This window comes from Falco punctatus (genome assembly GCF_963210335.1).
Source record: "Falco punctatus genome assembly, chromosome: 2".
In the NCBI taxonomy this organism is placed as follows: Eukaryota; Metazoa; Chordata; class Aves; order Falconiformes; family Falconidae; genus Falco; species Falco punctatus.
In genome coordinates, this window is record NC_137581.1 from 48,585,861 (window position 1) to 48,657,949 (window position 72,089).

At 36.7% G+C, this 72,089-nt stretch overlaps 1 long non-coding RNA gene across 1 annotated transcript; it reads left to right on the forward strand.

Annotated features, from left to right (window-relative positions):
- The first annotated feature begins 19,636 nt into the window (after positions 1-19,636).
- On the forward strand, positions 19,637-40,863 carry LOC308058734. The gene is made up of 2 exons (XR_013925940.1): positions 19,637-34,871; positions 34,904-40,863. It is a non-coding gene; the product is annotated as an uncharacterized lncRNA (long non-coding RNA).
- Positions 40,864-72,089: the final 31,226 nt, after the last annotated feature.

The window sequence follows — 72,089 nt, forward strand, 5'->3', positions numbered from 1 at the left end:
GGGTTTTTTAGATGTCAACTTTAGGATCAGACAACTCATGTGCTTGGAATATTTGTTGTTTGGGGCTTCCCCCTGCTCTCCAAGAGGAAAAACAAACAAAAAAACACCAACAACTTAAAGTGAACATTTCAGATGATAACATTTATATTATAGACCTAAAGAGTATCAATGTGAAAACATTTGGATCTAGTACCCTATGAGACTTCCTTTGGCATCTGAGAAGTCTGTTTTGGCTTTGCAAATACAGCATAAGATCTACATGAAAACCACATATTTCTGGAGCAGCAACTAGATGTGCCATGGCACACCTAAAAAAACTGTATTTCTCAAGTATGCCCTTTAACTTGAAGCACTTGATAGCAAATCCATCATTAAGAAATGTCATTATTACTACTTACCTTTTATTTAATACTTCTTCTGGTGTCACAGATGAGTGGCTTACGTTAGGTCACTTAAAGAATTGATATCAAAGGTATGAGAAAAAAGCTTTAATAATATGTGGGAGTGTGACTTCACAAAGTTCAATGGTAAGGTTCATTATATTACTTAGTACATAGATAAATCACACAAAGAAGAATCAAACTAAAATTGAGTTGGGCAGATTTACATAAACACCAAAAATGTAGAAGAGTAAAGGAGAGCCTTCTTTTGAGTCACAAGGTTCAGTATGGACCCCCTTGCTTTCTCAACTCTCAATAAAGTGGCTAGATACAATCTTAGTCTCAGACTTGACAATGGTTTTTATCTAAAGAAATAGAGAGGAATAAGGGAAAGCCTCCTGTTGAGTCACAAGGTTTGGAATGGACCCCGTTGCTTTCATGCTTAATAGAATTTAGGTGCAGCTAGATTCAGTCTTAGACTTGGTCAACAGTTTGTTTAAAGGATACAAGGAATATTCACAGTTTAAAGTTGATAATAGAATTTCAGAAGCACTTAAATCATTGACTAATTTATCATTTACAAAGTGATTCAAATAGGATTTACTTATAAAAGTGGCTAAATTATGGATTAAAAATGTTGATACTTATACTATACTTATTAAAAAGTTACTAAATCAATTCACACACACATACATGCAGACACAAAGGAATAGAAGTATAGAGATATATTGACAAAGGTAAACCAGTTAAAAGTTCCCCTCAAGTTCAAACACTCACATTGTATGTCTTCACATTTCTCAACAGGTGAAGGGTTGAACCTCAAGAAGCAGGAAAATCAGCTCAGGTCCCATCATCAGCTTTCGGCAGCATTCCCCCTAGTATCACAAACTTAGGAGTTCATGAGTTCTGAAAGACATCCTGCTGAGAGGTAGATGCTGTTTGCAGCCCACTGTGGTCCAGAACTGCTCAAAGGGCCTTGCTTATGGTGTTTGTTTATAAGTTCAGAGATGATTGACTTTAGTCATCAGTAATTTTCCATCCTGGCCACAATATGAATCAGTAATTAATGGAATTTTTATCAAAATTCCAGTGATGGTGGTACTATACCAGTCAGACTTGTAATAAAGAGTGTTTTCAGGCTTGCTAGGGATGTCATGTTCAAGATAACAAATCCTCCAAGGCTAGCAGGTGATGTTGCACAGACAAGGGATGTTTCTGGTAAAGTCAGTGCAGCTTCCCACATCAGCCATGCAAGAGTTGCTAGTATGGGCAAGGGATGCTTAGACCCCCAACTCATTACACAGAGGCTAACAGGGATTCTTGAGATTGTAAAGTGGCACAGGAAAGGGGGCAAGATGCACCACCACACCTGAAATTGCTCCTCTGGTCAACATATCATGAATGCTTTGGAAAACTTTCTTAAGATCTTTTGCTTTATAGTTTGGTGGATGATGCCATGTCAGATGGTAGGGCGGTGCTCCACCCTGAGGTATCTGGTTTCGTGTGTATAGCATATTTTGTGTGGAGGCAAGCTGGGGTGTGACTTCTTCAGCCAGAAGTATGGAAAAGAAACCATTTGCAACATCACTTATAGCATACCAACTACATTCTTTGGCTTCTAGCTCATACAAGAGCTGCTAAATGTCTGGGACAGTAGGATCTCATTCAAAGCTTTGAAGTCTGTTTTAACCCACCTTTCTACAGCAGGCTTCCTTTCAAGTCAAACAGGACAATTGTATGGTGAATTAATTTTTGAGATCATCCCTAATTTCTCCAGAAAATCAATTAGTCATTGATTTTCATCGATGGTCAGTTTGATCTCAGTAAATTACTTGGGTTGCCAAGGGAATGCAAGTTGTATCTGTGAGGTTTATCTGAACACATCCCACAATGTTGGAGCATCCTGGGGAATGCTCTAGTTCTCTTCTGAGTTTTCATCTGCTCAAACCACACTGCCCATTCCAAAGGCCTAAAGTATTCCTTCCATATCCATCAATCTGTGGTGATGAAAAAAAGTCAATACCAGGGATGGCAGGTGCAATAGGATCAGTAGCAAAAGGTACTCCAAAAACAGTTATTCAAGGCTACTACTTTGTGACTTTTGCTTGACAGGGTCAATAAGGTGCATCAAGCACTATTGTTTACCAGGACATGATAATGTTGTGACAAAATGTTGCATGGCTCTCTGATCCAGATAGTCCAGTAAATTTTGTTATACTCATCTGCTACCAGGAGAGCATTTTCTTGTCTCCCTACCCCCTCCCTGCTATGTTGTCACTTTCAATCAGCTGTCAGAGCAGTGGTGCACACACTGGGGCAGGAGAAAGCAATAGTTTAACTAAGCATCAGCATCTCTCCTAGGCTTGCAGTTCTTTAGCTCCCAGGGCTAGATCTCTGATGTGCCCTCCTTCCCACTGTCATAAACTCTCATTTTTCTTTCAAGAACATCCAGAAGTCTCAGTGTATAGGAGGGCACATGCAGAATTCCCATTCCTCCCTGACATTTTTCTTGAGGCTGACCATACTACTGGAGTCCTGATATTATACTTGGCCATGCTACTGATGTTACGCCATTCTTCAGGCATGTGTTTCATACCAGAGGTGCTGGTTTGTTATGATCCTAGTAAGAAAGGCACTCAGAACAAAGTATCATTTAAAATGTCATTTGCTAGAGCTAACACTATAAAGAAAGAGGGGATACTATGGATAATACTACTTCCCTTAGATGCTGGGAACCCTAAGTCATGCAGCATTAAACAGACCTAAGCATGCAGCATGCCATACAGATCCCATCCCTAGGAAGGTTACCCTATTTTGTTCCTTTGAACAAGATTTTCTTAGAAGAAAATCAATACTATTCATCATTTCTATGGTCAAAAAAATTAAATAGCATGAACCTGACATATTTAATGATAACTTGAAAGTTACTTCAGTTAAAGATGCTATAGAGATAGTCTGTTCTCCAGCACCTGTTGTTTTTTTCTTTCCTGATTTTGTCTGTACAATTGATCTTTTTAAACCTTTATTATGTGTTAAACATATATATATTTGTTTAGAGTATCTATTGAACACATCTCTTTTTATATGCTCCTCTGGTTTTCTTGAAATGCTGCTCTTCATTCTGTTCTACCTTAATATTATCATCATGATTCTAATTCTTGAGTTAGGTGAGATCAAATGAGGTAGAGATACGAAACTCTTCCTTGGGGAAATTATAATCACATATCTGTGTTATGACCCAATTCATATATAATAATCATTAGCTAATTCTTCCAAGAGAAATCTGAATTTAGATACTTTATCTGTTTCAGAAGGTGTCAAAGAAGCAAATCCTTCCTAAGACATCTCTTAAGTAGTACTTAAAAAGTGTAATTATTTGAAGTTAAAAGATGCACAGGAATTTCATTTAAATGAAACATTAAAAGCATTGTACTATTTCAAAATTATCATTATTTCTATTAGCCTACATTCTGACATTCAAATGTTTATCTGAAAGTGCATTTGGTACTGTAGTATATTTGATTGGAAATCCTATAAACTTTAGCACTGTGAAGGTCAATGGATTTGCAGTGATAATGTGTAAAGCAACAAGATGCTTCTTAATGCAGAAACAAAGAAGGCAATGTAATAACTTGGGAGCAAAAATTCACTTGAAGAGTCAGGAGGTGATGTCAACCAGCAGAGATTTATTAGCACTTTAAAAGTCTATGACCTAAGGAACTTAAAGCAGAAGAGACATAGGTTTTATGAGTTTATTTGAGGACATAACCCTAATTAAGAGCAATAAAAAATATGCTGTAGAAAGTCAATTGTTCTGTAGTGATCAGCTCTTTTGACATTAAATGACACTCCAAAAGTTAATGATTTTCCATTAGTTGAAGTAATGCTGTTAAACAGCTTAATAGCTAGAGCAAAACGCTGTAAATTAGGTAGGTAATCTATGTCCTCATCCCTGTTCTGGTACTTCTTTGGTGAGGTTGAAAAGTCAACATCTCCCTTCTACCCCTCTATTTTCCAAAACTGTAAATCAAACATCATATCAATTTCTAGGCTCATTGTGATATTGACCTTCTTTAACTCTAGGAGCATGATATCACTCAGTGCTCTTTCACATTTATTTCTTAGAGTAAAACTCCTATTCTCTTAGGTTTGCAGTCCCTTGATTTTAGCTAAGATAAACTTAGGTTATTTGGGTTGCTTAGAACTGGCTTTGGTAGTATCAGATAATTAAAGAACTTCCATGTAAAGCAATAAATGTCACTTACAAAAATCTCTAAAAGTTATTGATAATTAAAGACCATTTCTAGTTGTCCAACAACCTTCTATTTATGGACTATATGATGCATGTACATTCATTACACTGTCTCATCTCCCAAATTCTTTGTTACTGTCTGTTCCTTTGGCTTACACAAAATATCTCTCAGACTTACAGAAATGTTCCTTGATTTTGCTATTCTGAGATTTGCTTTAAAACTGTTATTAGGAAATTTATATTTATATTACCATGGAAATGTAACATCCTCAGCAAGACTACTGTGTTTTTTTTCTGGAGATTCTGCTGTATGTTTTGTAAATCAAAAGATTACGACATCATGAACTGCACATAAAAAGTCACTCTTCATGTGGCTGGGATTTGTTGGTTTTTTTATGTCTTTGTGGTGATGAATGTTGAAAAGGCACTGGAAATATGAGTTACTAACTGGTTTAGTACCACCTTGTTAGACAAAGCTGGTCAATTATTCTGTAGACATAATATTGTGTGTTCTTATTCCATGTAGATTTGTACAATACTTACTTCAAAAAGTATCTCAACTTTGATAACCCTATGTGTTAATACTAGTAGTGATGATAAACTGGCTATTAGTGGCTTTTGAATTGCACTTTGAAACTGGCTATTAGTGGCTTTGAATTGAAAAACTACTTACACTGTGAGGAATCTGGCTGAGATGGAGTAAATGTTCTTCACAGAAGCATGGATTTGTGACCAAAAAAAAATATTGATAACATATCAGTGTTTTGATTATTACTCAATAGTGGCTGCAAAGCATCAAGACTCTTTTTTGCTCACTCTGTTCCTACTCTGCCCTCTTAGTGATTAGCTGAGAATAGACAAGAAGCTGGGCACCGACACAGATGGAAGAGCTGACCAGAACTGGACTAAGGGTTATTCCATAATATAGGATGTCATGCTTCGCAATAAAAGCTCAAGGAAAGGATGAAGAAGGGGGGTCATTAGTGATTATGATATTTGTCTTCCTAATAACCATAATTCATGTTTTCCTGGTAGTGGCTGGACATCTGCATGCTGATAGGAAGTAATGAATTAATTCCTTATTTTGCTTTGCTTGCATACACAGCTTTTGCTTCCACCTATTAAACATTTCAATCCATGAAGCTTCTCTCCTTCCTCCTAGTTTCTTCATGTTCTGTGGGAGAAGGGAGTGAGTGAGCAACTGTGTGGGTACTTGACTGTTGGACAGGGTCAAACTACCACAAATTAATAAACTTGAGTTCCTTTTACTGTGGAATACAAAGGTAAACAATTTATATCCTCTTTTAGATCAAAGTGAGAGACTTCATCAGAAAAGTATAAAATTGGGAGGAAAATAACTTTTCAGATAAGAGTTTTAAGAAAATTAAATTTGTGACACTGGAGGGGAAATGATGCATTATTTTAATTTAAAAAAAAATAAATTTGATACTGTATCTGACCAAATATATCCAACAAATCAGAAATGAGTCATAATTTTACTTTGATTTTGCTTCAACAGCCCAGGTCAGGTTTGGCTCTACTGGCAATATTTATTTGAATTTATGAAGAACATAATGAAATATCTTTGACTTTTTAGAAGGCTTCATAAATTTCTACTTTCAGTTTAATAAAAATTTAATAACAGAAATAGAAAAACAAAATGTAAATATTAAAAATGTTTAAACTATCAAGCAATCTCCAGATAAAAGTACATGTCTATATGTAAAAAAAGGAAAAGGTTTTCTGGGAGGACAGCTTTCTGAAGATAATAGTTCATAGCATCTGTGACTAACTAAGACTTCAATTCCTTGAATTTAAACTGCTTGTAAAGATTGTGAAATCATAGGTCACTGTATTTGTAGTTAGTCAACTTGGATGAGACATTGTAGTCAACAGAATCCTGGGTTTAGCTCCATTCCTGAATCCAAATTTCATTTAGCTGTGCTCATAATACCACATGTATTTGAATGTAAACTCTGGAAGACAGGCAACTGTCTTCCACCTCCTTATTTTTATTTTCACCTCTTTCAAAGCCCACTGCAAGCAGATACTCTATTCATATTTGGCTGTAGTGCAGGTAATCTACTGCTTATCAAGAGGATAAAAAAGCTGTCCAGTTAAAAGGTAATTTTTGTACAGAACTATATGTCATCCTGTATTTTACTGCATATGTCTTTGTAATAGTGGTTTTTTTCAGTGATCTTATTAAATAAATTGAGCTTATGAGATGCATTGCAAAGATACAGGAACACATCAAACAGCATTAGTCTAGATCTTGCTTTCTGAGGCTCTTCTCAGACATATTCAAAAAGGTGACTCTGGTGTTATCTGATGCTGTCATGGTTTAACCCCAGCTGGCAACCAAGCAACACACAGCTGCTTGCTTAGTCTTCCACAGGGTTTAGGGGTATCAGAAAAGTAAAAGTGAGAATGTTTATGGGTTGACATAAAGACAGTTTAATAGGGAAAGCAAATCCTATGCATGCAAGCAAGGCAAAACAAGGAATTCATTCATCACTTCCCATTGTCAGGCAGGTGTTCAGCCATCTCCAAAAAAGCAAGACTACATCATGTGTGTCGTAACTCTGGATGTCCCCCTTCCTTCTTCCTCCAGAATTATATGCTGAGCATGATGTCTTATGCTGTGGGACATCCCTTTGGTCAGTTGGGGTCAGCTGTCCCAGCTGTGCCCCCTCCCAGCTTCTTGTGTATCCCCAGCCTGCTCCTGGTGGGATGGTGGGGTGGGGTGAGAAGCAGAAAAGGCCTTGACGCTGTGTAAACACTACTCAGTGATAAAGAAAGCATCCCTGTATTATCAACACTGTTTTCAGGACAAATCCAAAACACAGCCCCCTACAAACTACTATGAAGAAAATTAACTCTATCCCAACCAAAACCAGCACAGATACTTACAGTAAGTGAAGCTGTATATTATCTGCAACTTTAGATTCTCAAAGTGGGGGCAAAAGTGCATCACATGGTTTGAAGAGAGAGATGACATCTCAGTTGTATTCTCTGATTTTATTTCTAATCTAAGGCTTTTAAATTCATCTCTGTTTCAGGAGATGGTCTCTGGCTCACTTTTTGTGTGACTTCTAAAAATAACTTGCCAAGCAAAAAAGACCACCTGTTTCCAAATCTCTGAAGAACTTGCATTTCTAGCTCTCTAGTGCTTTGTTTTATGAACATAAGGATTAAACAAAATTTGAAACAACTCCTAAAAATGTCTAAAAATTCAATCCCTTTAATAACCTGATCAGTGTCAGTAATAGGAGCCTGGATTTGTTTCTCTAGCCTTAGACCTTTGTAGTGAACACGTAATTGCTAGTCAGATGCTTTAAAAAAAAAAATAAAAAATTTCTTGGTCTGGAAGAACTGGAAGAAGATGAATAGTTGGTAAGTGCTTAACATCACAATTATAATTTCTTTTATAATATTTTTAAGTTTCCTGGAAATTTCTGGCATCATGACAGTAGTTGGCATCTTTTTCAGAAAGATATTCTTTACAGTTGAGTTCTATATTGGGTACTTGTTACAAGTAAATAAAAAGATAAAAGTACTATGTTCAATTGCATTTTAAGTAGCAAGATAAATGGAAAATAACTAAAATAGTAAAAGACCGTACACAAATAGAACGTTTTGTATCAGTTGAGGTTAGGAACATTCCAAAAGATATTTTGGCCCCAGAGTGTCATTACATTTGAGATAAATGAAAGCAATATTGTAAATATGGTAAGATCTAATATGAGCTTTTCTGAACTGTAAAACTAAGAACATTACTGTTAACATGTTGTTTGGGTGTGTTGGGTTTTTTGTTTGTTTGTTTGTTTCTTTTATTCTATGTATATGGCTACAATGAAGGAAAGAAATTAATAATTTTCTAGCAGTTTTTAAAATCTCAATGTTTGGCAAAAGACTACCTGTTTAAAGAGCTTATGAGAGTATGCTGGTCAATTGAAGTCTCCTTTGCATTTTTTTCCTAATGATGACAAACCTATCATTGCAAAAAATTTCCATGTTCATTCAGTTGTCTCAGGACACAGGAAATAGCAAGAACTGTATGCAAAGTATTTTGTGACTAATTTTTCCATTTACTATTTGTTCAGCTTTCAAGTCAGATCTTTTGTTGATGACTTTTCTTCAGATTCTCTTGCTATATTCCAGTGTTTTGAAATCTTCTAAAGATGTACATGTTTCATTTCTGTGACGTTTTAATCATATCTAAAGTATTTATGTCTATGTTATTTTAGGCAGACACTGAGATTTATCTGCTGAAAATTTTTAAACTTCAAGTATCCCTATGATCCTACCACCATGTAAGTCTTGTTTAACAGAGAAACTAGCCATGAGGTCATCTAAAGATGTCCTGATACTGTCCACTTACTACAGAAACTTAAACACATGGACTATGCTGTCTTTCCCAGGGCCTGCCTTCGTATTTTTTGAATGAAACAATCATCTCACATCAGAATAGTATAACCTACTAGTACTAGCTTTCTTTGCTTTCAAGAGGCTAGTTTACTGGCCACTATAATCCATCCATTCTGATCACTTATTTGAAAGCTAAATTCTACCTTCTGAAATTTCAGGGCATCACTAGAATTTTAAAGTGACTGAAAATCATGAAATAAAACTTCCCTGCAGCAGCCAGTCATTTACAAGATAGTAGAATTATTTGATGACTGCCATTACACAGATACAAGGAGAAGGAAGATGAAAAAGTTGGTGGGGAGGAGAGAGAGAAGGACAAAATATCATGTACGTATTTTGTACTCTAGAGTCACAGGGAAAATATCTATCCCTTATTCAATTGCTTCTATTATTGTGTCTCAGGATAATATTACAGAAACTCAGAGAAGCTGAAAGACCACAGAGATGAAATTATTCAGGAGCTTCTTGAAATTTGAAGGGTTTTTAACGGGAATACAATTTTAATCTAAACATTACTATTTATTCATTTCTCTACTTTATGACACATTAGATATTTTCTCAGTTTCGCTGTAATTTTGGGTATGGTGGGTTGACCTTGGCTGGTCACCAGGTGTCCACCAAGCCACTCTATCACTCCCCCTCCTCAACTGGACAGAAGAGAGAAAATATGACAAAATGCTTGTGGGTTGAAATAAGGACAGAAAGATTACTCCCCAATTACTGTCATGGGCAAAACATACTCAACTTGGGGAAATTAATTTAATTAATTACCAATTCAAAGTCGGAACAGGATAATAAGCAATAAAACCAAATCCTAAAACACCTTCCCCCCATCCTTCCCTTCTTCCTAGGCACAATTTCATTTGTGATTTCTCTACCTCCTCCCCACCAGCAGCACTAGGAAATGGGGAATGGGAGCTGTGGTCAGTTCATCACACATTGCCTTTGCTGCTCCTTTCTCCTCACACCCTTCCCCTGGTCCAATATGGGGTCCCACCCACGGAAGACAGTCCTGCATGAACTTTCCCAACATAGGTCCTTCCCACAGGCTTTAGTTCTTCATGAACTGCTTCTGCACGGGTCCCTCCCACAGGGTGTGGTCCTTCAGGAACAGACTGCTCTAGTGTGGGTCCCCTGCAGGGTCACAAGTCCTGCCAGCCACCTTGCTCCAGCCTGGGCTCCTCTGTCTCCATGGGGCCACAGGTCCTGACCAGAGCCTGCTTCAGCACAAACCTTTCAGAGTCATAGCCTCCTTTGGGTGCATCCATCTGCTCTGGCATTGTGTGCTACACTAGCTGCAGGTGGGTTTCTCCTTCACCATGGACCTCCATGGGTTGCAGGGGCACAGCCTGCCTCACCATGGTCTTCATCATGGACTGCAGGGGAATCTCTTCTCCAGCACCTGGAGCACCTCCTCCCACTCCCCCTTTACTGACCTTGGTGTCTGCAAAATTGTTTCTTCACATATTCTTACTCCTCTGTTTTGGCTGCTGTTTTGCATCAGTTTTTTTCTCCTTCTAAAATATGTCATCACAGAGGCACTACCACCATCACTGATTATCTCAGATTTGGCCAGAAGTGGGTATGTCTTGGAACCAGATGGAACTGGCTCTATCAGACGTAGGGACAGCTTCTGACATGTTCTTACAGAAGCCACCCCTGCCTGTAGTCCCTCTGCTACCAAAACCTTGCATGTAAACCTAATACAATGTGAAAGGCACAATGTAAAGCCCTTCTGGGGAAGAAAAGAACATTAATTATTATTAATAAAAGCATACCCCCAAATGCTTCATCTTAATGATATATCCATCACTAAACTGAAAGTAATGGAATTAAAATTAGAATAATGTACCATATCTAAGTAGGTAGTCTATACTATCTAAACACCAGTTCAAGATTTATGAAAACTCCCACATGCTTCAATACACAATTTTAGGGAGTGTGTAGAAACCAGTTACATAATTTTTATCAGCTTTCATGATATGGAGTATATGTTGAATTGTGTGGAAGGGGGAAGGACATAAATTGTATCCCAAGAACATCTTTTATGGTTCTGTTATGCTATTTATCTTTTCTCTTAATTGAATTTTCAGGAATGCATTGCTGAATGTACCCACTACACAATCATAGAGATGATGAAAGGACAATATTTTCTTCTAGATATAGATATTTTACATGTAAATAATAAACACATTAATATAAAGAATTGTTACCTGTGTGAATTTTTATCAATTTATTTTCATTGTTTTGGTGAAATAATATAAGCATTAATAATATTTGAAAGGCTAATTTTTTATTAGTAAAAAAAATTAAAGTTTCTCATTGTGAGTAGTTAGTCTCACTTCAATAGTTATGACATATTTACAGTATTTTTAAAGTTTTGTGACAAATAATTTTATTTTAAGCTAGGGTTCTATGAGATGCAGGTTCTATTAGCAATTCCTATTACTAATAGAAATTAGCACTAGGAATGAACGTTTTTTTTTGAACCAACGTTCAAACTATATTATAATCTTTTCCTGGTGGCCAAGACTTTTAAACACTAACATTTACATTTGTGTCTTTTAGAGGGTGCTGGTTATCCCCCCCACCCCCCCCACCCCCCTTTTAAACTCTCCATAGGTTTTCTGAACATCTGTTTAAAGATGTTTTATCATAATTTTTATAATCTTTATTTAAGTTTGATTGTTCAGTACTGTTTTCTGCTGCGCTTACCAGGTACACTTATTGCTGCCTGCTGCTTCATTTCAGTCTTACAAAATTATTTTGAACCTCCTGTTGTGTTTAAATTTCCTGGATCTATTTTTTATACTAGATTCAGTGGCGACTTGCACTCATGAATATATAGATATCACATGAACCAGCATCTCATGGAATGGCTTAGTTTCTTATCTGACATCTGTCTTCAGTGCATCTCTTAGATACAGGTGTTTATTATTTGGTCTATAGAGTTCTTCAGATCTGCTGACTTGAACACATAGTTTCATGATAGTGATAACTGTGGTTCTTGCTGTGCATAGTTCTGAAGCACCTGCTCTTTCTGTTTGCTTTTTCTGAAAATCATGTTATTTGTGGCCTCTGTCTCATAATATCCATTTCTGTCTTAATGTTACAGTGATGGATATAAATCACTTTTTTTTTTATTTATTTAACCTGGATGAAAGAAGTTTGGTTTACACAGGCTTTTGTATGGTGTATTTCAGAGTCCACCTTAAGTATATGAGAAATTTGACCATGTATGGATATGGTTTTACCTAAACATTATGGATATGTCTAGCTGGCACACATTTCTTTCATTACTGGAAGTAGGCTATTCACAGTAATACGGGCTTAGTATTTACTAATCCACAGAGGGATCCTTTACCTCTAGGCAAAACTATGCAGTGACCAATATCCACACTGATAAAGACTTTGTCTCTTTTAGCAGATGGGTCACAACCACCCTCCATAGTACTTGGTTCTGGTTGTTTTCTGGACTACATGTGATGCTTCTGTGATGTTCAGACATTTTTGTGTATTTTTTTTTCCAAAGTTATGAAATAATACAATGCTTGTGCTGCACCCCATCATCATTCTATTGACCCATTTTCTCACCTTGTGGACATCCCACTGAATGGCACTGAATGACTGATCTGTCAACCACTCCTCCCAGTTTTGTATTATCTACAAATTTTCTGAGGGTGCACACTCTGTCTCATCATTCACTTCATTAATGATGACGTTAAACAGTATTTGCTTGTGTCAACCCCTGGAGTACACAATTAGTGACTGGTCTGGAACTGGACTTTGTGCTACCTAACCAAAACCCCCTGGACTCAGCAGTTTAGCCTCTTTTTGGTCAGCCTTACTGTCAACTTGTCTAGTCTATACTTCAGTAGTTTGTTTATAAGGATGTTATGGGAGAATTCAAAATAAACAAAATCCACTGGTGTCTTACTCACTGAGCTAGTCATCTCATTGTAGAAGGCTATCAGGTTGATCAGGTATGTTTTCCCCTTTGAAAGTCCATGCTGACACCCGATCACCCTGTTCTTCATGTATTTGAAAATGTTTTCCAGGATTATTTGCTCCATTACCTTACTAGGGATCAAGGTGAAGCTAACCAGCATGTAGATCCCTGGATCCTTCTTGTCTCTTGATCACAGGACTGACTTTGTTTCTTCCAGTCCCCATGTCATGGTCAGTAATTAAGTGCCATGCAACCGCTCGCTTACTCCTTCCTCACCAAGGGGGTGGGGAGGAGAATCAGAAAATAATGTAAAACTCCAGGGTTAAGATAAGAACACCTTAATAACTGAGATAAAATAAAACCAAAAGAACAACAATAATAATAACAACAGTTACAATGAAAAGGAGGGAGAAGGGGAGAGGAATGGAATCCAAAGGGAAGGGAGAAAAGAAAACCAGTGATGCACAATACAGCTGCTCACCCCTGCTGACAGATGCCCAGCCAGTCCCGAGCAATGACTGGCAGCCCTGGCCAGCCCATCCCAGTTTATACATCGACCATGATGCCCCATGGTACGGAATACCTCTTTGGCCAGTTTGGGTCAGCTGTCTTGGCTGTGTCCCCTCCCAATTTCTTGTGCTCCTCTGGCCCTCTCCCTAGAAAGGCCTGAGAACCCAAAAAGTCCCCAATCCAGTACAAACACTATGCAGCAACAACCAAACCCATCAGTGTCCTATCAACACTGTTCCCACTCCAGATCCAAAACACAGCACTGCACTAACTACCAAGAAGAAAATTAACCGTATCCCAGCAAAAAACAGGACACCCCAAAATCCATCTCCAATCACCATGCTCTATCAAAGATAACAACGGGTGGCCTTGCAATGATATCAGCCAGCTCCCTCATGTATGTAACCTGTCAGGGCCTATTAACTTATGTACGCCTGATTTGTTTAACTATTCCCTAACCTGATCCTCCTTCAATAAGAGCAAGGCTTTGTTCTGGAACTTATCACAGGACACAGGTGCTTAGGATCTGTGAAGTCAATTTAGGTAAGTAAAGACCAAGGTGAAAAAGGCCTTTTGCATGTCCTTTGATGCCAGGTTCCTTGCCACATTCAGAAGCAGACCCACATTTATCCTTGGTTTTTTTGTTGTGGGTTTTTTTTTTTGTTTGTTTGTTTGTTTTTTTTCTGCTCATGTACATGTAGAAATTCTTCCTATTGCACTTCACATCCCTTGCCAGATTCAACTCCAGGGGGAGAATTGGCTCTCCTAAACTGATCACTGCCTGTTCATTGTCTCTACATTCCTCCTGCATCACCTGATTTTGTTTCCACATCCTCTGTGCTTCCTCCTTCTGTATCAGTTGTGTCAGCTCTCTGCTTGTCTGTGCAGACTTCTGACCCCCTTTTGCTTGACATCCTTCATGTGGAACTGCACTGTTTTAGGGCTTGGAGGAGGTGATCCTTGAAAATCAACCACATCTCCTGCACTCCACTCAAGGACCATCCCCCTGGTGATCCTTTTTAGCAGGTCCTTGGAAAGGCCAAAATCTGTTCTCTTGAAGTCCAGGGTTGGGATACTGCTTTCTGCCCTGTTTCCTCCTGTTGTGGTTTAACCCCAGCCAGCAACGAAGCAGCACGAAGCTGCTTGCTCACTCCCCCTCACCCAGAGGGATGGGGAGGAGGATCAGAAAGGAATGTAAAACTCAAGGGTTGAGATAAAAACAATTTAATAGGTAAAGCAAAAGCTGTGCACACAAGCAAAGCAAAACAAAGCAATCATTCACCACTTCCCATGGGCAGGCAGGTGTTCAGCCATCCCAGGGCTCCAGCACACATAACGGTTACTTGGGAAGAGAAATGCCGTAATACTGGATGTCCCCCGCTTCCTTCTTCTTCCCCCAGTTTATATACTCAGCATGACTTCATATGGTATGGAATGTCCCTTTGGCTAGTTTGGGTCAGCTGTCCTGGCTGTGTCCCCTCTCAATTTCCCATGCTCCTCCAGCATTCTGGCTAGCAAGGCTCAAGAAACCAAAAAGTCCTTGACTTAGTATAAACATCACCCAGCAACAGCTAAAAACATCACTGCAGTTATAAACATTGTTTTCACACCAAATCCAAAACACAGCGCTGTGCTAGCTACTAAGAATAAAATTAACTCTATCCCAGCTGAAAACAGAACACTTCCTCTTTAAGATCCTGAATTCCATTATCTCATGGTAACTCCAGCCAAAGGTGCCCTTGACCTTCACTTCCCCAGCTAATTCTTCCTTCTTCATAAGAATAAGGTGCAACAGAACACCTGCCCTCGTTGGGTCCTCAATTACCTTTGCTAGAAAGTTATTATCAATAAATTTTCTTTGACCGAGAGATGTACTTTCTGTTGTGATTTTGAAGACAGACATATTTTGCTTTTAGAATATTCTAACAACAGAATACATGAACAGTTGAAATCAGCTGCTTGAAAAAGTTCCACATCATTTGGGAAAATAACTTCCTAGAAAATGAAGGTGTGGTTTTAGGACACGTGATGTATCCTAAACTGGAAATTCCATAATCTGCATTGATTGAGACATTGTTCCTGACACTCTGATCTACTTGTGCTAAAAGAGGTACATACACATCCATTGATAATGCAGTTCAAGGGTAGAACTAAGAAAACAAAACTTCACAACAGATAGAAAAAATCCCCAAGAACTGGATAAAATATTTTATTCTTTTTTTTTTTTTTTTTTTTTTTTAATTTAGCTTTCTTTTGAATTAGCTCTCTAAACTGGCTTAGTGTATGACAGCGTGAAAGCCATTTACTGCTCATGGCACACATGACTAAGAACTGAGGGACAGGCAGAAAAGGTAATCTTAAATTAGACTGGTTTAAGCTGGCATGTCACTAACCTTTAAAAAAGTATGTGGGATTTTGGCTTAGCTAAATGGAAGTTAATAACAGATATGATTATTCCCTGTAAATACAAGGAGAAAATACTAATGTAAAAGCAACAATTTTAAATACTAATATGTATAAATGGGTGTAAAATGGTCATGTGTAAATTTAGGTTTGACCTTAAATGGGGATTTTATTGTGTAATTGCTCAAAATAGCAGAGGATTAAGCTCAGCTGATAGACAATGTTGCTTTAAGGTCTATGTTCCTTGAAAAATAGAAATGGAACAAAGAAAGCCATAGAAAAGTGGGATTAGGAGAGGCAGTGGCTGAAACTGGAGTGTGGATCTGTGTATCATAAACCATAATGCATACATATACTACAGATCTGAAAAATGGAGTTAACTTACCTAAAGACATCTAGGAATATTTTAAGCTAATAATACAGTTGTGAGAGAAAACTAGACAGTTTCTGTAAAGTACCAACATCGTTTCCTCTTTTCTGAGATATCTGTGTTACTGAACTGTGAGCTATACATAACACATTGTTAAGCTTGGGACACAAATGCAACTGTTCATGATGGCTAGAATACATAGAACCACAGAATCATAGAATAATTTGTGTTGGAAGGTACCACTAAAGATCATCTAGTCCAACCCCACTGCAATAAGCAGGGACATCTTCAACTAGATCAGGTTGCTGAAAGCTTCATCCAACCTAATCTTGAACACTTGCATGGATGAGGCATCCACAGATTCTCTGGGTAATCTGTTCCAGGATTTCACCATCCTCATAATAAAAAATGTCTTCCTTCTATCTAGTCTAAATCTAACCTCTATTAGTTTAAAACCATTACCCCTTGCCCTTCGCAAAAGGCCCTGCTAAAAAGTCTGTCCTCATCTTTCTTATAAGCCCCCTCTAAGTACTGAAAGGCTGCAATAAGGTCTCCCCAGACCCTTCTACTCTCCACGCTGAACAACCCCAGCTGTCAGCCTGTCCTAGCAGGAGAGGTGTTCCATACTTCTGATCATTTCATTTTTTGTGACCCTCCTCTGGATCTGCTCCAACAGGTCCATGTATTTCCTGTCCTGGGGACTCAAGAACAAGGACTCCAGGTGGGGTCTCATGACAGCAGTGCAGAGGGAAGAAAAACCTCCCTTGACCTGCTCGCTACACTGCTTTTGATGCACCCCAGGATACAGTCAGCTTTCTGGGCTGCAAGTACACATTGTCGGCTCATGTCCAGCTTTTCATCCACCAGTACCCCCAAGTCCCTCTCTTCAGGGCTGCTATCAATCCCTTCATCCCCAGCCTGTGTTGGTAATAAAGGTTACCTTAATACAGGCGCAGGACCTTGTGCTTGGTCTTGTTGAACCTCATGAGGTTCACATGGGTCCACTTCTGGAAATTCTCCAGGTTCCTCTGGATGGCATCCCATCCGTCAGACATGCCAACTGCACCACTTAGCTTGGTGTTGCCTGCAAACTTGCTGATGGTGTGTTTGATCCCACTATGCCACTGATGAAGATATTAAACAGTACTTGTCCCAATACAGACTCCCTAAGGCATACCACTTGACACTGATCTCCATCTGGACATTAAGCTATTGACCACTACCCTCCAGATGCAAACATTGGATCAATTCCTCGTCCACCAAACAGTTCACCCATCAAATCCATATCTCTCCAATTTAGAAGGAAGGATCATGTGGGGGAGCATGTCAAAGGCCTCACAGAAGTCCAAATAGGCAGCATCCGTAGCTCTTCCTTTGCCCACTGATACAGTCACTGCATCATAGAAGGCCACTAAGTTTGTCAGGCACAACCTGCCCTTGGGGAAGCCATGCTGGCTGGCTTGAATCACCTCCCTGTCCTCCATGTACCTTAGCATAGCTTCTAGGAGGATCTGTTCCAGGATGGTCCCAGACACAGAGGTAAGGCTGACAGGTCAGTAGTTCCAAGGGTCCTCCTTTCTACCCTTTTTAAGAATGGGTGCAATATTTCCCTTTTTCCAGTCCCTGGGGACTTCATCTGACTGCCATGACGTTTTACATATCATGGAGAGTAGCTTGGCAACATCAGCTGATTCCCTGAGGACTCTCGGGTGCATCTTGTAAGTTCCCATAGACTTATGTACATTTAGGTTCCTCAGGTGGACACGAACCTGATCTTCTTTTACAGTGAAAAGAACTTTGCTCCCCTAGTTCCCTGTCTTGCAGTCCACTCACTCAAAAGGTGTGGGAAGAGAGATGACCAGTGAAGACAGAGGCAAAAAGGTTGTTGAGTACCTGAGCCTCCACCTCATCCATTGTTACCAGTCAGTCTTGCTTGTCAAGGAGGGTACACTTTCTTTGACCTTCCTTTTCTGGCAGACATAGCCATACAAACCCTTACTATTCTTTGCACCCTTTGCCAAGTTCAGCTCCAGCTGTGCCTTGGCCTTCCTGACCCCATCCCTACAAAACTGGTCAACATCCTGTTACTCTTCCCAGGATACCTGTCCCTGCTTCCACTGCCTGTACATTTCCTTCTTGCCCTTTAGTTTGACCAGCAGGCCTGGATTCAGCCATGCCAATCTTTTGCCTTCCTTTCCTGATATTTTACACACAGCAATTGAGAGCTCTTGCACTCTAAGGAAAGCATCCTCAAACATCTGCCAGCTCTGTTCTTTTCCTTTGTTCCTGAGGTAGTTTCCAAGAGGGTCAGGTTGACTAACTCCTACATGACCTCTAGAAATCACAACCAAATGTAGCAAATCTATTCTCAACATATCTCATCACTTCTTGGAATTTGTTTATCTTAATTACTGCTTTTTTTAAAATTTATTTTATTCAATTAGAACAGATAGTTACAGTGATTAGAAAGTATTATAACCTCTACATGATTCATTTGGGTGTCAGCATGAAACCACCTGAGGAGTTATTTTTATTTTGCATACTTTTTCCTTAAGCATAAAATTACTCGCAAGAACAAATCACTTAAAAGCATTATCAAGTTTGCAACCTCAGATGCTCAGAAGTAGGAATAATACAGTGAATACTGCCTGTGGATATTTAATTTGATCCCCCTGCATGTAAAGGTGATGAAGTGTAAAGTGAAGACTGTGGAAAATGTTTATCTGTGCAATAAATTGGTAGGCACCTATGTCAAGTCAGAGCTCAGACAGATGGATGCTATTAAAGACTGGCCTGCTCCCAAGTTGAGAAAGCAAGCACAGGCCTTCATCGGAATGATTTCTTTCACTATAACTCCATATCTCCACCCATGACCAAACCGTGTAGGAAGGGAAGGCTATAAAAACAGTTTACACTAAGAATTTAAAGATCATTAGTAGATATCCTGGTTTCAGGAAATATTCTCTACCCAGTCGTGGGGTTGAGAAAACTAAAGAATTTGGAGGGAAACCCAGGCAACTGGAGGGATCCGTGACTCTGCACTGGAATGTGGGACTATGTCTTCAACATGCAACAAACCTGAGGGAACCAGAGAGAGGCCTTGGGACCTCACACAGTTGGATCTGCCATGCTAGCACCCTGTCTCTCTTCCTGGACGGCCTCATCTCTCCCACTGCACTGAGAATTAATGACAGGAACTGCTCCACTGACCCACCCAATGGTTCTCCTGAATCAGGGGTCCTCAAACTTTTTAAACAGGGGGCTGGCACGCGGATGAAGTGGCAGGCAGTCATCTGCGGCTGCTTGGTTTCCCCACCCAACCCCTGGGTAGGGGCGGGGGGCAGGTGTGCAGGGGGGTTCTGTAAATACTGGGGGCTGGATTGAGGACCCTGGGGGGGGGGCGTATCCAGCCCGTGGGCCGTAGTTTGAGGACCCCTGTTCTGAATTGTGCCATCTCTGTCACTGAATAAGAAAGTAATGGAATTTTAAAGTTGCATGTATCTGTGATTAAAATGTTTTAGTGTCCAAATCCATTTAATCTCTATGTGCTCATTTGATCTTAAACTGTGACGCTGTTGAAACAAGAAAATCTGTGGGTTAATTCTTCAAGAGAAAATGGACATTTTAGGGTCATTTTTCTGAAAAATCTATGAACAAAACTAAAGTGAGAGAGTGAGAAATTGTTAACTAAGGGGCTTGTTATTAAAGAAGGAAGATACAAAACAGCATAAAAGTTAAAAAATAGCATAACTGGAAAGAACATTAGCACTTTTGAGAAGAAAAGTGTGATCTGTAGTCAATAAAAAGGAAAGGATAAATAAGATATTTAAGGCGGAATTTCTAATTTTTCTAGTAAATGTTAGCCAGTACCTGGTATGGTATATTTAGCAGAACTCAATTATTTATCATGAACCATGGCATACTTCCAGTCACTGCAATCACTATACATATGACAAAATGGAAAATTCACTGGAATGGATGTATACACTTCATTATAAGTAAATGAAAATTCAAAGATTTCTCTAAATATGGTGAATATCAGTCTTTCTAATCAGAATAAGAAGAGGAAGAAAGAAGAAAGAAGAAAAAGAGGAAAGAAGAAACAAGAAAGATTCTCAAATTGCCATGCACAGGAATAAAACCTATAATACATATTAAAGATCTAAAATAGATTTCATGGAAATATAAAACATCCAGAAAACATAAGTAATAGCATTTTTTTTTAAATTGAAATGCAATAATTCTTTATTTTTATGCAAATAATATCCAGCAATAAAGTGGAAGAGTAATGTGATCCATTTCTACACATTTTATGACTAAAGAAGTTACATCCTTGAAAGAGTGTCTTTGAGCTTCACTAGTTTTAAAAACTCATTGTTACTTCTAATATGACAGTAAATGCCAACTTTTTTTCTAAAAATTTCCACACAGTATATTAGCAGGTAAAATATATTTTAAATGTCAACAGATGTTATATTAAAATAAAATTTTTGCTTTTGAATAAAGCAAAGTATTTGAAAGAAAGAAAATGCACTCTTCCTCAAAAAAACCCACATGAGTAAATATCTACTTTAAAATATAAATTAGAATGCTGAATATTTTACTGGCAAACCAAAAGCCAAGGTCATTTACATTTGGGGATCTCTCACTGTAAATGCTTGTCTATAATAATAAAAAAAAAAAAAAAAAAAAAAAAAAAAAAAATCAAACATTTTTATAAAAGCACCTAGGAAAGCTTCAGTTTGTGCACTTCAAAGTTATTTGAGGTATGGCAGAATCAGTCAGCGTGATTTTGTTCTGAAGCTACTTACAAAATGATGTTGTATACATACAAAATTATTTGTATGGAAATAAAAAACCATGGCTGAGCAATCTAGACTAAAGTTGATCTTAATAGAAAGAAGTTCTGTATTCAGAAAATATAAGAAAAAAATTAATGGTAATATATTTTCAAAGGTGAATAGTTTTTTTGACTTCTATCTTTTTAGGGCTGAGGATATTTTATCTGTCATGGGCCCCACTGTTTTTAATATTAGTGTTTTCTCTCTTTCCACCTTTTTTTTTTTGTTTTGTTTGTTTTTACTGTGAAATATTGTATTAGCTTTATCCTACCTTGCTATGAAGATCTTGGCAATTATATTAAGGCAACTGAAACATTACTAAGACTAAAAGCACCAGGAGGATTTGAACACAATCACATTTAATTTAGTAATTGAAACTATCACCTTACCTGTCATAATACAGAATGATTTTTACAAGATAGATAGTGCAGAGAGCTGTGTTGCTACACAGAGCTATGAGGGGTAGGTGCAAGATCCTCATAAAGCTCAAATAAATAACCTGTTTATTTAATCTCTAATCAGTTAAACAGCTTTACCTGCTTCCCTCTGAATGCCCTGGATAGTACAGCTCTAATCACTGATGAGATTGCAGCTGAATCTTCTTTTTATATTCAGGTTTTAAGATAAGGTAAAGGATAAATTCTTAAATTTTCTCCTGTTTTGATTAACACGTTGCAAAAATAGAGCAAAAATCTTATGCACTTTAATACAGATCTATAAGAATCTTGTGGCTATTAATTTAAAAATCTTCTCTACACACTATTTCATAATTTTTAAGGATTATATTGAGACCAAACTAAACCAAACTGTGCTCAAAATCCTTAGTATTGTAGGATATCAAAATCCCCTCTTCATATCGAAGTCAACATAAATTTCCTGAAAATAAATTAGCTTAGTGTGAGATAATTTGTTGACCTCTTGCATAGTTAAAAAACAAATGTCTATAGATTTGTCAAACCTGTACCTCTTAACCTGACTTCTACACATGATATTAGCCTAATTACTGAGTGCCAATATAACAGATCAGGTGATACTAAGCACCAACTTTTTCCAGACAGTGGTCTAGATTACCCATCAAGTTTAGCCCTTTCTTTCCTACATTGTTAATACCTTTATTCTACACAAGTAAAAAATGGATTGATGATGATGTGATTTTCAGTTAAATAAAGTGTGTGTGTGTGTAAGTGCTTCTGACTGTAGGTTAAGTGGTCTGATCTAGTGGCTGCTAATTAATTCAGGGAAAGTCCTCAGAGGACTTTTTTTTTTTTTTCTTTTTTTTTTTTTTTTTTCTGAGCCACTGGGACACTACAGGTTCATGAATATTCTGGATGCTTTCTTTAGTCACTTAACACATGTAAATAGTGTCTGCATTTGGACATTATAAATCCAAATTATAATGATTGTATACACAAAGTATGTAGTATACATACACATGTACATGAATTAGTTTGTGGAGTTACTGAGGGAAATTTTACATTTACCTACAGCATTTTGCACACTGGTATCACTATCAGGGCCAGAAGCACATTTACATGTCTGCAATAAAGCTTGTCTTTTACCCATTATTTGGTTTAACCGTTGTTGTGGTTTAAATTTGGTAGGTAGTTAATATCCACATGTGTTTACTTGCTTCCCCTCAGTGGGATGGAGGAGAAAATCCAAAGTGTAAAAGGTGAGGTAAGGACAGTTTAAAAGGTAAATCAAAAGCTACATGTGCAAGCAAACTAAAATAAGGAATTAACTCACTATTCCCATGGGCAGGCAGGTGTTCAGCCGTCTCCAGGAAAGCAGGGCTCCATAACACATAATGGTTACTTGGGAAGATGAACACTTAACTCCAAACATCCCCCTTTTGCCCTTCTTCCCTAACTTTTATTACTCAGCATGGTATGGGATATTATTTTAGTCAGTTTGATACAAGAATTATTTACTTTAAAAACGAAAAAGAGAGGCAGGAAAAATATATGTAAATATATATACAGTGAAAAACAAGAGTTTGAAAAACAGAAGATGTTAGTTAATCCTTACAGTCAACGAAACATGGCCTTGGGAGAAGGAATAGACACCATAAATACGTCAAACTGGGACACAAGATAAGCTTAAGGAGAACCAAAAGGTTAATAAGACTTAAAAAATCCCATCCCCATAGAACATGCCCAGTGAAAAAAAAAAAAAAAAAAAAAAAAAAAAGAATGCTGTACCTTTAAATGGAGATGAAGCTTGTAGGAATCAATGAGAATTAAGTGTGACTAAATCTCATTGTAAAGAATTGTTCAAAGTGTATAAAAAGTTTTACTATGTGTCAAGAGGGTTGCTAGCTTTGTGGATTTACCACCTAGCACCCACCTCTGCGCAGACATGCAGTAAGCAAGTATCTCGACTCTGTGTGTGGATCAGCTCTTGCACACTGGGTGAAGAACCCAGAGTTGGGTCAGCAGTTCTGTGTCCCCTCCCAGCTTCTTGTGTACCCCCAGCCTACTCACTAGTGGGACAGCATAAGAAGCAGGAAAGGTCCTGACGCTGTGTAAACATTGCTTAGCAATAGCTAAACCATCTGTGTGTTATTGACACTGTTTTGGTCACAAATCCAAAACACAGCACCACACATGAGCTACTATGAAGAAAATTATTCCAGTCAAAACCAATACATCATACAGTTTAATACAGTGGTCAGTAATCTTCAACCACATTAGTGCACCTGTAAGAAAAAGAAAACATGAGTAGTTCTGGGACACCTTACTTTCCAAGTCATCTTTATTGTCTCAGAACATACCAAAGCTCATGCCTACCAGCAAGTATGGACTCTTACTTGTACAGTATGGAGGCAAAAATACCTAATTTTGTCAATTTTGCTGGATCTTAGGACTAGGACAGTCCTGTCTGATTATAATGTGGAGTTTTGTCTTTGCTATCAGAATAGTTTTAAGTCCATTCTATATAGAAAATGAGTTAAAAAAGAAGATACCATACATCTTTGTCCATTATTTATAAACATGAAGACTTTAAGCTTCAAGGTAATACAAGGGAAAAAAAAAAGGGGGGGGGGGAGGGGGTAACGTGTTTAAGAAAATAATAAAAAAGTATTCTTTCCTGGACTTAGGTAAATTGAACAGAATACTTTAGTACTATCTGTGCCCTTATTTTAAACCTTCTGGAAACAATGTGATTTGATGCATCAATAGAAAGTTATTATGTTAAATTTTTAATAAACATTCTAACATCAACCTGTCATAACACATACCTTACTGCTACATATAATTACCCAGGAAGAAGTCTTGGTTCTTTTTATATCAATATTTCTTGCTTCTTTGGAATGTTTTTATAGTAAAATGATATTTTTTTTTAATGTATTGATGTCAGAATGTCTTTAAGAGTGTAAATTAAAGTATTTTATCTTTGTAACATCTGTTCAGTTACAAACCAAAATCAAAAGAAAAATAATATTTCCATCCACTGAATGAAAAACCTTCATTCTTTCCTAAATAGAGAACCTGAGGCAGATTTAGAAAGACTCTTTGGCAGCTAAAACTGAAATTGGCTAGTTCTGAGCTGTATAATTAAAATATAGCAATACAAACATCACGTCCCAGTAGCTCCCTAGACATATTTTATTTTATTTGAAAGTCATCTGAGTACTCCCAAGAGCTTAAACTGTTACCAAAACACACAAGACACACATAAACACTACAGCTTCATGAAATGGAAATACAGTGTTTTGCTTTTTAATAAATAAATAAATGAATGCTACTGTTTAGACAATGCTACTACTAAAAACTCCTACCCCAAGAAATAAGAACTCTGTTTAATAAACCACCTCAGAATTAAGCAATTAAACCCCATGTTTTCCCTGCAGAATGTGCAACCAACCAGCTAGAGTCTGGGTTACATGATGGGCAGCCATGGGGAGAAAAGCAAGGAAATTATTTAATGGGATTTCTGTTCAAGCCAAACCACACGCAATTTAGCTTTTTAAGACAGTAATTTAAGTGCTTAAACTTAGATGCCCACTTATATTTGAACCAACAAGTATCTAAGATAGCTTCACTTTCCTGGCATACTGGACACAGGACTTTAAGGAGACCCACATAATTCTCATGCAGCAGCTGGTGTCCAGGCAGGATATGATTGTGTCTAAAATGGCACTAGGCACATGTCTAAACATTCAAAATGTGATTCCAAAAGGACAGAGTATTTGGGAAAGCCTTATCATATCAATTCAGATTTTTTTTTTTTTTTTCCAGAATTCAGTCAGCTATGTAGAAAAGATGTTCAGTATTTTTAGACAATAACATTTTCAGTCTTTGAGGGCTTTATATAAGTCTTTACATGAACTGGAATAAACATTTCCCAAAAGCATATGTTTCCATTTCATCTGATTTATAGTGTGCTATTAATGTATTATTAATATTTATTATACATAAATACTACATTATTTCAAACCTAAATCAACATTGTTGCATGATTAAATGGGCATCAAAAAGGTGTATTATGAAAAACATTTTAAAATGCTATTCAGTATTTATCATGATGCTTTTAGATGTGCTTTTAAGTGTGCAACATATTTGTTCACAAAGCCTCTCATACAAAAGATTACAGCCAAATGGAGTTGCAAAACACAGGAAAACAACTGAAAAAGTGTCAAATGTATCCCAGCAAGAAATGTGGCTCAGTTTTACACAGAAATATTATCAAATATAGGTTTGCCATATTTACAGATAAATCTAATATGAGATGAAAATATGTAACTTTAATGCAGTTTTTAAACTCTGAGAAATTTGAATCAAAATGTAACACTATGTGACTATAGATACTGAGAAAACCCCAGTATTTTTATATTGCTTAGGTTTTTAGATATCCTTTCTGACAGCACAGGTTAGTAACTGCTGATAGAGAGAGTTGATTCATTTCATATACAAGCTGCTTACGGGGATGAAGATCTCTTCCACTTTTTTCTCTTTCCTTAACAAAATAACTCACTGTCTTCACTAATATAGTGCTTCAAAAGATTTCAGTTTCTTTCTTTCAACAGAAAATAATTTTATGTAGCATCCATAAGTTTCAGTTAAAAAAAAAATTAAACCTTTTACCAATTATAGCCTTTATACATAAAAAATATTCAGAATTTTGTGCAGCACTGCAGAGATCAGTATTAATCATCTTTTTTTTTTTTTTAGAAATGTCTCTTTAGTTCAATTTGTAGGATCCCAATAACTGAATTAGAAAACTATCTCTACACATTCATTGCAAGATTTGTTTGAAAAAGTTAACACCTTTGTTTATCAGGTACATATACATAAATTTTATTTTCAGTATATGAGTCCATATTCTTCACTGACTTTTGCTCATACAACATGGATATTGCTTCAATGGACAGAAAATAGGTTGTCCTATTTGTTATTCTGGTTTCATCTAAAATATATCTTCCAGCTGTTTTATTTTGTCAAAACCTTTCATGCTTTGTTGCAGAATAAAACCTGAACGCATTTTAAAATTTTTACATATACATATGCATATATATACAGCAACAGGATGTACTTTAGTCTCATACTTTTAAATATAATACCATGTATTGTCACCTACTACTACTCTATCACATCATGAGCTAAGTAACGGGTTTACAGTGTATGACTGTATACAAATAGTCTCTAAAATGGTCATGTTGAACACTATCTGTTGTGTCAGATTTAGATTAGAAGGGGCAGTATATTTACTACCTCGATAATATCACTAACCGATCAGTCTGAAATTATTACAGGATGATTACAGATTGACTTCAGCAGAAAGTGAAACCTGAGTTAACATTTCTTCATTACTAAATCAAAACAGTTGTTTTTATGAAGGTGTCACCAAAACTGGGAATTAGAAAACTCCTTAACACCAATGTAACATTAAGAAGCAGGCATTCCTTTATTACAGCACTGGATGCACAGGGGATTGTTCCACCTAATGTGCATCCTGTATGTTTCATTCAAACAAAATTATACAATCCACACATGTTTATGCATTACATTGCTTGGAAAAATCATACGTATTCATTCAATAGGCAGTACTATGTTAATTTAGCATCACACATGCTCTTTACAGCTATCTCAGAGTCTTCTATGGAGTCTCAAACAATAGTTGAACTTATAGTTACAGCTGACTGATCACCAATCCTCAATTTAATTCCCTTATGGCAAGCCCAAGGAGTCCCAGTTTGTTTCAGTAGTTACCTGTACAATGGTCTCCTCAGCTACCATACAGTGTCCTCAGTGACCATAAGTTTTAAATGACTCTTTCCCTCTTGCCACAAAATTACACAACCAGGGTTGGTTAGCAATCTCCCCATAGTGATTACACTGAAACAAACGATATAGTTGCAAAGCTAAACCAGACTGTATTACATGGTACAAAGGCACTGAAGACCTGCGGAGGAGCTTTCCTTTTTTAAGTTTCAATTTTGTATTATAAACTAATGCATAAATAGTATTACCTCTTTGACTTGCAAACTAATGCTGTTTTCTGTATCCTTATAGAATTAGGGTTTTTTTCTCTGTCACGCTTTCACATGACATGTATGTCAAGAGTGTAAATACAGATGCTGGTCAGATTCTAGGAATCATCTCATCTAATGGTAGGTGTCTGCTGCCTACATAACTACAGGTGATTCAGTCATCCAGACACTACAAATCAGTGGAATCAAATACTTTTTTTGCCACGATTCATCTGACTTATTTTGTATGTTTATCATGAAATGAGATGGATGTCGTCCTAGAAGTGATTATTTCTCTCCCCTGATTACTGAGAGAGCTGTTTGTCTCAGTAACTTTCCGCAATAGTTATCTTGCATGATGTCATGTGAATCTTACTTGCTGTGCAGAATTTCAAATGTGGATCATTGATTTCTGTCTGACTGCGAGGGCTGCTGCCAGTGTCCCGCGTGCATCAGTAGGCCTTCAGCGCCCTGATCAGCCTCCTGTGGAGTGACCTGTCAGGAGCAACACCAGCTCAAGCTGTTGCTCTGGTATGAGCTATGAGGCAGTAGTTGTGAGTTGTCAGTGTGAAAATGAGGATTATTCATTAGTTCTAACTGTGGCATAGCTGGATACCAGGGTGCACAACCAGGGCGCTTCAGTCACAATCCCTCTGGGGGGTGTGGGGGTGTTGGGGAGGAGGAACTCCATGGCTACTCCTCAAATTAGATAAAATAAAAGACTGGTATGAGGCAATAGATGGACTTGAATATAGGTGCTTGCCTGAACTCTTGGTGAGGTTCACAAATAAGTAATTGACGGATTGTTACAGGACCTCTCCAGGTGGGAACTTTGGACAGTCCTAAAGGCTCCCTTCAGGCAACTCTAGCTGTTGTAGGGCAGATTGGATGCTTAAAATAGCTAATTACCTTCCTGGGGGGAGGATTTGGCCCTTTCAGAGACTCACCTTGCGTGTTTCTGCTGAACTGATTATATTTACATAATTAAGAGGCTTGTAAATAGTCAATAGAAACTGCTCCTAGGGATGCAAAAATATGTTATGTAGAACTCTCTTATGCAGTTTAGATATTTAAGACATGTTTTTATGTAGTTAAGGTAATCAGTAAAGATGGATACTGCATATGTTGCCATGATCACTTAGGACCATGGGCCAGCAGGATGTTAAGTGAGCAGAACAGTTTAGAGACTCACCTGATCCAACTGAAGACATCACTAGGCAGGGACTAACTGATCAAGAGATGGTTCCCCACATGAGCACTGTCCTATGCCAAAATCACAGTGATTTAGTTTTTTGGTGGGATTTTGTTTGTTTGTGTGCTTTTGTTGTTGGGTGGTTTGTTTTTTGGGGGGAGGATGGGGTGGGGGTGGGGGTGTTGCTATTTTTTTTTTATTATTATTATTTTTTTATTTTTTTTTTAAATTTTTTTTTTTATTTTTTTATTTTTTTTTAGGAAACCTTCTATCCATCAGTTTCTGTGCAACGTTTCTGCTCAGTCCTGCCCTTTGCTGTTCCTGATTAACTGTACTTCCTAGATTGATTGACATCACCCCCGCCATGTCAATTGACTTTTGTCTGCCAATCACTGGACTCCTTTCTGAACATGGTTACGATCACAGAACCTGCTCTGTTTTCCTTGTTTGGATATTAGGGGAATGTACGCTTCCTGGTGAGGACACTGCCCATTCCTGTCCTGATTTCACACTGGTTCAATTTCCTTTGCAGAGCAGCTCTGCTTTGCTGCCTCCCTGGCAGCTTTAACGGTAAATAGTAGAGAAAGTAATCTCGTACTCAATTCTTCCTATTCTATAAATTCAAGACTAAATTATTTTGCTGGTGGCCAGCATTTCCTTCACCAAGAGTTTACAAACCTCGAAAAAGTTAATTTTTTCAAGAACTGCTGGCAATTACTCATGTCTGTCAAACTATGAAAACATCATTCACCATCTAATGTTAGAAAGTCACTTGTAGTAATGTCAAGAGTCATTACTAGGTTTCCATGAACATTTCTATGCAACAAGATCTGGCTGTAGTGAAAGGCTTTAGAGAAGATAGTTTAAAGCTTGAGAAGCAAGCTGATTCAAGTATTTTTAACCTTGCAATAAACAAGAATTTATCTAAACATTAGACATCAGTAGAAAAAGCATAGCAGAAAGCACAAAAAGATAAAATTAATATGGGTTATGACATATCCAGAACTTCCAGTAACTGGAAGATACGTAGACTTTTGGAAACACTGAGTTAATTTGTCTATTTGTAATGCTAATCTGGTATTCAAATTTGTGAAAAATCATCTATCAATAAGTTATTTTCTGATTATTTCTAATATTCTTTTTGAATCATAGAACCATTTAAGTTAGAAAAGACCCTTAAGATCATCAAGTTCAACTGTTAATGTAACACTACCTAGCCTAAGAGCAGAAAGTTGGTTACACTTATGTGATGCGTTGACCCCAGCCAGCATCCAAGCACACAAACAAACCACTTGCTCCCTCCCCCCTCACATCAGTAGGACAAGGGGAGAGAGCTGGAAGAGCAAAAGTTTGAAAACTTGTGGGTCGAGACAAAGACCATTTAACAGGTGAAGGAAAGGGAAACCAAATCAAACCAAGCCAAAACAGACTCCCCCCAAAAAACCACCAAAAAGAAGAAAACAGAACTGAAGCAAGGGAAATCACTCCATCTCTCACAGGCAGGCTTATGCCTACCCAGTCATTAAACATTCCAGTTGACTGGAAGTTAGAAAAGGTGACACACATCTACAGGAGGGGCAGGAAAGACTATCTGGGGAACCACAGGCCTGTCTGTCTGACCTCAGTGCTGGGGAAGGTTACGGAGCAGATCATCCTGAGTGCCATCACGTGGCACGTGCCGAACAACCAGGGGATCAGGCCCAGTCAGCATGGGTTTATGAAAGGCAGGTCCTGCTTGGCTAACCTATCTCTTGCTATGTCAAGGTGACCTGCTTAGTGGATAAGGGAAAGGCTGAGAACATTGTCTACTTGGACCTTAGTAAAGCTTTTGACATCATGTCCCACAGCATTCTTCTGGAGAAACTGGATGGTCATGGCTTGATGGGCATATTCTTTCCTGGGTGAAAAACTGGCTGTATGGCCAGGCCCAAAGTGTGATGGTGAATGTAATTAAATCTAGCTGGCATCCCGTCACAAGTGGTGTTCCCCAGGCCGCAGTATTGGAGCCAGTTCTTTTTAATACCTTTATCAATGATCTAGATGAGGGAATTGAGTGTACCCTCTGTAAGTTTGCAGAGGACACTAAACTGGACCAGGAGTGTTGAACTGCTTGAGGAAAGGAAAACTGCAGAGGGATCTGGACTGTCTGGATTGATGGGCCAAGGCCAACTGTATGAGATTTAAGAATGCTAAGTGCTGGATCCTGCATTTGGGTCACAGCAACCTCATGCAGCGTTACAGGCTGGGGCAAGAGTGGTTGGAAAAGTGCCAGGCAGAAAAGGACCTGGGGGTGTTGGCTGACAGCCAGCTGAACATGAGCCAGCAGTGTGCCCGGGTGGCCAAGAAGGCCAACAGCATCCTGGCTTGTATCAGAAACAGTGTGGCCAGCAGGGATGGGGGAGTGATTGTCTCCCTTCACTCAGCACTGGTGAGGCCACACCTCAAATTCTGTGTTCAGTTTTGGGCCCCTCACTACAAGAAAGACACTGAGGTGCTGGAGCATGTCCAGAGAATGGCAACAAAGCTAGTGAAGGATCTAGAGCACATATCCTATGAGAAGAAACTGAGGGAATGGCGGTTATTTAGTCTGGAGGCTAAGGGGAGACCTTATCGCTCTCTACAACTTCATGAAATGAGGTTGTAGGCAGGTGAAGGTAGGTCTCTTTTCCAAAATAACAAGTAATAGGATGAGCGGAAATGGCCTCACTTTACACCAGGGGAGGTTTAGATTGGTTGTTAGGAAAAAAAATCTTCACTGAAAGGGTTGTCAAGCATTGGAACAGGCTGCCCAGGGAAGTGGTTGAGTCACCATCTCTGAAGGTATTTAAAATGTGTGTAGATGCAGCACTTAGGGACATGGTTTAGTGGTGTATTTAGCAATGTTAGTTTTATGGTTGGTCATGATAATCTGGAGGTTATTTTCCAGCCTAAATGATTCTATGATTCTACAGTGTGAGAAATTATGATTATCAGGAGTATAATCACAGTATGGTTACAATAGTAGTCAATAGATTTCTGTTTCTGAGGTACCATCACACAAATATGAGTTTATAAGGTTTTTTTTAAAGAATCTTTAGCCAGTTTTAATCCAATTAGTTCTCTTTTTCCATGTAGCTACATATTTGTTCCTGTATAAAGGGCTGAAATGTGTTGACTAAACTTTAATAGCCTACCTTCTTATATGGAATTTATCTTCTTCTGTATCTTAGGTTGACTGTTTATTAGACTGTCAGTTTTATTTAAGGGGTAGAATGTCTCTAAGAGACTTTGAGTATTTAAAGTTGTCCTAGGAAACATCAGAAATGAGCAAATGTTTGTGACTAGTCTTTTGGTCTCTAAAGCTGATAAGACCACTTTTTTTACTATCTTGACAGTATATCTTGTTCAGATTACTGGAAAACTGACATGCATATGTCAAAATGCATATGAAAAAAAAAAAAAAAAATCTTAATTGATTCAGAAGACAATCCTGAAGCACCAGACTTAATCCTTAGGGCAGTCCAACTACTCTGCTGAATATTTCTCATGCATTTTAAACCTTTTCATATTCACATTATAAAAAGCAATACTGTTAATCCATGTTAAACTATCCACTTCACAAATTATCAATATTTTATTAATTGAAAGGATTTTTTGATGTTAGAAGCTTCAATTTAACTTTGCATGAACATCTGCTCTGACCTGCAGAATATATTAAATCAGGTAATATTTAATTTAGAATGTAATGTCCTGAGAACAGATTCCTTCTAATGTTTCATACACATTTATGCTATAAAACAACAACTTCATAACAGTGTAAATGAGAACTCAATTCTATGACATTACAAGGATCTCTTAGGGGATGGTGTGTACTTTCAGTTCTCATTAATTAATTGTGTCTGGGCAACCTGTTAATTCAAGATTAGATGGTTTCATGAAACAGAATGCATATTGCTTTCTAGGATAATCTGGTGAGTGCTTTTGTGATTTACTGACATCAGCTAATAAACATAAATACCACTTCTGGACACCAACTATTTTCTACCTTTCAGCAAAAGTTACCATACATACAATTGGGAGCATTTTTGTGTTTAAAAAAATACATGAAATGAAGTTACATCACTCAGATATTTCCTTTTGGAGTGCCTTTTAATTAAAGGATTAGAGTGAAGATCTGCCTTATTTTAACCATTTTTATACCCTATTGTGCATTATACTAAACCCAAAACTCTTTAGTTTCACAGTACAATTTATGTCTAGGTTACTAAATTAGTCACCTAATTTAGGTGTTCTTGTGCCTACAAAATATGTGCATTGAGAGTATAGCCAGTGCAAAGTGCTAGGGACTTCCGATGGCCTCTTGAGGACAATTCAGAATGTCTTTGTGAGGATTTTTGCATTCATTGAATAAGAAAGCCAGACATTTTGTAGAAAGTTTAAATGCTTGTACACATTTGGTGAGAAACCAAATAGAAATGGCCTAGGGGAGTATCTGACTGAGCATATAATTCTAGGAGTCACATCTAATCATATGTCAGCTAGGGATTTAGAATTCAGAACATTTGCAAATAAGGTCTAATACATAGTGTTTTTTTCCCCAGATGTAGGAAATTTGTATTAAAGGGGGCGTGAACCTCTTTATTTTGCAACATTAGACATTAGGCTATGTGATACTGTAGGACATAACTATCTTCATCCTTAAATTTAAGCTAGGCTACAAAGGAAAGAGCATAATTCCAAAGTGTGGCAAGTCAAGCAAGTGGAGCAGAAGGCTGGTTTGTCTGAGCAGGGATTTTCTAGAATTTAGGTGGAAAAGGAAAGCATACAGACATTGAAGGCAATGGCAGGCAGCATGGGAAGACTACAGAGATGCTGCTTGCCAATGTAGGGAGAAAATTTGTGCAGCCCAAGCTCAATTAGAGTTCAAGCTGGCAAGCACTGGGTAAAGGACAACAAAAGGGGTTGTTTTTTTTGTAAATATGTTAACAGGAACAGGAGGATCATAGATAACATTGGTCTGTTATTTGATGAGGCCTGTCACCTCACAAATAGGGATGTAGACAAAGCAGATATGTTTAATGCCTTCTTCACCTCTGTCTGTAACACTGGTGACACTTCTGGAATGCCCAGAGCCCTGTGTTGGAAAACTGTGACTGGGGGAGTAATAAAATCCCAGCTGACCTTGAATTTGCTTGAGACTTGCTGCTGCAGCTGGTTGTACATAACTCTATGGGTCCTGTTGAAATTAATCCCAGGGTACAGAAAAAGCCGGTCGATATTATCACAGGACCTCTTGACACTATTTTCAACAGTTGTGGGAGTCTGGAAAGGTCCCAGTTGACTGGAAGCTGGAAAATGTTGCCCAGGTTTTCAAGAAGGGTAAGAAGGAAGACTCTGGTAATTGCAGGTCTGTCAGCCTCATCTCAGTGCCTTGTAACACTATAGAGACAAGTTATTGTGGGAGTTACAGAAAAACACCTGAGAGTCAAGGCAGCATTGGTCATATTCAACATGGATTCACAAGGGAAAAGTCCCACTTAACCAACTTAATTTCCTTTTATGACAAAGTCACCACCTAGCTGACCAAAAGAAGCCAGTAGACGTGGTGGCTTTGGATTTTAGCAAAGCTTTCAATACTGTTTCTCATCGTATACTTCTGGACAAAGTCTTCAGCACACAGGTAGACAAGTCCATACTACGCTGGGTGAGCAATTTTCTGATGGGTAGGGCTAAAAGGGTTGTAGTAAATGGGGTTACATCACACTGGTGGCCAGTCACTGTTGGGGCTCCCCAGGGCTCAGTTTTAGGGCCAGTGCTCATATTGACACAGGAATCAAATATACATTAAGTAAGTTTGCTGATGATACTAAACCAGGAGGAGCTGTGGACTCCCTCGAGGGTAAAGAGGCCTTACAGAGAGATCTGGATAGACTGCAGAGCTGGGCAACCAACAGCCATATGACATTTAAAAAGAGAAAGTGCTGGATTCTGCACCTGGGATAGGGCAATCCTGGCTATATGCACAAGCTGGGGGACAAGAAGCTGGAGAGAAGCCCTGCGGAAAGAGATCTGGGGGTCTGGGCTGATGGCAGGTTGAATATAAGTCAACAGTGTGCTCTGGCAGCCAAAAGGGCCAATCATGTCCCAGGGCGCATCAAGCACAGCAAAGCTGGCCGGTCAAGGGAGGTGATTGTCCCGTTCTGCACTGCACTGGTGCAGTACTGCCTTGAATAGTGTGTGCAGTTTTGCAAGCCTCAACGTAAGAGGGACATCAAACTACTTAGACTGTGTCCAGAGGAGGGTGACCAAGATGGTGACAGGTCTCGAGGGTAAGACCTAGCAGGAGTGGCTGAGGTCATTTGGCTTGTTCATCTTGAAGAACACTGAGGGGTGACCTCATGGCAATCTACAATTTCCTCAAGGAGGGCAGCAGAGGGGGAGGTGCTGATCTCCTCTCCTGGTGACCAGCAATAGGACACAAGATAATGGAACAAGGCTGCATCAGAGGAAGTTCAGATTGGACATTACAAAAAGGTTCTTTGCAGAGGGGGTGGTCAGTCACTGGAACAGGTTCCTCAGGGAAGTGGCCATGGCACCAAGCCTGTCAGAGTTTAAGGAGCACGAGGACAACACTCCTAGTCACATGGTTTAGTTTTAGGTAATCCTGAGAGGAGCAGGGAGTTGGACTCGATGATCCTTATAACTTCCTTCCAACCTGAGATACACTGTGATCCTATGACTCATTGTCCTGAATGTTTTTTGTTCAAAGTTTCTATAAAGATCATAGAATCATAGAACAACCTTGGAAGAGATCCTGAAAGATCATCTGATCCAAGATTCATGGCAAAGAAATCCTATATGTGATTATCTAGCTCAATCTCCATTAATGGGGCCTCCACCATATCATTTGGGAGGTTGTTCCAGTGATTGATTCTTCTCACTTAAAAAAAAAAAATCCTTACATTGAGATGAAACATCTCCCAGTGTAACGTACTCATTGTCCCTTGTCTTCTCCTAGTGGCTTCTTGTGAAGAGAGGGCCTCTGTCCTCTTTGTAGCCACCTGTCCTGGTTTCAGCTGGGATAAAGTTATTCTTCTTAGTAGCTGGTGCAGTGCTATGGTTTGGATTTGGTGTGAGAGCAATGCTGATAGCACATGGATGGTTTAGTTGTTGCTGGGTGATGTTTATACTAAATCAAGGACTTTTCGGTTTCTCATGCCCTACCAGCAAGAGGGCTGGAAGGGCATGGGAAATTGAAAGGGGACACAGCTGGGACAGCTGACCCTAACTAGCCAAAGGCATATTCCATACCATATGATGTCATGCTGAATATATAAACTGGGGGAAGAAGAAGGAAGGTGGGGACATCTGGCATGATGGCGTTTATCTTCCTGAGTAACTGTTATGCATGATGGAGCCCTACTTTCTTGGAGATGGCTGAACACCTGCCTCTGATGGGAATGAATGATTTCTTTGTTTTGCCTTGCTTATGTGTGTGGCTTTTGCTTTACCTATTAAATTGTTTTTATCTCAACCCCTGAGTTTTACATTCCTTTCTGATTGTCCTCCCCATCCCTCTGGGTGAGGGGGAGTGAGCAAGTGGCTTCATGGTGCTTGTGGTGCTTGGTTGCTGACCCGGTTTGTAGCACACCACCAACCTTTATGTACTGGAAAACTGTAATGAGATCTCCCTGAGCCTTCTTTTCTCCAGGGAGAAAAGACCTAGCTACTTTTGTCTTTCCTCATAGTGCAGGTTCTCCAAAAATGTATTGCTGTTCTTATGTCACAAGGACACCACAGGAAGCCTAGGGGAGATCTATGTCACGCAAAATAAATCCAGATATTCTGCTCTAGGCCAGTGTGGAATAGAGCTAATCAGTATAATTTTGCTAGTGCCCCTCCTGAAAAAGAAGACAACTATTGCTCTGTGTTTGTGGTATTTTGACAGAAAGCGTTGTACAAAAATTGATACCATTTTTACCCTTCTTTTTGTAAAAAACACACAAATTCTAGAGGAGTTTTGTATGTTTGTTGGTTTGTTTGTTTTTTGAAATATATGAGCATGTGCATATACACTGATGTTATTGGTGTGTAGAAATAGATAAATACACTCAAGACTCTAAAGGTGGAAGATTTTATTCTGAGTCTGCAATTGTAATTTCATATATATTTGAAGGAAGCATTTTATACCAAAGTTAATAATACACAATTTTGGATGATTTTCCAACCACGCTTGTTTAATTATATTATTATGGATTATAATTTCATTAAAATCACATTTCCTCTGTTTATTTACTGTCAGGTTCCAGTTGCAATAGATATTTAATTATTTTTTTTAATCCTCTCACGCAAGTCGTATTCAGAATTCATATTTATATTTTTAAATTCTTTGTGGTTGTGCCACAAGACAGCTTATTCAATGCAATAGTTTTTTGTCATGTGGTGGTTTGTTTGTTTTTTTAATATACCAAAATAAAAGTGCTACCTTCATACAAAGTAAAAGTGGTTATTCTTTGGTTTATTGGGGAGGATGGGTAAAGTCTGAGACTTCACTACTTACAAAGTAGCAAAGGAGCCAAGGTCTGAATTATCTCTGAATAACAGAGTGCTGAAATGTGCTGTACTAATCACAAGGTTAATGCTAAGCATTGCGTGCTTTTCTGGGTGGAGGTCAGAGTTTAAGATTCTCTCACCTCAGTAGACTAGCAGAGATTTTGCAAGTCTCTTACTGAAAAGACTGAAAGAGCAAAGAAAAAGTGCTCAAATAATAATACAGTCTGTGCAGTATGCACAATGGATACAGTAAATTAAAACAATGTTTTGATTTTATTATTTTCCACCACCAGATTTAAGAGTGCTTTGGATAATCATAAACATGTCATAGACATACACACATGTATATAACAGTACATTTCAGGGTTATTTTAGATAGTCTTTGGAAAGATGAAAGTTTTGAGCAAGGTGCACTATTCTCAGGATCTAGGAAAGGGCTGTTCACTAGTATAGCAACACATTAAAAAATAAAATTAAATTAAAAGAAAGAAAAAAGAAAATAAAGGACCTGCTGTCAGATGTAGATAGCTTCATTTTAACAGCAGGTTTCAGAAAGATGATCAGAGGGAAGAAGGTGTTTGAGAACTTCAAGTTAAATCTATTATTCAGGGCTGTTGTTTGACTCCAAACATGCAAAAGTGAGTAACAAAATTTTTAAATCAATATGTTATCAGAAAAACAGCTAGCAATGTTTACCTGAGGCTGTGATAACACAGTTAGATTCTTTATGAGCTACAGCACCAAATGAAGGAGGAGGTGCCTTAAAACTGGAGAAAACTGTAACAGATTACAGGATATTGAACTGGACCAGTCCATCACAAATAAGCTTATAGCTCAGTAATAAAAAAGCTCTGTGAATTTTTCTTTTTTTCTCTTCACTGCTTTTAAATAGATTTATTATTAATACTAATTAATTAATATTAATATTTTTATTTTTAACAAGTCAAATTACAATATAATGATGTCTATTACAAAAGTGTTTCTATTCAGTATGTTTTACTGCTAAAGCAAATACATGCTTAACATGTAAAAATGTTAAACTATGAATATTCTAAAGCCTATTAAAAATTGCCTCTAATGGTTACTTGTCATGGTTAAAAAGATATTAATATGTTATTGATGTTAATCTTCAAAGTGTGTATACTTTGTACAGTCTCTATTTTAATTACGTTCCAAAACCTACATTGTTTTATTTTCCCAGGATAGGTGAGTAAAAATTATTACTTTACTTTTGTTGTGTTGTTCATGTTGCTAATCCAGTGTTTAACTATTCATTTTATCTCTCCAAACTATCTTTGGCAACTTTTTTTACATCACATAACTTTTAGTTGGATGATAGACACACAAGTGATTTTCTTCAGTTTACATATGGTTTTAAAAATAATTCAGCATATTCTTTCTTAATCTTATACATATACTGTGCTCTGTAATGCTCACTGTGAAAATATTAATTTCCACTTTGGTAACTTACTATAAAATGGTGTAGTTCATAAAAATGTCAAAATATTGAGATAAGGTAATATGTTATGCTTGTCAAAACTTTGAAGATTTATTAAAAAATGCATATAGGTGATATTATGTGAGTAAAATGAAGCTCAGGCAGGTACAGATAATTTTACATGCACAGTCTGACAGAAAAGGAAATTATCTGATGCACTGTGCACTAGTTGAATCCCATACGAAGGTATTCTTAACATATAATTTTAAACATCTTTTAAAGATAATTAAGATAGGAGACATAAATTATTTATATAACCAATTAAAAGTTTACTTCACAGAACAATTTTGAGATAACATATCTAATTCAGCTGCCAGTGGAATTTAACTTGTGGAGGAATCAGGTTTTTGTCACTGATTATATAGGAAACAAAATGAAATTTATCTTATAATATAGGACTGTAGATTAAATTAATAAAATTAGGAAGTCTGAAAGTCTTCTTGGAGTACATTTTTTAAAACAAATTATTCAGGGACAAGTGTGTAAAAGTAAAATAGCAGAATTACAATTTTCTAGAAAACTAATTTCAAATGAAATTAACATTTCAGTATGCTAATTGAGGTGGTTTTTTTGGTAATGGTTTGTGTTTTGGGTGGGTTGTGGTGGGTGTTTTTTTCATTTGTAACTTTATGGGGTTTTTTTGGATTAAATGTTGCTGACTACTCCTTGGCTCACAAGGCTTCACAAATACTGGGTTGCCAGGTCAAGTAAATTATATAAAATAAGAATGCTGATACATTTTAATAGTAACACAAAATAACACAAACTATCAATATTGTAGTCACATTGAACTTAGGAATGATTTACAATTCTTGTAAAAGTTTGCATATCTTATTTTAAATTAATGGTTTTCTAATCACTGCTGCATTTGAACCAATCTGTATTTTATAATTTTAAAATACATATTTTAGTTACTAAAACAAACGACAATATTTTTCTACTGTTTTTTAACACAGGAAATCCAAAATGTACTGATATCATGTTATAGTTTTATTTGAGACTTAAAAAAATGAGTCAGAAGTAATGAGTCAGTCCCTTTGGAATCACTACTTGTACTTTGTTGTCCTTGTTTTGAAGGACAGTCTAAAGTATTTCCAAGTCTTAATGTATCAGTTATTAAATAGCTATTAAACACTTTTGTATCTTCACTAAACACACACTAAAGTGACCTCCATTACTGTCTTCTTTTTTCCCTAGCTCAAATGCATTCCTTTTCTAGTTCTTAAGCCCAGTCCTAGTTCTATGCAGGTGTCTTCCTTTTAAAAGGAAGCCCAAAGGAAGTGAAGGAGTGAAATGATTGTATTTTTAATATATAAATACTAAAGAAAAAAATAATTTGTACCTAATGTATAATTTTTTTTCTTCTTCCTAACAAATGAAAACCAAACAGTTTGCCCTCTCAAGTTTTAGTCATGTTTATATTTTAAATGGACATGATCTTTAAAATATGTTCCTTATTTGACAGAAGAGAAAGATTCCATACCTTATATCAGGCAAGGGTTTTGCTACTATACTTTATGACTGTAGCTATATAAATAAAACATACCAGAGTACATTTATTATCTTCAAGGTAAATTAGCATAGTTCAGCTTGCAGCCTAGGTTATATAGCTTAGACAGCTAACCTACTTTTGTGCCCAAAACTGGGTACCCAAGAACTGTTGGAAGGAATATTTGTTCACACATGACAAAATAATTCCTGAGATTTTGTTAGTGGTTAGTGTTGACAGACACTTGCCAGTGGTTGTACCAAGCTATAATCTTGTTAAATTTAGTAGAATATATGTGTCTACCATTGCAATCCTTAGAGAATTTTTCTTTCAACTAAGGTGTTCAGACTTTTGGGGTGTTCTTTTTTTTTTATTTGCTCACATTCTGTTTGCTATCCTGTCACTTCCAAGGCTGTGAACTGTATCTCTTATCCACAGCACGTTTTTAAGTAATTATGTTTCGTAAAATAAAAGTACACTACCTCAGTGATAGGATGTCAAAAACTGAAAGAATGTTGCTGTCCTTTTTCTAGTACATTTTTTTTTTTAAAAAGGCCACCAAAATATCTTAAGAGAAAGTAGACAGACCAGTTTTTCAGAAACAAAACAAGAAATAAAAGAGTACTGGCATGACTTTGAAAATAGTACTACAATCAGACTTCTGATGGAGAGTTAAGTTCTGGGAAATTCTGCACAGCTTCACAGCTTCGTTCCACTTTCTTCGCACCTTTGGTCAATTGGTAGTCATGGAGACAATCAGGAAAACAGCCAGACACCTGTAAATCACTGTGGAATGAAAGTGCAGATGTCTATTAGCTGTATCTGCTAAATGCAAAAGCAACGCAATGTGAAACTATAATAAAAACTGAGATATATTCATGTTTTTGGTAGAATAAGTAAAAAAACCTTTGTTTTGATATTTTGTTCTGTAATATCTTGAAATAGGACAGTATGCTCAAGAATGAGAAAACAGACACTTATAATTAATTACATTTTAAAAGGAACACCAGAAAACCCTCACAACCTCATAATGATTTATCAGTTGTATAAGTTTAGTTATACAGCGTGGCAGGTAGAATTACTGCATCCTGAAATTTGCAGATGGTTAATTTGATTTCAGACTTTCAAAAGTGACTTTGAAAATAATTTGTTCTGTAAGTAGCAACACAGAATAAAACTGTTTTGGTGTGCTAAAAATGATAAAATAATATAGGTGTTGATCAGTGGAATATTCTATACTTGTACCTACTATATGGGGACATATGGGGAAAGAGGAAATTAAGGAAAAGTCATAGAGCATCAAGCAATTTATTGGTTATTTTATATCTATAAATAAAATATTATAGAAAAAACTTATTTTTTTCTAGACAGACTTGCTTGGTAATATAGATTCATGTTTAACGTGGCATAGGTGGGTGGCTTGTTATAAGATAAATAGAAATGATCTTGATAGTTGCTGTTAATAACCATAGTTACACACCTAAATGCTCTGAAGGCAGTCACTCTTCAATAACATGATTTGCTCTTTTGACTTTCTCAATTTTTAACTGCATTTGGATAGTTTTCTTTTAGAAAGTCTTTGTCATGCAACAATTTAGAGAAAGTTTTCCTTGAACATAGCTGCCTACTTATTATTTTTAAAGTGCTTTTTAGGAAAAACTAGAAAAATAAATAATTATTTATAATCACAAATATAATGTTCAGAAGTTTGCCAGCTGTATACATAAATGTCCTGGTATTTGATAAGTTAACTATACATCTGCAATATAGTAGATTTTGAGCTTTTTACAATGGGCAATGAGATATGCCAACAGCCATAAGACCATTTTATTCATGACTCACATACTTATTTTTAGAACACACTTTATGCATATGGAATTGCATTTTTAGTAATCTTTCAATGTTTAGAAACTAGAATATATGCATTTGAGTATAGATACATCTGCATGCAACTTCTGAGTTAAAATAATATTTTTACCTTTTAAAATATTTCAATTTTTCAAGTTAAAATTTATTTCAATGGGATAATATATTTTTTTTAAAAAGTCCCTCACTACTTTGTAAGTTTTAAAGATAATATATATACAATAAGCTAATTGTTTATTGCTATTTAGTCAGTTTAATTTTTATTTTTTTATTCCTTTTATTATTATTATTATTTCCCTTTCTTTTGTATTTTTATTATCATTACTGAAAATTGGGTTCAAAAAGGATAATTAGTGAAATAAGTAAAAAATTATCAAAAATATTAATGAAATTCATAAAAAGTTAAAAATGAGCTATGATAAGTAAAGTTTTGTTTGGCAAACATATATTTATCTGAAAGCGTGAAAGTGTTAATTCTGAATTCTTTAATGATTTTAAAACTCAAAAAATTAAGGGGCATTTGTTTTGGTTTGTTATGATTTGTTTTCCCCCTCTCATTATTGTAGATGATAACACAAACTAGTTCACAGGGCAAATAACTTTACCTTGAACAGCAATCCTGCAGACAAATCTAGGAAATATGCAGATCATATAATATGTAACTCAGCCTTTGGTAGAGATCATATTCTGGTGTTACCTGCCAATGAAAATACTGGATTTTCTTCAGTATCTTGGCTCCAGAATATAACCTTGATTTGAACCATTACAGTGTGTGTAATCAGGGGATTACATGTAAGTAACAGGAAAAATTACTTAACAGTATAAACATGTATTTCTCAACCAGACTCCGGCTTTCTGATCCAATGTATTAATATTCATTCATCAATTTATCATTTTTAATCACTATATTCCATTTTATTGAAGGGATTTTTAGGACCTATGAGGAAGATACTAATGTTATTTTTAGTACTTTTAATTACATTATGGAATAGTATTGAATAATTTTGATTAGTACTGTTGAGTACTGTTGTTCAGTGCTGTTGATTAGTACTATTGAATAGTATTGATGATTATGATGATTATGGCTTTAAATAATATTGGTAGTGCTCTTTTTTTTTTTTTTTCCTAGCTAAAAAGGTTTTACCTATATGTACAAGCTACAAGCTACATCTACACTCCTGGAATCATTGTGATGTCTGGTTTAGTGCTGGAGAACCTGACAGGGTGACAAGGACCCCACAGGGTGTATGTTCCTCCATACTTTTCTTGAAAGAGTTCCTCAAGTGAGCAATCACCCAAACTCTCTCTAGTGTTTTTCTTGGAAATGTCAAGCTAAAGCTCCATACAGAGTCAAGAAGTCAGCACCTCTGCTTTCTCTGTGCTGCTGGACGGTGGTCTTCCCCACTAGACTGGTGAGACTGCTTAGCTATTACCAGGAAAAATGCTGGTTAGAACATGCAAAATCATGTTAGGGAGTTTGCTCATGTTTAAATGGTATGGATGATCTGGGCCAGTATATGAGCCCATTTTTGGACTGGTTTTATTATGATCTTCCTACAGAGATGTAGTCCTATACAGGAAACAAAGAAATATTCTCTACACACCTGGGAAAATAAAAATTTATGAGAGAATTGTCACTTCAGTTAAATATCTGTGACTGTTGACTTGTGTTTTTTTTAACTCCAATCCCATCCAAAAGAAGGCAGGCAGCCCACATCTTATTGCAGAATAGCTCTAGCATTTCTGAAAAAAACATGCTTATCTGCTTCAAGGTAATTAACATTATATTTATTAGAAGCAAAACTAGATACCTTTGAGATTATTTTAAAAATCAAGATTCTGCCCATAGTTTACATCGTGCTGTAATAATTGAAAATAATGTCCTGTTATCTTCTGAAGATAAAGGTTATTTAAGAACTCTTAGTTGAAAGAAATTTTTATGAAGCTGAAAAAAGTCTGTTACATTGTTGCAGTTTTCTCCTGTATAGGTAAAGGTTGCTTTTTTTACAATAACCTTTTAATATTGTTTTAACAGACTTTTCTTCCCTGAAGTTTTAACCTTTTCAGAACCATCCACTAGTCCATGTCTAATAGTGGCAGAATCTTAAAAAAAAAAAAAAAAAAAGCAACACAAAATAAGAGGCAGCTGAAATAAGCTTTAAAGAGATAAGCAAATTTTCTACTGTTTTTTCAGAATACATTGGAAAAAAAAAATAACATAAAAGGCTGACATGCATTTAAAGTCACAAGATTTCCCTATAGTAAATAAAAGCTAGATGTTTTTCCAGAATTATTTTTGAAGAGTATATACATGCTTTGACTGCTGGAACTCGTACATATGCAGAGACAGAAATTCACTATGAATACTGAACTAGCAGAAAAATTATTAACAATATTATCCCATCAAGTCTTCAAAAGGAATTTTAGGAGTTTTTAGAATTAACAAAATGTCTGAAAATTGATTAATTACACATATGTCATTCATGTGTACAGACACTGTAGTTGTGATTATGCAGTAAAAGTAAGCTGGAAAATCCTTGTTAATATTTCTTTCTCCAAGAATTTTTCAGTTAAAAAATTAAACAGGTCTCTTTTCCTTGGCATTGTAAGTCTGTAGGACAATTCAGGTGGGAAGGTACCTCAAGAGCTTTCTAGTCCAATGTTCTGCTCAAATCAGGGGCTGCTATGAGATCAAATCAAGTTGCTCAGGGTTTTGTGCAGTTGAACCTTGAAAGTTACCAGGTTTTCACACTTTCTTGGGGCAACCTGCTCCACTGTTTGACTGCTTTCAAGATGGAATACATTTCTCATTCTCTGCCCATTGCTTCATAACCTCCCACCATGCATTGCTGTGAAGTGCCTGGATCTGTCTCCCTCCTCACTTTTAGTGTTAGGAAATGTTACATTTATAATACATTTTAAGAATATTTTTTTTTATTGTCTCAACAGACTATTAAAACTGTGGATTTGATTCCCTTTAAGCCTTGGACTTTCTGACTCCATTATTTGTATCTAGTACAGGTGCATAAATAAGTTATTGGAAGTTAAAAATATTTTCCAAAACTGTAACTGCAATCATATTAAATAGCTTTCATTCATAAAGCCGAGATTTTTTTTTCTGTAGTTTAGATGAAGATTTCAGTTTTAACATACACAATCTCTTTTTTTTTTCTTTTTTTTTTTCTTTTTTCTTGAGAAATAGTGACGTGAACTACTTAAATTCAGACCAAAAGATAAAGTGTGTATGTAGTAAGTTAATGACTTTTCAAATATCAACACTGTTTAAATACCAGATGTGGTCAAAACCCCATGATTTTAACAGGAATGCAAATCAGCATATTTTTTTATTTTTCCTTTCTAACCCCAACCTTCATCTTACCTAGTTACTGAGTTTAAATTATTTAACACTTAAGTGCTTTGCTTTACAGATAAACATGACCTCTTTCTAGTTAGTTTCAGAAGTAATGCTACGAAGAAATAGGAAAGGGTCTGCAGGCTTCTGTTGTGCCTTGCCTAAAAACAGATGTTAAAATGTATTAATATATAACAAAATTTAATGGAATATGTTGGCAATAGATAGCTTTTCTTATTGGATAGACTTACAGCTTAAAAATAAACTACCTACCTACAGACAGTTTGAGTAATTTTCAAGTATTCAAGTGAACCAAAATATCAAGTATATTTCTCTTCGGAAATGTTGCAAAACAATTCCAGTCTATACTAGTACAGGGAATACTGCTGGCTTGCCGTTTGAAATCCTCCAAAGACAAAAAAATAGTAATGGCTTCTTTATAACTTTTCTACCATCACTAGGTCATTTTAGAAAGTGAGATGGATCTTCCTGTTTAAATATGTGTCAGTGTGCTGATGTATGAAAGAAAGCTATTCCACAGCCATTCCCTTGTTAATTCAGGGAGGTCATTATTATCCATTTCTATTTCTGTTACCAGATGAGCTTCTGTGAAGGCTCTGTGACTGCAGTGAATGTGCTCTGTGAATATCAATATTTGCTTGATCTTGAAGGTTGCTACTAGGTACAATTAATGTCAGGAACGTTTTACATACCCTGTGTCAACCATACTGCTTAACAGGGTCTTATTTCATAGTTGTTCAGCTTTACTTCTATATGTTTTAATTTTGGATAATACACCACATAACTATTTTTTTTTTTGTTGTTTAGCCAATTACAGCACAAAAACAAGTAGCTCACTAACTACAATGCAGTATCCTCTTGGGTTTTTTGATTTTTGTGATTATAAGATGAAGAAGTGTTGTTTGTTTTTTTCATACCCAGGCACAAAACTAGACTTAAAATTCTGACATTAAAGTGCTGGAATTTATCACACTTAAACAGTTAATTATGTTTTAAATAGTTATCAGAGACTCCTATCATGATCAAGGGAGAGAGGAAATAGGCACATACAGGGTGAAATTCATCTGGTCTGTTGCCAATGTCAACATTACAGTGAAGAGATTATCATTCTCTTTAAAAGCTCTCCATTTAGGGATGTGGACTGAGATGATGCTTAGATGCAAATGTCTCCATGGCGTACTTGACCAGATGAAAACTGAAATGTCTAAAATATCTACAAAGTGCTGCTACATGTTTCCTTTTGAATAAAAATTAAAACTCATTCAGCATCACACACACACACTTAAAAAATATAATCAGCTTTTCCTGCTTTTGGTTGCTTAAACCCAAGATAAAGGGGAAAAATCCTAAATTGACTATTTTTAAACAAGGGTGAAGGAGCACTTGACACACGAGCTTAACTCTCTGAATGCTCCATGGTGACGCAGTATGTTTTCTTGCTTATATACTTAAGAGATAGAAAATGACCTAGCTACCTCAATATTGAGTTTAGAGGGTAACACAAAGCAAACCAAAACAAAAATGTAGTGTACAATTTACAGGTCCATGCAACTTCAACAGAAACTGAAGTCCATTCAGATGTAACACTGGTTTTATATAAACTTGTCTGGCTTTAATTTTAAAGAATTCACTCATGGGCAAATCTGTTCGTAATCACACTACAGGCCTGTCATGCTGCACAAGAGAAAATGTTCAGGTGAAATGCCTGCTGTGTTTTAGAGCACTTCAGAGGACAGTCAAGCTTCAGTATTCTGTGCCTGACCTAGTCAAATCCATAAACAAATCAGTTTTGTGACACATCATGAACCCAATATGGACAGACAAGATATTTCCACTGGTGTCACTTGCTACTAAAACTTTCTAGTTTCCTACAAAAGCAGTATAGACATGTGCAGCAAAGTGTTTTTAGCTGACCACACTTCAGATTTCTGTCAAGATGGGCTAGTTAAATTGGAGAAGAGGCAGGCTACATCATGCTATTTTAATGATAAGAACATAAAATATTATAAATTGGAAAAAATCCTTTACGAAGTAGAATCAATTTTATGGAATGACAAGATTATGCGAAGTTCTTTGGGAAAATAAAAAATCTATGTGGAAAGAAGGCATTAGTGATGAAGGGTGAAAGCAAAAGAGGAAGAGACAAGTAGAAGATTGAAATGTTAGATCAGATAGGTATATCAAAGAGTACTCCACTGTCTTTAAAAGTATCCATGTATAGTTTCTTTAAAGAAAAAGCCAGTTATCTTCACACATGGTAAGAAACATCTTAGATATCATGTCAAATGTAGCTGTTGGGGGACAGGGCATTTTAAAAGAATGAAACATTCTTTTGAAACTATTATCAGGTAACTAGGCCATCTGCAATTGTCAGGCAACTGGTATTACAACTGTGTTAGTGGCATTCTTTTGTGAACCAGTGAAAATAGTAAGTGGGAGCTTTTAAATGAACATCAGTTTGTAGACTAGAACAAAGTCCCCAGTGCTTTCTACAGGTTTAACTTCTATGTTTCTAGAAATAGCACTTTTTGTGTAATACATGTATCATTTATATATATATATATATACACGTATCAATTACTTGAAGAAAATAGAAAGTATGTACTTAAGAGAAACTAAGGTTCACATCCACAGTTTATCTGTGGTATCACTAGTATTTGAAGTCTTTTGTGTTATATATATTCCTTTATATGATACTCGATGGTAGTCTACACAACTGTGTTTGAGTTATACTTAGTCATATTCCTTATCTGCTTGTATTCTTGAAATAAACTGTCTTCGGATCAACAGGACCTAGGGGGAAAAAAACAACAAAAACATCCAACAATCTTTTAAGAAAATAACCTGCTAGACTGAAGATATTGAGAGAAGCAGAGCTCAGTTTTGATATAGAGAACTACCAAAACCTATCAGTAGCTATAAAAAATATCAAAAATATCAAAAACTATAGAAACGTATCAATAGGAGAAACTGCAAAAGGCATGAACGCAAGATGGCTCAAACAAAAGGGAATCTGAGCTTTTAGCCTAGTAATTGGATGATGTAACTGGGAGAAGTTAATGGTTTTAGCCAATGACATCCAATTAGATATGCATTAAAAATCCAGGTAGATGGTGAAAACAAGTAAACAGTTAAATGTCCTTATGCAGGACCTTCTAACTAAGTTATACTGGACTTGCTTCTGGATTTTACTCCAAGGTATTAGTCAGTGTTAAAAGTAAATATTAATCTTCAAAATCACTTATATATTTCTGAAAAATACCCTGTAAGTATTAGTTCTTCTTAGAAGAAATGGGACATATTGCTAACATACATCAGCTCCTGATAAACATAAAAGTGGTTGATGGTGTCTGGAACTGTTTTTGAACATTTTATGGGACTACTTTTGGCAATATGTTTGCTGCTATTACCCTAAGCATGTGGTAATAGCTATTTGCCATGTATGGAAGACTGATGATGTTCTGTTGTTCAAAATATATATTGCTTCTGGAGCAAAGCTTTCTGTGCTTGTGATAGTTTTGTCATGAAACTGTAGAGAGCAGACACAGATTTAAGTGGAAGTTTTTCAATATATGAGTGTTCCTTTTGACAGGTTTGGGTTTTCTGTTGGGTTGTGATTTTTAGGGGTGTTTTTTTCCCCCTCTTTGAAAGCAGACTGGTATCCTGTGGGATACATTCTTTTCTCCATTCTACCCTCTACCAGTATTATGTTGCTAATAGATTTGTTCCTGTGCTGTATTTCACTATAGGGATTAAGCAGGCTTACAAAAATGCCTGATGTAAAAAAAAAATATGTGGTTTTACACTGGGTCTGATAAATTATTATACTGTTTGGGGTAAAGTATGAAAACTTGATGTGCCTGTTTTCCTAGTTCCATGTTACTATGTTGAAGTGAGATGATTTCTTGTTCTTCCTCTTTCTCCTTCAGTTCCTGGATAGACCATCTGGTATAGATGAGAAGACAAAATGCCTTCTCTTGACGTATTTGCAGAGGGCAAGCTTCACAGATGTCAGGAATAGAAAGTAACCTTGCCACAGATCTCAAAAGAGGTTATTTCTTTCAGGAATAAATATGGAAGACGATTCTTTTCCTGTTTTACCTTTATACACAGAAAGACATATGTGATAATTTTTTTTAAAATTTGTATTTCAGAAACATGTACAAGTATGTCACAGAAATTAATGCTGCACTATTTAACATATCACAATATTTTGCATATGGTGTATGCAAAACATAGACTTATCACACTGGAAGTTTCACTTTGCATTAATTTTACTGTGCTTATGTTGTATTTATTATTCTACTTTTCTAAATTCGTATCTGTTTTAATGTATTTTTATGGCAAAGGTAAATATTACATTAATGTACACAACTGTCAACTCCTGGTATATAACTGCAAGAACCAGACATTTCTGAAGTTATTGATGAGTTCAAATATTGAGTAAATAATTATAAACTGTGTTAAAAGAAATTAAGATGTATTCTCTGGCAGAAAAATGTATTTTTGCAGCAAGGGAGAAAAACCTGTTAGCCTGGTGACAGGAGTTGTTGTCAGAGCACAAACTACATCTAACTTTGAAAAGAAACAACTGTGGGTTGGTTTGGTTGTTTGTTTTTGTTTTATTTTGTTTTGAGTTTTTTTTTTTTCCCTCAGAAAGTAGCAACCAATGTAAAAAGGTGATATAGGAAGTCTATGAAACAATCCATTTTACAATGTCATAAATGCCAGCTACTACCTGTCCTTCAAGTACTAGAGACACATAAGTCTTTATTCTCATGGTGCTGAAAAATCCCACTCAGTACTGTTGAGGGGAGAGGAAGTAAAAGTGAGGCAGTTTTGAAGACAGTGATGGGGAGCAAAGGAATTTACACAGCAGGCATTACATGAATTTCAGTGAAAGGTATCTGTGGTATTTTTTCAAATCCTCCAGGAGAATGAAAATCTTGCAATATAGATGTTAGAAGCAAACCATTTTCCAAATATTGTGGCAAAACATGGAGTTAAAATAAAAAATCTTTAACAGTGTGCTAAGGTGTTAAGGATCTCTGAATAAATAGGAGCAGTACAGATGTTTTCCTTCTACATGATTTTATGATGGTTAAACCCCATTTAATAGATTATAAAAGAAGCTGAGCTTTCTGACATGTAGATTGTTAACTCATTGAATAACAGCAAATTGCCAAGGCTGTTACTTTCATGTAAAAGAATTAATTTTCCAACAGATTTATAGATTCACAATAACAGTCAGTTATCCTATGACAAACAAGTGAGTAAGTGGATATAGGAATAATAAAATTATTTTGCAGTTCAAGGAAGAAGTTAGCATAGAAATAAACAGTGGAATCATACAGGCTGATCTAATCAAATCCTGCAGAAATTCAGCCAGCTTCTGATCTTTATTATTTCAGGAAATTTTTTGTAACAAGAAGATCATGTCTTCATCAAGGATAAATCAAGTCATAATAATCCAATATTTCATGGCAGTTCTGACTCTTACGATTAGAGCAGAAATACTGTGTGAGCTTAATATCTCCAGGGTTTTACCCTAACATTTAATGTATACATTCTGAAAAAGTTCCAAATTATGTATATGTTTACAAAAATTTATTCCTAATATCAACAACTGAAGAGACACCTCTTTGCATCAGACAAATCAATAATTTCTGAAAGGTGAGTATGTGAATATTAGACTTTGTGGCTTACATAGGCACCAAAAAAGGAAGCGTGTTATATTAACAAGTGTGTTCTGTAGGCTGGAAGATACTCTGATTCTTATAGAGTTGAAGTAGCAGATATAGGTCTCTTTTTTTCCAATTATCTGGGGTAAAAAGGAGTGAACAATATTTATAGCAGAGCCTTTAACCCATGAGCAATATCGCCATAGTAGCCAAGTTCAGGGATATTTTGTTGTGTTATTAGTAAAACCATATTCTAGGAAGAAATTGAGTGGATAGACTCATTAGGGTTTATGACTCTTCTGAGTGTAATCAGGAACCAAACTATTTATAAAAGCAATGGAACCACATAGATATTTTCAAAGACTGCTTGTAACTAACACTGTTCATGCAACCTTCCTATGTATGAACCTGATGCCACAGCAGGCTTTCTGAAGGAACTGTTGGATTGTGCTACCAGCATAACTACAAAAGATTTAGAAAGTGGTAAACAATAAGGTTAAAAAAAAAAACAAAAAACAAGTGTTTCAAACTTATTCAGTATAATCAAATCCAAAACTGACTGCTAAGATTTTCAGAAAACTCTCACTGTTAATGACAGGTAAAGAAAACTGAGAGAACATTTTATAATTTTGTGATGTCTTAGATGACATGCATATGGATAAATAACACTCATTACATGTAAGTACTGCTGAGTTTCCAGTGATCTAATACGATTCAAGGAAGTGGTCTTGGAGTCATAATTTTTCTGGTAACAGTAACTCAATGGTTATGAGGGGAGAATGCTAGAAAATAGTTGGAAGGGAACAGAGAACAAAACAGGAGTCATTGCTACCAAATAAATCCATATTTTGATTGCTGTTAGGGTCATCCCACTTTAAAAAGGGTATCACAGAATCAAAGAAAGTATGATGCAGGTGATTAATTACTTCCATTTGATGAGAAATTATGTAGACATGCACTTCTATTCCTAAGCATAATATTGAGCTTGATAGAGCTCTGGTCTGATTCCATGTGATAATCCTTATGCTTAAAACTACTGAAGTACTGACTTTGAAATTTGTTCAAAATTTCTGTCCCATCATTTAGTTGAAACAGCTAAATTATGCATATAAACATAGTTAGAAAATAATCTAATAGTTGTCATTCTAATTAAGAAGCTACTTAAATAAATCTGAAGATAATTTTGAAGAAAAGAATTTTGCCTTGAAAGAAAATTTTATATGCAGTGCTGCTATGTTTATAACATGAAAGCTGCAGTTTTAAATAATCTCTTGAAACTGTCTGCTCTGCCTATCAAACTTAGATAAAATGAAGATGGTTTATCCTGCTCATTTACTTACATGCCTGGACCACCAATGTCCTCTGGGCAGAGCAGACCAATGACAGGGAAGGTTCTGCTAAAATATTAAATTGATGCCTTATATATCCTCCATATATGCATTTCAGGTGCAATTGAAAATGCCTTTATTTCATGGATGATTACTTTTTCCTGGCAGCAAATCTTACTATTCATTAAATATAAGAATGTAACCTGATTGCTCATGCAACATGCCAACCCACAAATTATAAAATATTTACTTTTTAGTGATTTGGTATTCAAGTCCTTTGACAGGCAATTAAAAAAAAAAAAAAAAAAAAAAGTAAGAGAAGGAGCAGAAAAAGAGCTTTAGTTAGACACTAACAGAAAAAGTAAATGAAAAGAGCATTTGAGTGCAAAACAGATGAAACTGCAGAAGCCTAATCAGGCTCTTTATAAGCTTCTAAATTACAATTTTCTAAATGTAGCCCTTTGCTTTCAGGGTCTTGAGTGGACCAGCAGGCTCTAATTGCTTATAACCATCTTTTTAGTAAACCTTCTCTGTATTCCTGTATTTCCAGCCCTACCTTGGGCTTTAGTTGCCTATGTTTAAGGTGTGCTGTGACATGGTTCAGCTGTAAAACCTTGGGTTATACTTAAATGAAAGCATGTAATTTGTGAGAAAGCTGTGCAAAGCCTCATCTAGCTCTTCCATGTATGTGCCATCAACCTCGCTGGCTTGAGGGTGGCGCTTCAGCTCAGGCCCTTGCCCTGAGTCCTGGCCTGAGTTATAATTTTGGCATGTGTTTTACCTTACTGACCCTGACTTTACTTCCTGGCTTGTCCTTAGGCTCCCAGTGACCCCCAGTCCCCCCATTCCTATTCCAGCCCAGTTCTCCTGGTCAGGTATTATGGGACTATGCCCCTAGGTGAGTTCCTGCTCTGCTGGCCTCCGTTTACTCTCTGATCCCATTTCTTGCAGGCAGTTTAATGCCACTGGCTCCCCCAGCTTTCATCCAAATATGTTCTGATACAGTTTCTACTTCTGTTATTGACTAAACTTTGCACACGTTGTATAAATAAGAGTAAAATCTGAAAGGAAGCTAGTTCACTGGTATTTCTGTGCAGCAATCATAATTTAGAAATGAGGGATGGAATCTTTTTGTTTTCAATGCCTGAATGCGTTATCAAGTGAGTATGCTTCAAGTTTGGAAGAATAGTATATTGTCACTGAATGAAATAAACAGAATGCAAAGACTTGTGATGCTTCAAGTAATTTTGCAGCAAAAGGGCAACCCTTTATAATTTTCTTCAGAGAAAGAAGGAAAGAAGGAAAGAGAAAGAGAAAGAGAAAGAGAAAGAGAAAGAGAAAGAGAAAGAGAAAGAGAAAGAGAAAGAGAAAGAGAAAGAGAAAGAGAGGAATAAAGAGGCAGGGGGAGAATGAGGGGAGGGGGAAAGAAAGAGAGCAGGAGAGTAAAAGAAAGAGTGAAGGAAGAGCAGAAGAAATTAAAAAAAAAAAAAGGCTGAAAGAGAGAAAGAAAGAACACTGCTCTAGATTGTAGACTTCTAATGTAGGAGTTTAAACTATGAGATAGGTGTCTATACTTACATACCTATCTATCTATTATAGGACAAGATTGAGTTGCCTAAACAAATATATTAATTCAAAATATCTCAGGTTATCAAAGATTTCTGTGTGCTCAGCAAAAATAACACAAGTCCTACAGATTACTGTCACCTTTTTGGACCTTCAGCTAGAGGATATTAGGGACTCCCTAGAGTATCACAAATGGTAATGGATGCCTAAGTGTAAGCAACTAAACAAGTTCCAGGTCAATACAGTCAGTTGGAGTCTAAGCTGTTCATGTCACCCTAAAGCTTAAGGCTTTACTCTGTTGCTGAAACATAGTCCCCTGGTTCCACTTCGTGTACTTGATGATGTTCCTGAGTAACCAGATGGGGAATATGATACATGAACTATGGAGACATATGCCCTTCTACAGCAATAACTGGAGACCAGGCAAGATAATCTAATACCAAATCGCACTGTGTGACTTCTGTGAGGAAACAGAACCAAGACCAGTATGACTATAACCCAGAAAACAGGACAAAACTGACAGAACTGAGAGTAGCTGTTTTAAAACTGACTTAAATGTTGTCTTTGTGTTCTCCTTTCAACTTCATAAATACAATAATTACTTTAATCCCTTAAAATTTAATACAACTATGTAAATGATAGGTTCAGGTTGATTATATAAATAGTCCCACTGTATGTCGACCAAAGCTTTATTATTTCTGCATATCTATATAATAACAGAATGAAACTTCATTTCAGTATTTCAGAGGATGAAATGGATGATTTTTAGTGGCTTTCCAGAATCCCCAACTGTAATAATATGTCTGCCTAGTTACATCTATTAGATCTAGTAGACATGTCCATAATTTATATAGAGGACATTATCAGTGTATATGTGCTGTATGACTAACACTCTGGAAAGGACAGATTTGGAATGAGTGTTCTGCACTGCCCAGATCACTTCAGAACAGAGCTTTTACAGTAGAGCTATCTTGTCCCAGACATATGAGATGTGTGCTGCATCACTGGCCTTCACATAAGCAATTAACATGTCTGGGATTTATAAATAGCCATAAATTCTAGCAGTTTTATACAATGAGCAAATCAAGACCAGTTACAATATGTCTAGAAATCTTGGACAAAGGTGCAGGTTCATCGAACTTTACCTGTATCTATCTAATTTCTGGACATAAAATTGGATATATCAAGGAAACTCCCATTAATATTGAATTCAAATTTCCTTTAGTTTTTTTCTAGCTGAGTCTGGTGTAAGGAACTGCCAAAATCCCAGTGCACAAAGTAGGAAAGACTATCACTGGGATCCTGATGTCACTAATTGCTCTTTTTCCAGTTTACATGTTTGTTTTGGTTTGTTTTTTTTTCTCTTCTCAATAATAATCTCCTATTCTTCAGACTTAAGTAATTTTCCTCTCCTACCTCTGCTCCCCTGAATACATTTTCCTTCCATAAAGCACTTGCATGTATCATTACAGCTTTTTTTTTTTTTTTTTTTTTAAATATCTTTCATCACCCTCCAAAGTATTTGTAGTATTTCAATTTTGTTGGCAAGTATAACATATTCTCCCTTTCCCACATTCTTCCCCAAAGAGCTGTAGGCTGCAATGTCACATAATATAGTCACCCACGGGTTTCTTTGAAAAATTTACTTGAATTTGCCAGTTTTTGAGTGAAGCTTGTATTCAACAGATGCCATCCATCTCTTTGGGTCTCTCAGGCCATGTGAGAACAAATAAACTGAAATTCCCTTTCCTCTTTGGGATCCATTTGACACATTAACATTTGGCCTATAGGAAATGTTGGAACAAAGCATGATCCTCTCCTGAATAGTGGAGGTAAGTCAGAGGCATTCATAGACATGTATTCCCAGTTCTTATTCTTCTCACAATAATAATAATAAAAAAGGCAAACATTTCCAATTATAAAATATACTCTGTTTGAAACATACTTTAATTTACAGGAATCCCTTTTATTCTACTATCTGGAGCTGAAATCAATACCTTTATCCTGGATATCGACAAGACCTACCATATTTCAGAACATATCAAGAAAACTGGTTGCTAATATAGATTCAACGCTCATCTACACTGTCAGACTCTTTGGGAAACTTATTAGTCTGGACTGGAGCTTCACTACCATGATGATGAAGTTTCCAGAACAGACTTGGCTTTCCTCCAAATAATGTGGAGGAGACACAAAGCTGTCTGCACCTGATCATGCAGACAGATCTTCCTTTAGATAGAAAGGGTTTCTTAAATTTATGTCCTACAGAGCTGGCTTACAGTTATGTAAGAAAAAGAGGAGGAAAAAAAAAAAAAAAGAAGTCTGGAGCTAATAAAAAATATTTTTTATTTACAGTAGTATTTTGAATAGCAGAGAGGTAAAGAATAATTAAACACATGACCACATGTATGTTGTTGAAACATTATATATGCTCTTATATCATATATGCATATATAGAGTACTCTTATGTAGTATATATAGTGTATATATACACGCACTCTTCCTGATCTGTATGCAGCAGTCTATGTGATCCTGTAAAAATATGCGTTGTTGTTTCTGAGATAGTCTGTTACATCTATCATCTACATGTATTTATTATACATTTATTAGACATTTATTTCTTTGCATTGTTATTCATCTCCAGTTTTGAATTATGCTGTTTTCTTCACATTTTCACATACAGAAAAGTCCTGTAATGTTTATTTTTACTTGTGTTATCCTTAGCTATTTTCAATATTCCCCTTTTAAATAATTACAGTAATCCATAGTAAGGAAAGTTTTCATTTGGTTAAATACTGGTCAATTGAAAGAAACTTGTTATAGGAAAAGAAAAAAAAAATGTTTCTCCTTTTGCTTATGTCAAAATATTTTTAGTTTTCAAAGATTTTTTTTACTAGGAAAAAAAAATAGTATTCTGTTTTCTTTCCTGCAAAAAGGCTTAAGTGTAATAAATCAACATTATTCAATGGAAGTATCATGTGTGTTCCAATTTTGCTGTAGAATCAGAAACAGAGAAAAACATTTGCCAACTTCTTCCAAGGATGTTTTCACACATAACTGCTGTGAAGAATCATGTGCCCTTTCTTCCAGGATGACAAACCCCGGGGGATAGAGTGTCTTCTGCTACCTTTTGTTGGTCTCCTGCTTCTTAATGGTACGATGCCTATATTTAGGCATATAAGTGCTGCCTTATGACCTGATAAGCACTATCTGAATGCCACTGCCACTTATCAGCTGGACAAGCCAATTGAGGGAATTATTGTTGGTAGACAAGGGAATCCCTACAATGATGGAAAACAGCTATTCCCTCTTACCAAAATGTTTTAAAGCATGATTATTCATCACTGTGGTGTTTACTGTTGAGAGGTACAGGATATATTTACTTTAAGTCTCCAGAAAATAAACAAAACTCTTGTTATCATAGATTTGATCAGATCTTACTAATCTCCCTGATTATTGAGGTTATGCTGCTAATACTCAATACTGTATTTTTCCTTGACATTATTAGGTTACCACCTCATTTCCCTTATATTATTACCTTTGCTCACCCAAACCATCAGTCACTCTTCAGAAGATACTAAGCATGTTTTACATCAGTGTGGTAGGTTAATCTTGGCTAGCTGCCAGACCCCCACCCAACCAGTCTCTTACTCCCACTCCTTCATGGGACAGAGGGAGAAAATAAGATGGAAAACTTGTGGGTCATAATAAAGACTGGGAAATCACTCTCTGATTATCATCATGGGCAAAACAGATTCAACATGGAGAAAAGTAATTTAATTTATTGCTAATTAAAATAGAATTGGATGGTGAGGAATGAAGATAAAAACTAACATACCTTCTCCCCTGTTTTTCCCAGGCTCTACTTCACACCTTCTTTTCCAACTTCTCTACTGCCTTCCACCCTTCCCAGGCAGTGCACAAGGGTAGGGGAATCTGGGAGTTGAGGGCAGTTCATAACAGCTCTTTTCTGCTGCTCCTTCCTGCTCATGCTTTTCCACTCCAGCATGGGTCATTCCCATGGGCTGTACTCCATCAGGATAAACCTGTTCCATCAAGGGTCCTCCATGGACTGCAGCTTCCTTCAGAGCGTATCGTCTTGCTCCAGCGTGGGCTGCAGTGTGGATATCGGCTCCACCATGGTCCTCTCTATAGGCTGCAGGGAAATACATGCTTCAAAAAGGTCTCACCTTGGGCTGCAAATGAATCTCTGCTCTGTGGAGCAGCTCCTCCCCCTCCTTCTTCTCTGACCCTGGTGTCCATGGGATTGTTTCTCACACTGGTTTTTTTACCCAATCCCCTCTCTCACACACTGCTGCTCACTATTTTTACCCATTCTTACTATGTTTTTCACAGAAACACAAATAGCTTTGCTGATTGAGTTGCCTTTGGCCAGTGGTAGGTCTGTTGCTAAGCTGCCTGGAACACTCTGTGTCCCACTCCATTCAGCCTCGGGCCTCTTCTCACTGAGACCACCTGTGCAGCATACATCACCCACCTCCCAAAACCTTGCTATGTACACCAAATATTTTCAAGAACTTGATTGTGCCTGCTGCAGCCAGTTGACATTACCTTCACATCCCTTCCTATCTGTAGTGGTCTTCAAACTTCTTTGGTCTAGTTTACATCAGCATTGAGCTGGGTTGAATGCAAGCAATGTTTTCTTAGTTATAAAGTCAGCTTTTTCTCAATTTCTTGCTTGCCAGCTTAGCTGTACATCTAGGCCTTGGAACGTACCATCCCATCTGCACAGCAGTACCTTCCACTGACTCTGTTAACAAAGTGTGTTTGTTCTTTGTGATGAGTTGAAAAATTTGTATTTGAAAGAGCAAGTTTCCTCATCATCATGGTCATCAGCTGTTTTTAAATCACGTACCTATTAATATAAAATCTAACCCCAGATAAAAAACATTCAAGTTATTATTATTTACACACATACACACACACACAGAGTAGTGGTGTTATTTTATCATTTCCATTATATGAGTAACCTAGTTCTGTGTAAAGCTAAGAAAAACAAATTCTCATTTTATTTTCTTTTACACTTTCCTCAGAATATAATTTTCAGTAGAAAATTTTAGGGAAAAGAAGTTATTGTGTCTCAATTTTTTAGAATAAATGGTCTGATTTTTTTTCTCTTTAGAATCAAAATGTAACATTGGCAAAGATTTTACCCTTTGAGATTCCCGGTCTGAGGTCTTCCAGGTTTTTCAGGAAAAGGTGTATGTCCATCCTGCTGGTATATCTAAAACTCCAACGTTAAAGTATGCGGGAACTGACTGAGCAAACTTTTCACTTTTAGATTCTTAAGTATTAATTTGCTTTCTTGATCACATCTTCAGAATTATTTTTCTGCAGTAGTTCGCAAAAATGTTATTTATTACATGTTAAAAAAAGAGATGACTTTTAAAACTGGAAGGCTCATCTCAGATGTGCTTCCTTCTGCAGTCAATGGACTCTTTAAAAGTCATTTTGGAAATGAGAAAAGATTCATTAGAATACATATTTTATTTTTAAATTCCAAGCAGAGATTATGCACAAAAGGAAGCATCTGCTTTACAATACATTACCTCCTGTAGAGCAAAAAAATCACTGAAAACCAGCAATGCTCAGTGGTTGCCACTGAAAAGTCTTTTTTCCTTCTTAATTTTTTTTTTTATTTATTTTATTTTTTTATTTTTTATTTTTTTTTATATTATATTATCACTTGAAACTTAAAGCTTAAACTCAGCAGTTGTATTTTACCTTTCTTTGGATTTATTTGCTTTTCTTAGTTCATAGTAATGCAAATTTCTATGCTGAGTATAATTCTAGTGATATATTAAAGGTATGAATTACCCTATTATGAGATTTTTTTTAATCCCAGCTAAAGACTGTAATTTCCCAAAGAAGGATAACAGCTTAGACTTTATATTAGGTATTATAACAAATGCTAGAGAAGAAATTATTATGCTTCATTAACTTTATGTGACTGATTAGACTGAGCTATATGTTCTTTAGAAAATATGCATCTATTGTTTCAAATTATTCTGTTTTTACTATCCCCACAAACTACCAACACAGACTCTGTTGTTCTAAAACATTTTTTCTTAACAAAACCTGTTTTTTTTCCCCTCCAAGAATAATGTCTGATGCCTACCGGTTTGTTAAATGATACAAGCTGTACAAATTGCTGTAATAGGGAACTGCAACTTGCTCAAAATGTTTAAACTATGTTATTCTGTTAACCATAAATTTCTTCTTAACAGAAAATGCTGAATATATGTCCAAATTTAAGAATTCTGTACAAAGAAAATGGAAATGTGGTTTGGAAACAACTGTTTAAATTAAACTTATATTTGTACTTACTGTAACCATTTCAAAAGATCTTAAAGAAACAGGAATTTGTGTATTAAATAGTAGCATTTTTAATTGCAAATAGATGTACATTAGATGGATAAAAATATTTGGCAATTTTCACTTTGGAATATCCCTTCAGAGACTTTTGTCAGTTGAGTTGGTTAATGGACTATATCACAGCTGAATGCATAAACTTGTGGTGTAATTGTTTCTCCCTAAGTCAGCCACACCAACACAAGGGGAGTAAATATGTGACTCAGCCCAACATATGATACAAAGAAAATGCACAATTAACAAAATAATTTTGAAGAGAGCAATGGGCTTGAGTTGGCTTCAACCCACATCTTCCTTTCTAGTGACTGAGGCACCCAGTGTCATAGAGTCATTTAGGTTGGAAAAGACCTTTAAGACCATCAAGCCCAGCTGTTAACCTGACACAGCCAAGTCCACCACTACACCATTCCCCTAAGCAGAGAATCAACCACTTCCCTGTCAAGCCTGTTCCAACGCTTGACAACCCTTTCAGTGAAGAAATTTTTCCTGATATCCGATCTAAACCTCCCCTGGCACAACTTGAAGCTGTTTCCTCTCATCCTATTGCTTGTTATTTGGAAAAAAAGATCAACACCCATCACACTACAACCTCCTTTCAGATAGTTGTAGATGGCAATAAGGTCTTCCCTCAGCCTCAGTGAGCATATTACAGAGATTGGTAATGGGAATCACATTGATGTTGTGATAGAACTGTGTATTGCAATTGTCTTTTGCTATGTGTCACTTACATTTGTGTAGTATTTTCAGTACAATTTGTATGACTCTGCTAAATTAAAAATCTCATGTAACATCAACTGTCTCCAGGTAAGTAAATCTGATATTAAACGTTACACCCTCCACGTATGCCACATCTAAAAGACCCTGGTCAGAGAGTATTGGACCCTGACACCTAACCACCTTCTCTTAATATTCTTTCCTTTTTAATTCTCAGTGGCTGTTCTTTGTCTTCCAAAAGCTGTCATTTTTGTATGAACTATCATGGTTCTATTGTTTGGCATGCAGGTAAAGACTGAAACAATAGGTTTTTTAATTTTCTTAGGCAAGCAGGTCACCTGAAAACCATGAATATGTGAAGCATTCCATATATACAACATTGATTCTTGTGTGGGAAAATTACTCTGCTGGGGAATTACAGAAAACTGGGACCTAATAGAAGTGTAGTATTACAGAAGACTTTTTAGGGTAAAATACAGTTATCGCTTTCAGGATGGTTGACATACACAAAACCCAGTTTACCACAGCTCCTTAAGTGACACAGCCTACCATCTTAGCACATGTTGGTAGGAGTAACAGAGGGTGGAGTGGAGTGGAGACACCTCAGCCAGGCTCTGTTGTGCTCCCTGCAAGAATGGGAACTTGGTGGCACCACACAGCTGATAAGATGAGAAGATATCTGCTTATGAGGTCACCACTGGAGTGAAATTGCTTTCCTCAGATGAGACATTGTAATATTAATGCACATCTCCATCCCAAAGTTACCTGCCCTGGAGCACACATTACCAATCAGTAAGAAAAATGTGTATGAATGAAGGGACTGTTTTGAGTACTGCACTGTCATGGGATCAGAGAAGACAAGTATAATGTTTTCTTCTAAGTGTGACTTCAGTTTGAGTAGTGTCTGCTAGGTATATACACCTTACTATTACCAGCTTTAACGTCTACTATGATTGACACTTGAAGTGCTGTAACATAGTATAATAGAAACAATATAGACAAATATGTCTGTTTCTAAGCATAAGGTACACTTTTCTTGGATAGTACTGGAATTTCCTTTCACAAGTCAGTTGAGAAATGGTTCATGGCAAGAAAAAGGAAAGTTGGACAAGTTGTTTTATCCCTCTGTCTATATCTGCTTGAGGCTGGCAACTTATATCCAGGAAATTAAATTGTATCTCACCTTTTACTAAAAGCAAGTGCAGCAAGAATATATACTCTGAAAAAACTCAGGTGCCTGAATGGGTCTCTAACAATTATCCATATTTTGTTTTTTGTGCTGTGTGCCACAGAGGCTGCTTGCTTTGTCCCCCATGAATCACCTACAACATTTTAAGGGTTCAGCTGTAATTGGTCTCAGGTTATGGTGGATGTCACTCAAGCTTGAGTCACTAGAGAAATGTATTTATGAGTACTTGTGCCAAACAGGATCTCTGTTGTAGTTCTTTCCCCTTTTAGTGAATGGAGGAAGTAAAAAATAGTTTTCACTGTAAGGTCTTTGGCCTTGAGATTTAACCTACCATGAGAGAGAAATGTATGCATGAAACTTCTGGTGCAATGCATTATTTGAATATATATTGTTTATTTCATTACTTCTTTTTCTGATTAAAAATGTTTTGATAGAGATGAAAAATACCTTTCTGAATAACTGACAGAATATAATTGAACACAGAGATCTCCTTTTTATGTTTTTAAAGAAAGATTGCTTTTTATGTTTCTCTCATTAATATTTCACAAACAACACTCCACAAATTAAGAAATGTTTTGGTATTTTTGTATTTAAGTATTAAATATAAGATCATTAATAGGCTGCAAAAGAAGAAAACATAAATGTTGTTGCTATTTAGTTCTTCTAAATTACACAAGCAATACAAAAGTAATTGAACTGCTATTAATAGACTGTAATGTATAACTAAAGCATTTTATTGGTGTTTAGCAAGATAATTAGAGCAAGTAAATTAGATATTAACCAAGTTAGTAGAATCCAGTATTTACAGACTGATACCTTATCTCTTTACTGAAAATTAGTATTACTGATGTTAATTAAAGGCTTAATTAGCAGAAATAATATATACATGTGGGTCACTGGGCAGAATCACCAGGTCAAGAAAATTAACAGGGTAATTCTCAATACACGACTCTTGTCTGGGATTTCTATTACACATTCTTACATGTTAAGGTTCTAAAACTACAAGAACTGTGACTCCTGTCATGTGAAAGGGGGGGGCGGGGGGAGAAAAGATTTTCTCGACCACTAGCATTTGATCTGTCTACCAGCATCCCAGGAAAACTGAGATCCTTGTGCCTGACCAGCCTGTCAGCGTCACATTACAGGGACCCTTCAACGAACAGCCCTGCTGGATCAGAGGGCAATTCAACTGACTTGTTCAGGGAAATGTGTCAGCAGCATAAGGGGGACTCCTCAGTGGGTTCTCCCACTTTATGAGTATGTTACCCGTTGCCAGCAATGGCTAGTGCCCATGAAGGACTGACACTAACATTTTACAGTATAACACTCTTTGTTAATATAAACTAGTGACAAATTAAGGTTTGTGATTGCTGGTGATAGGGACTGTCTGCAAAAACAAGCTTGAAGTGATGTACAACCAAACTATAATCACTAATAACAGCTCACGTGAGTTAGTTATTTAGCATGCATAAGATAAAGTTCTTACCTAATAGGTGTCTCTATGCAGGAGAAGTTCAGCCCATTGATGGATCTCAGAAATTATGATGGAGTCTCCCCTAACTTCTCCGTTCATTTCTCCATATTTATACTCCATAGTAAATTTCATATTGATTCATCATACACAGGATTGGTTACAAGTGTCTCGCTTCTATTGCAAATTGGTACACATTCTTAGATAGCGCTACTGAAGTTCTCTACTAACTACACATGCCTTCTTTCAGGGGGGCTATCCCCCACTTTCACAATTATCTTTGTCCTATTTTCAACTAATTTTCTGTTGATGTCAGTGGGTTGTAGCACCTTATCAACCTGTGTCCTCTTATAGCCAGAACTTTCCTCACATGGAGGCTTCTTTCTACATAACTTGGATAATAGTGGTCTTTTCACTATCTGCTCTCTTTTTCTCATCCTCCCCAAGGCTTACTCCCTTCATTAGAAGCCCTTTCATTTATAATAACTTTAGAAAGTGGGTCAGCTTGACTTAATTTAGTGAACACAGAACCAGAGTTGGGTAATCTGGAAGTTTAGACAACAATTCCCCCTCTTTGGACTTATTTCAGTCCAGAGCTAGTCCGTTTCCTTCACACTTAGATGGAGCTTGAATGACTCTAGTCATACATATTTTTGTTACTGATTGGTATCACATGCCCAATGAGGTGTAGTAGTACCTTGGAGAAGGGTAACTTTGAGATGAGGTGTGCATTAGTATTACAATAACATTATTGTTATTATATAGGAAAGTCATTTCACCACAATGGTTGGCTCAGCCACAGACATCTCATAGATTTTTCATGTGACAACTGCTATGCAGCTTATCAGCTGTGTGGTACCATCAAGTTCCTGTTCCTGCAGGGAGCACAACAGTGCATGGCCTTGGTGTCTCCATTCTGCTTTACTCTCTGTTACTCCTATCAGCATGTGCTGAGATGGCAGGGTGGGCTGCTTGGGGAACTGTGGTGATGTAGATTCCCTGCATGCCAACCACCCTGAAGGCGATGGCTGTATTTTACCCTAAAAAACTTTCTGCAATGCTACACTTCTATTGGTCCCAGCTTTCTCTAATTCCCCGCTGCAAAGTAATTTCCCCACAACTGCTTGGCATTTTTGCTAGCAAACCTATTTTAAAGCCAAACTAGTCACAACTGTAAATGTCTTCGTTCCAGGCTGTAACAGGCAGAAATCTGGCTATCCCTTCATGTATTATGTACACCTGATGAAGGACAAGTAATTAGGTTTATTCAAAAGTTCCAACTGGCTTTATACGAGAATACTGAAAAATGGGTAAAGGGTAAAAGATCTATCCACTCACCGTGATTTGTAACATAATTTTTGAAAAAGAAACAAAGTAGCACAATTAAAAATTTCTGAATGCCCAATATTTGCACCACTGAGAAACAGTTACAACCTTCAAAATAGCTTTGCATACATAATTTCTAAGCATTAGCTTGCTTACTGACACATACATGACCTACCACCAGAAAAAAAACAAAAACAAAAAACAAAAAACAAAAAAAACCAAAACCAAACAAACCAAAAAAACTTCCACTCAGACTTTGTGAATGGAATTCCTCTCAAATGCAACAAACTTCATTCTTTTCTGTCACAATGTTCTCCCTTCTCCTCTATTGCATCTTGTTGCATTGTACTTTTGTCTGTCCTTGTCTTTACCAATTAATCAGTTATGCTACATTTAGGGAAAATGATTTTCTCTTACTGTTTGTTTGAAAAGTACTTAGCAGAAGAAATTTTGCATTGTTAGTGTGCTGTAAGGCATTACTCAAATAAACATGATTAGGGGTAATAAAGCATTATCTGTATTAGACTTGGTATATTACTCAACTCTTCCAAAACAAATTAACACATAGTAAGAACTTCGGTTCATCATGGAGTTTCCAAGATCTAGATTTCTGTTCCTAGTTACCAGTAGTACCAACATTCTTACCTCTAAATTGGACATGGGTTTTATGGATGAACTTGGCTGAATGGCCATGTCCAAAGACTTACAACAAATGGCTTGATGTCCAAGTAGAAAGCAGTAATTAGAGGTGTGCCTCAAGGGTCTGCATTGGGACTGGTACTGTTCAATATCTTCATCAATGACACAAACAGCGGGATTCAGTGACTCCTCAGCAAGTTTGGGGATGACATCAAACTGAGTGGCAGTTGTTTGGCTTGAAGGAAGGGATGCCATCCATGGCCTTGACAGGCTTGAGGACTGGGCCCATACAAACCTCATGAAGTTCAACAAGGCCAAATGCAAGGTCCTACACCTGGGACCAGGCAACCACCACTACCAATACAGACTGGGGGATGAAGGGATTGAGCAGTCCTGCAGAGAAGGCCTGGGGATACTGGTGGATGAAAAATTGGATATGAGCCATCAATGTACACTTGCAGACCAGCAGGCCACTTGTATTCTGGGCTGCATCAAAAGAACCACTGCCAGCAGGTAGAGGGAGGTGATTCTCCCCCTCTACCATGCTCTGAGGCCCCCCATAAAAGAAAGACATGGACCTGTTATAGTAGGTCCAGAGGAGGGCCAGAAAAATCATCAAAGGGCTGGAACACCTCTCCTGTGAAGGAAGGTTGAGAGAATTGGGGTTGTTCAGCCTAGAGAAAAGAAGGCTCTGGGGATGCCTTATTACAGCCTTTCAGAACTTAAAGGAAGTTTATAAGAAAGATGGGGTCAGATATTTTATCAGGACATGTAGTGATAGTACAAGGGCAAAGGTTTTAGACTGAAAGATGTAGGTTTATGTTGGACATAAGGAAGAAATTCTTTACTCTGAGGGTGTGAGACAGTAGAACAGGTTGTCCAGAGAACTTGTGGATACCCCATCATTGGAAGTGTTCAAGGTCAGGTTGGACAGAATTTTGAGCAACCTGATCTAGTTGAAGATATCCCTGCCCATGGGATGAGGATAGGACTAGATGACCTTTAAAGGTCCATTCCAAACCAAACCATTCTATGATTCTGATTCTATGATTATGGAAAACTAACATACCTGACATTAACATAAATACATGGATCCATTGGAAATTCCATATCTGTTTTTCTTCAAATACAAAATATACTATTGCTTCAGTAACTTTTAAGACAACCGAGAAATTTCTCAAGCTTTAGCACTCTCTGTGTTTGAAAAGAAATTTGTCTTAAGACAGCAACTCTGAGTGAAAGTTTTTTTTTTCTAGTAGTACATCATATATGTACCAGTAAAAAAATGTAATGCTTAAACTTAATCTACCTATTCAAAGATATTTTAAAGGTTATAGCTGCATTTTACTCCTCATTCCTTACTACCAGCAGCAGTGGACTTCTGAATATTGAAGCTACCTTTTAGAATACCAAAAAAGGTGTTTAACAAGCTGCAAAATAATAACTGCCTTAGTAATGTACATGATGTTATATGTTATTCTTTCTTTCCAGTTATCGGATGTTACAAAATATCACTATTTAGTTAGTTTGTCAAGTATTCTAGATTTATTCTCTTTGTCTGAACAAGAAACATGCTATAGTAAAATATGTTCTTTAATCTGTTCTGTTCAAGAAATGTCAATTTGTTAGACCCTAAAAGTATTGTATTGGTGATTCTGACACATATTTCACTGGGATCATTTACATTCACCACACACCTTTTAATACACATAGAAAAACTCAAGGATATTAATATATGTCTTGAAAATGTACATTTTTTTCTTAGTTGACTTGTGGAGCTGATTACTTTTGTAACAGTGAAGTCATCTGTGCGTTACAGTTTTGTTCCATCATCTACACAGCTATAAGATTTCTTTCAGGTTGACTTACGGTTATACCTTACAGTAACTCATTGGCTTTTAAATTAAAGTGTGCAGAAGGTTAAGAAGCTGTCTGAAGGGAAGGTTAAGAAGCTGTTTGAGGGTTCCTTTCCTTATTTTGTTTGGCTTTGATCATTGAGCAATTATGAATCCACATATATATGCTAAAGAAGAACCACACAGGCAGAAAAAAAAGGAAAAATCTGAGGGATTTTGGTAATTGTCAAAGATTCTGACATCTTAGAAAACTGTAAACCCACAGTAACGCTACCATTTTTAGAGTTTAACTAAATCTATTTCCTTTTTCATGCACATAAAAGTGTTTATATATTTTTCTTTTCTAAAACAGCAATTAGTGAGAATTTGTTTTCAGAAAATCAGCTTTTACATTCTTAAAAAAACTTCATAATAATTACGTTTTAAAAATATTTTTCAGTGAAACAGATACCTCGGTTCATCTTTTATTAATTTCAGTTATATATAGCATTAATGAACGACTCTAGTAGGCAGATTTTCAGTGTGCTATTCACATGCAAGAAGTAAGATTTAAAGATATGAATAAATTATAAAATAAACTCAGAATATGAGCTTCTCTGGTTTTGCCTGCGTAAAACTGCATTTCAGCATCCTTGAGAGAAACTGAACCATCAATAGCTATTTTGCAGTGTTTGTCAGAAACTATGCTCCACTCCCTTAATTATGTTTTTAGCCCTTCCCTGGACTTGCTCCAATATACCAACATCACAGTATTTCAGGTGTGGCCTCACCACTGCTGAGTGTAGGGGAAAGTTCACCTCCCTTGACCTGCTGGTGACACTCAGCCTTAGTGTTGGAATCCAGAGGCTGTTGGCTGCCTTTGCCATAATGACACATTGCTGGATTACAATCAAATTTTGGTCCACTAGTACTCCCAGGTCCTGCAAAGTTGCTTCGCAGTCAATTAGATAAACATTTCCCAGTGTTGGCACATAGATTTCCTCTTCCCATGATAAGGATTTGACATTTTTCTTTGCTGAATTTAATGAAGTTCTTGTCAGCCCATTTCTCCAGCCTGTCCCGGTTCTCTGAATGGTAACACACCTATCTAGTGTATAAGCCACTTCTTTTAGTTTTGTATTGTCTACAAGTTTCTCAACTCTGGACATTTCTTTCAAATATCTATAGCTATTTTACATTTCTACTTCTTATTTTGTGAATGTTATCATGTTAGTATGGCCATAAGCATCTTTAAATATTAATAAAAATCAGTAATTAAAAAAAGTAGCTCAAATGGCATCCAAGATTGTCTCTGCATTGCTCCACAGCTATCATTACATAAAACAAAACCACTTAACTTCAGACACTTACAGTGTAGGCTTTTATTCAGGAGCTGGCAGTCTAGACGCTGTTAATAACCAGTAGAGAGAAGGTGTGAATCATCTCATTTTGAAGTAGGCTTTTAAAATAGGGCATGTGAATCACAGCCAAAAAGTGTCAGTTTCTCTCACTTTACTGTAAAGGTAGACTGGAACATATAGCAGAGATGCTTATTGCTGAGTGAAATTAATACCCCTACACAGTTCCTTTCACCTTCAGAATAATTCATATATGCCCCTTTGGAGCCCAGTTAATAAATTATTCATTAGTCCTTTTCAACATACAATGGTTAGGATGTTTCAGAAACTAAGTATCTTAAATCCTGTGTTCATTAGTATGTTTTATATCCCCAAGGCAAATAACTGTTTGTTATGCATGATACAAAACATGTATGTGTATTCATATCTATAAGTATATACATGCATGTGCTCCTTAATGATTTTCTAAATCATATGGACACAGGAATCAAATATACATTAAGTAAGTTTGCTGATGATACTAAACCAGGAGGAGCTGTGGACTCCCTCGAGGGGTAAAGAGGCCTTACAGGGAGATCTGGATAGACTGCAGAGCTGGGCAACCAACAGCCATATGACATTTAAAAAGAGAAAGTGCTGGATTCTGCACCTGGGATAGGGCAATCCTGGCTATATGCACAAGCTGGGGGACAAGAAGCTGGAGAGAAGCCCTGCAGAAAGAGATCTGGGGGTCTGGGCTGATGGCAGGTTGAATATAAGTCAACAGTGTGCTCTGGCAGCCAAAAGGGCCAATCATGTCCCAGGGCGCATCAAGCACAGCAAAGCTGGCCGGTCAAGGGAGGTGATTGTCCCGTTCTGCACTGCACTGGTGCAGTACTGCCTTGAATAGTGTGTGCAGTTTTGCAAGCCTCAACGTAAGAGGGACATCAAACTACTTAGACTGTGTCCAGAGGAGGGTGACCAAGATGGTGACAGGTCTCGAGGGTAAGACCTAGCAGGAGTGGCTGAGGTCATTTGGCTTGTTCATCTTGAAGAACACTGAGGGGTGACCTCATGGCAATCTACAATTTCCTCAAGGAGGGCAGCAGAGGGGGAGGTGCTGATCTCCTCTCCTGGTGACCAGCAATAGGACACAAGATAATGGAACAAGGCTGCATCAGAGGAAGTTCAGATTGGACATTACAAAAAGGTTCTTTGCAGAGGGGGTGGTCAGTCACTGGAACAGGTTCCTCAGGGAAGTGGCCATGGCACCAAGCCTGTCAGAGTTTAAGGAGCATGAGGACGACACTCCTAGTCACATGGTTTAGTTTTAGGTAGTCCTGAGAGGAGCAGGGAGTGGGACTCATGATTCTTATGGCTTCCTTCCAAATTGAGATATTATATGATTCTATTCTTTATATACACATGCATAAAAGAATATATGCACAAAAGTTAGCCAAATGATTACTCTGCATACCCCACAAGACACTGAATTTTAATTCCTAGTAGTTTTTGTATATGCTGTTCCACTACAGCCTATATTTTTGGAATGGTCCTATTTCAGCTTGCAGTAGGGGGCAGGAAAAAAACAAGTTTTGTCACATACTGTAAGGTAAATAAGATAATTACATTTTACAGCTCTACCCTGAAAGGACTTGGGAATACAGCCTAGGTAAGTTAGTATTTTTTATTTCTATATCCAACAGCTTCAATCTCAAAGAGTCCTACATGGTTCATAAGCTATTTAGACAATCAAAAGAACAATCTCAAATGCAAAACAAAATCATGCCTCTGCAAAGCTGCATTTTCAGTTTAAGATCACAGTAGATTTTTTGAGGTAGTCAAAAGCAGTATCAATTCTTAAAACCTTATTCTAGGTCGTTTATCAGATTTCATATTGCATTTCATGATCACTCTTCATAAGGTTCATGGAATGCCAAAGTTTCCAGCCTTATGTTATTGTCTTAAATCTCACTTATCACAATAAAAAAATATATCAAACATTACTTTATAGTCACTGTTTAATACCTTTTACATGACAGAATATGGACAATTGGATGTAACTTATGTAGAACAGGTGGAGACATTACTTTGTGTCTCTCAGAGGATTTAAAATTTCTTTGTTGCTATTGATTTGATCATATATAAATCTTTATGGAGTTTTCAATATTTAGAGGACATTTGCAATACAGCTGTGTTCATTTAGATGATATTATCCAAATCCATTTTATACTACAGGTATTATTGTTAAACATCTCTAATTGTATCTTTTAATTTTTTTCCCCTTTTATTTTGTTTTTATTTTATTGCCACACCTATGGCATACCAGAAATGAAACATCTCTCCTTTTGCAGATAACTAACAGTAGAGATGGATCTGCTTCTTAGAACTCAGCTACTCCAGCTATCCTTGGGTGTGGGACCATTGTAGTTTACACTGTTTTTCCTGACAGAGCTTTAGCGCAATTTCAAGTAAGTCTAGAAGTTCTGACATAAATGCGCTTAAAAAAAAAAAAAAAAAAAGGGAAAAAAAAAGAGTACAGAATGCAGTTTTGGGTCGTGAAACAGAAATAAATAAAGAGGAGATACAACCATGAGTGAACTACCATTCACATTCACACAGAATATGTTTGTTAAAATTTCATTCAAGTTGCAAGGTTGAATACCTGAGTTAAGAATGTCAGAAATCAGATGCTTTATGAAAATCCCATGTGTCTGTGTTATTGACACAAATATCATGATGTTGAATTTAATTAATTGACCAAATAATTTCCTGTATAAGCTTTATGTTACTGTTGCATGCATGACTTCAGGCTTTACATACTGAATGTTATTTTCACCCTGCTCCAGAAATTGAAGTTTCTTCTGCTTGTACATGTAATGTACTGTGACAATATCCATATTATTATCCCCATTTTAAAAATGAAAAGTGAGGAGAGATTAAGATCAAATTTTTTCACTAACCTTGAGTATTAGTATGAAAATGTTTCAGGTTACTTAGTTCTATACAACATTCTCATTTTCCATTTGCCTTATTCATTTTACTCCCCAGG